This window comes from Homalodisca vitripennis, chromosome 1, assembly GCF_021130785.1.
Source record: "Homalodisca vitripennis isolate AUS2020 chromosome 1, UT_GWSS_2.1, whole genome shotgun sequence".
NCBI lineage: Eukaryota > Metazoa > Arthropoda > Insecta > Hemiptera > Cicadellidae > Homalodisca > Homalodisca vitripennis.
The window spans coordinates 11307659-11379747 of NC_060207.1; the positions used below are offsets into that span (position 1 = coordinate 11307659).

The 72089-nt window shown below is 32.0% G+C and overlaps 4 protein-coding genes across 4 annotated transcripts in view; 1 reads left to right on the forward strand and 3 right to left on the reverse strand.

Annotated features, from left to right (window-relative positions):
* Positions 1–1499: 1499 nt before the first annotated feature.
* LOC124357096 lies at positions 1500–7944 on the reverse strand. The gene is made up of 2 exons (XM_046808537.1): positions 6206–7944; positions 1500–1786 (listed from the first exon to the last, which is right to left on the reverse strand). The coding sequence occupies exons 1-2, from the start codon at positions 7521–7523 to the stop codon at positions 1641–1643; spliced, it is 1464 nt and encodes a 487-aa protein (XP_046664493.1). The 5' UTR covers positions 7524–7944; the 3' UTR covers positions 1500–1640.
* A 3542-nt stretch (positions 7945–11486) lies between these two features.
* On the forward strand, positions 11487–24953 carry LOC124357102 (calreticulin). The gene is made up of 8 exons (XM_046808550.1): positions 11487–11668; positions 17716–17820; positions 19664–19867; positions 20398–20549; positions 21397–21705; positions 22303–22497; positions 23165–23311; positions 24308–24953. Exons 1-8 carry the CDS (start codon positions 11587–11589, stop codon positions 24338–24340), a joined length of 1227 nt encoding a protein of 408 aa, XP_046664506.1. The 5' UTR covers positions 11487–11586; the 3' UTR covers positions 24341–24953.
* Positions 24954–40647: 15694 nt separating this feature from the next.
* Positions 40648–59463, reverse strand: LOC124357107. Its single transcript, XM_046808565.1, has 8 exons — positions 59312–59463; positions 53668–53859; positions 48619–48768; positions 46666–46884; positions 46097–46316; positions 43803–43905; positions 43361–43512; positions 40648–40830 (listed from the first exon to the last, which is right to left on the reverse strand). Exons 2-8 carry the CDS (start codon positions 53740–53742, stop codon positions 40739–40741), a joined length of 1011 nt encoding a protein of 336 aa, XP_046664521.1. The 5' UTR covers positions 53743–53859; positions 59312–59463; the 3' UTR covers positions 40648–40738.
* A 10021-nt stretch (positions 59464–69484) lies between these two features.
* The window catches only part of LOC124357112 (GTP-binding protein Di-Ras1-like), a 151728-nt gene continuing 149123 nt past the window's right edge, over positions 69485–72089 (reverse strand). The window contains exon 5 of the mRNA XM_046808580.1: positions 69485–72089. This exon is cut by the window's right edge and continues 555 nt beyond it. The gene's annotated coding sequence lies outside the window, so the exon portion shown is untranslated.

The window sequence follows — 72089 nt, forward strand, 5'->3', positions numbered from 1 at the left end:
TTTTCCTGTTGCTACATCAAGTAGAAGATGTGCCAGATTTAGTACTACAGCCAAGCCCAAAAGATCAAGTATAGAATGTTCCACTTGCAAGGTTGCACTATGTAAGGCGTGTTTTTTGCCCCGTTCCATAGTACTGATTAGTTGTTTCAAAAACAGTAACATTAGGATAATCGTTACACAGAAGCATACGTATTATTTGGAGGACTTTTTAATTTTTTACTAAGTGTCATTTATACTCGTATTTTATTATCTAACTAAATGTTATATTTGTTTTTTCCTTTTTTACATAGTTACATTCATATATAAATATGAACCAATTTTATAAATATGTTTTAAAGGTGTAAATATGTACCACTGACAAGATTTTTCACAATATTGTGCATTTTTCAATTCTGTATAAATAAAAGGCAGTTTTTAATGTTTTGCTAAATCTATTGTTTTAATTTTTCCTTCAATTTCATAAGTTTTCTAAGTGGTTGATTTTTAAAACCGGAAAACACATACATAGTTCATTTTGCGGGAACGCTCTCCGGTTGAAAATTCAACCGCCCTCTAAAGAATTAAATAAACATAAAAAAAATTATTTAGTAATCTGTAGTGTCTAGTGTTAGCATTTACAATGAAACAAAATCGTTAAAAATGTAAAAAACATGGTAAAAAAGTGGTTGGTCCATTTCAAGATTTTCAGGGTGGTTGATTTTTCGACCGGAGAGCTTTCCAGCAAAATGGCAAAAATATTGTTTGCCCTATAAAGGGTTAAAAATTTAATGATTTTTTATTCAACTGTTTCCTTCATATATGTATTTAATAAGCAAACTAACACATGATCGGAAGGCCAAATACCTGTCAAACGCATGTTTACATTTATTACACTTCTTTAAATGGCAATAGCCTGATTTAATTTAAAAAATGTAATATATATTTTTTTTCAAATTTATATATACAGTATATATATAAATTTCAATAAACATTGAATCACAAAAAGTGCTTGCTCCGTTGGGACTCGAACCTGGACCTCTCACCATTACTTTTTACGATTCAATTATTTTGTGTTTTGCGGTTAAATAACCAAACTAACATATGATATTTAATCTATAATAATGTATAAAATGATAGATAATCTAAACTATAACAAAGATCCTCACATTTTAAATGGCAATCTAAAAAATAAGACAAATCCAATCTTTTAAAGTATTAAAATATACAGAATATTAATCAAAATTACAACTGTGTCATATAAATTTAACATCTGTTTAAATGGTCAACATATTGTGTATATTTATTTGTTTATTGTTTATTATTTATTTAGAGGTTAATGTTTACAATGATGATGGTTTAATACTGAAACACATGTCTTTAGATAAAGCAATTTTTAAAAGGGTTCTAGTTGACAATTCATTATTCTAATAAAGATACCTTGTAATGTGGAGTTAATAACATAATTTATATATACATACATACAATTTTCGGATTACGTTGGTTTTAAATTCTGGGGGTCATGATCGGAGAAAATCAACATTGAAATAATGAATTGTTGGTTTTATTAATAAAACAATAGCAATAACATTTATTTGAAATTTTTGTAATTTGTACATTGGTAAAATTGCTTGAAATATATATTGACTTATTTATTGAAACAGTCATGTATTTTGAACGTAATTCTCACTCAGCATTTTCACAGCCTGGCAGCAATGTAGATACATTTGATGGTGGCTTTCTATGAAGTGCCTTGTTGATTCAATTTGATTCTTCATCAGTTGTTTTATTACTTCATCGCAATAGTGATCTGGAACCATTACACAACATTTCATTAATTATGATAACAATTCTAGCTCTCTGATTCACCAACTGACATCCTAGGAATAATTTTAGTAAAAACGACTGTTTACTCATTCCTCACTTAAAAGTCTACTTCGGAGGCATGTGTTTGTGTGTATCCCACTACTATTACAAAAGGGTTTATTTGGACTTATGCATGTTTATTATTCCATAATCAAAAAACAACTGAACTGATTCAACAAAAATTTTGCAAAAAATCATATACACTGAAATAACATATTTATTTATTTATGTTTTGAAACTACTATAGAGCTCCACCCACTGGCATTAAACATGTCCCAATCAAATGCATGGAAATTTTAAAAATTATGAAAAGACTGTGACATTGGATAACACTTAATATGAAAGTAATTAAATTTCATTTCAAGCCACTCAGCAATTAATTAATATTGTGCACAGATTCATTTGTAAAAAAAAATTGAGCACCTAATTGAAAGATTTTTTAAATGAACATTTTAAATAAATATAAGTATACTGGGCTTGATTATTACTATTACAGATGTCGCCAGTAATGAATTCAAACCATTAATGCATTAGGAAATACTAAGCTATAACCTAAGTTAATGAACAAACTGTGGTTGTGTGCAGGTAAGTTAACTGAAACTGGCTTTTTCACATTTATGCATGGAACACAGTGCAAAGAGTCATGATTTCTGAGATTTTTTTCCTGAATCAGCAGGAATATGTATCCCCCTTTAGAGAAAAAGTTGGGTTAGCCCTAATGGAGTATGGTTAAACTGTATATAATTTTGAAGAGTATAGCTGTACATTAATTATGAGATTTTAAGTAAATTTTGAGATTATGAGATTTTAATTATTGTAAAATAAGATTTTATTGAATTTGTTTTTGCTGCATAGTTTGGGGTAATAACATATTAGTCAATAAACAATTATTGTATGATCCTTAATCAGTATGTATATATAACTGATATTTTATTGTAATTTATTGGTAGGTACCATTCATGTACTGTTTGTATACTAATAGGAATAAAGATATTTAAATTCAACTGAAAACCAACTTCATTGTTTACTAGTAATATTTTCTTGTAGCTAATAATTGTTTTGCATTTTATTTATTAAGATACACATGTAACTATCATAATACATAAATTCTCTAGCAAAGTACTTGTTATTGAATAAGAAATAAACATAGGAATATCAAACTTGATCAAGATTGAATTAGGTTTTTTAATAAAAACTCAATTTAAGTTTTTATTTGATATTGCATGAGTCTGAAATATCTACTTTGATATTTTAATGTTTTTAATGGGTTAGAAATAATTTAAATACTTAAATAGTACTATTTTGTCATAAATAACTTGAAACTATTTTCTTCAGTTTAACAATCTCACCATAAGAAATACAGTTAAACTATTCTTATCATAGTATGTAATTTAATCCTAATATTAAATGTTGATACTTTATGTGTTTAGCCTCAATATTGTAGTCAAAGTTCACTGAACTATTTCGTACTAATCTTTGGTACTTAATCTGTTCCTAAAGCTTCTTGATTTATAGCACCGACGATAAGTCCAAGACCGCTCCTGAATACATTTTGTTATGCATAAAAATTACATTTTTAAATGTATACAGAGGACACACTTGTAAATTATACTCTAAACATTAAACACTGTCCAAGTTTTCTTTTTACTCATTTTTTATATTTTCATAATTTTGTGTTTCATAGAGTTTCTGGACTAGATTGGATGGTATTCAAATTTCTTGTTTTAATTTAGATTTTTTATTAGATAAGATTGTAAAACCTAGTAATGTGATTTATGATTTCTATATCCAAATAATGGTAAACAAATAGTTGGCTAGTTGATTTGAAAGCATTTTGTAGCATATCATTTTCTTAGTGGTATATAAACTAAAAAAAAAAAAAAAAAAAAAAAAAAAAAAAAAAAAAAAAAAAAAAAAAAAAAAAAAAAAAAAAAAAAAAAAAAAACACAGTGGTATTAATATGAACAATTTAATATTCTCATGAATTAGTACAAAAATATTTAATTTTGAAAGAACAAATTACTTTGTCATTACTAATCTTGGCAGAATAATGATACTCATTGCTTATGTCTCATATCCTTTAAAATGCCATACAACATGGACAATGTTTCTGAAAAATTGTGAAGGCTGCTAAATCAGAAAGCAAATTTTAAATCCTAATTTATGTACCATGTTTGAATGTTATTATTTAAACTTTCGATAATTTCTTGTGTAAACTATTTTTTTTATTTTAATGGCTATTTTGAAAAATTAAAATGACCACTTTAAGAAGTTGTGTGACCAGTGTTATAACAAATTTATAAACTACAAATAAGAACCATTACAGTCTTATTATTTGTAAATCTTTGTATCCGCCTGCTATAAAATCTTATGGTAAATAATTCTCTTTAAAAAGTATAATACATCATTTAAAGTATAGAAAACATAATTGTGAAAAAATTTAAAGAGTAAATGTTTCAAAATAAACTGCTATGCTAAAAAGCCTGTAAGATATCCTACATCCTGTTGACAATAAAGCCAAGTTGTACATAAGGGAGAACTTCCACTGCCCGCTGTGACTGGAGAGGCTGGTACAGGGCTGTCCTCCTCTCCTTTCAAGGTAACAAGACAGATATAGTGCCCGCTGCTTCTCCTCATGGATTTCTACAGGAGACAGCCCCTAACCCCAACTCTACCCATCCTGACACTTCAGAAGCAAGTGCAAAGGTCCTTTTAGGACTAAGTTTAATGAGAGGATTTTCAACTTCTAATCCTAATAAGGTAGAAAAAAACGGAAAAAAAAGATATAATGCACAAATTGGGCAATTATACTGGTAATTCCTAAGTAGAAAAGATCCACGTTTAAACCAGATTTCCTTCAAAGTTATAGGCATCTAAATGATGAAATAATGATTTATTCCAGCATTTTTTTATAATAAACAGAAAAAAACCCTTTCTACGGAATAAGAACTGGCCACGTTTACAAGTGTTGTGGCCAGATTAACAAAGAAAATAACAACAAAAAAGCTAGAGTCCAGATTTTCAATTGAATGACCCAGAGCCGCTCACTGTGACGTCTGTTCTTTGTATCACACTACAAACACATTAAATTATACAGCCACAATTACACTGTTACATTTAATAAAGCAATAAAATTAATAATAAAAAAAATATCAAAACTGTTGCTAGTGTTAGATTACAAATTTATAACATTTACCATGCAGAATCTCATTGTGTATTCAAATTTCACAGTGTAACATAAATTTCATCAGCAGATTAAATTATTGTTTATTTTAAGGGAGGACTCCCTCAAAATATCTTTAAATATATTAAATGCTGTATACAAAACTAAGTCAGTAGTCTGCTACATGAGTCCTCACATTCAGTATATCAGCGGTGAAGATTTTATTATTAGAGAACGATAGTTATCTTACAGAAGTTAAATGACTGACTATAGAGGACATAATACTGCAGCTTGTTATGGCTGAGTTTTATTGTGCATACATCGCTGAATTTGTTTTGATTTCAGCCAAATTTTGCAAGTGAATTCAATTCGTGAATGTCTATTATCTTTTGTATAATAAAATCATGTTCAACAATTGGCATTGTTTTATGACAGTTATAATAAATTTGACAACACGTTCTATCTAGTAAATCACATGTGTAAAGCAAAATTCCATAAACTGAATCACTAGAATTCTCAAGCCGAAGAATCATACAAAGCACTTGTGTTTTTACACTTAATACCCTTATAACATTTATTAAAGAAACATTAAGTAACAAAATAATTGAATTAAAAGTCAATTCCAGTTGTTTTAATTAATCAATTATTTTTTCAATTACTCTAGTGTTGTGTGCACTAGATCCAGTCAATATAGTAACACTACAAACTGACTGTTCTATAATTTAGTTTCACAGAGACATGTATAATTTTATCTTACATGTTTTGTAACTCTAATTATTACTTATTACACTGTTATTCAAATTGACTGGATAAACCCCTATATTCTAATAATTTAAACTTAAAGGTTATGGAATTGACAACATTCTGTTGAACTTGTTTCATAGTTTGTTTTGAAGGTAAATTATCTTCAGAGTTTTCCATTTTATAAGGTGGCCCCCAGGTCTTTCATCTGGGACCTTAGGTTTTTTTTTATCAATGATCTCTCATGTATTAGCAGTGTTCAGTTATAATTGTTCACTATGAACATCTACATATACATTCAAGAATGCTGGAATGAAACCCACTTCAATCATAAAAATTATATAAGATACACTAATTTTATGTAACTAAAATATCATTAGGTACTAATTTAAAATTTAATACTAACTAATTATAAAATAGATGACTTATCAAAAGTAAATCAAAAAAAGTTATATTTACCTGACTTTTTCCCATAAAATATATTGCTGTCTGAAAAATTGTGCCTTGCTACGTGTGTACTGAGACCATTATATTCATCGCTTGTTTCAGTATATCTAATTAATTTACATGATTTCAGAAGAGGTCGTCTTTTACAAGGTTTTAAACTTGTTTTCTGTGAAGTTATTTTCTGAGACAATAAAATTAACTTTTTTTTATTCAATTTTTTATTTATATTTTTAGTTTCATCAATACTGTGGCCACTAGATTCTTGACCAATAACTTCTTTTTTCAGACGCTTATCACTTTTGTACGTGTTACTAATACTTTTTAGATTAGAAGTTAACAATGTTACTTTAGATATGTGTTTAGAAATATTATTTTCACTTAATGACTGTGATGAACTTGGAGAAGTGGCATTAGAAGTTTCATTATCTTCATTTAATAAATGCGGTAAACTTGGAGAAATTGCATTTGCGGTTTTTATTTGTTCTTGCCTTGTATTAGGCCTACTTTCTGGTACAGAATATAATTCAACGTCAGTGCCTGTTGCTGCTGAATGTTCCAAACTTGAATTTTTACTTTCTGACTGTGTGTATCCTGTAATATCCTCGTTGTATTTATTACGATCGTTGCTTTTGGAATAAGTACTATCCGAATCTGTATCTAACATGGACATAACTTCTTTTATGCTAGACATTTTAGATTCACTAACTGAATCATCTATTGTTTGAGATAAACTTTTTTCAAAACATGCCTCTTCGTGTTGAACTGCCTCTAAATTTTTTATCAGATTTTGTGCAGAAGATATAGCTGGAGATTTGATTTTATCTTTTGCAGATGTTAAAACCTTTTGAGAATTTCCTGGTGCATATACGTTCACAAAAGGTAAAACACTTGACTCATCAGTAGAACTAGAAAGAATACAAATATTTTCCAGTTGATTTGATACATCTGAAAGTTCTGATATTTCAGATGCCAACTTGATTGATGATTTACGAGTAGATACGGTACTTTCATTTAATGAATTAATTGTCTCAAATTCTGCGCATTTAATATCTTCAATTTGGTCAGTGGAACAAGGTACTGAATTTTTTACATTCTCAACTACAGTATTCTCTTCTTGATTATTACTTTGTTTCTTTATTTTGTCTTTGATAGAAACTTCATCTTTATATGCACTTTTGCTACTACTATCAGGAGAGGATGTGTCATTATAAACTTCGGTTAATTTTTGACAACTATTCGGCTCAACCTCCAAAACAATGTTTTTAGAATATTTTTCCTGAAGTTTTGTGATTTTTAATTTTGCACTATGCAGTTTTGATTTACTAAACATTGTTCATGCTCACTAAGAAAACAAACCTAAGCACTTTGTATGTATTGTTTTGCTTTTAAGATGCAAAGTGATATAACTAACACATAATTATTGATTTAAAACTTTAAATATTAAATGAAACAAACATTAATTTGTAACAGACATGTACTGAGAAGTGGCCAAGGTAGATTTATTGGTGTACATCACTACAATTCAATCATTGTCTTAATTTAGTTTAAATACTATTCTAATTACTAGTAAACTATTCCTATTTAGCTGCATACTAATTGTGATATTGTATGAATATTTAACTGTGTACTAGACTTTAATGAATACAAATACAGATACAAGAAATAGGTATATTCCATGTATTGACCTAATTTCTTTTAGTTTCACCACTTTCTGTTCTAATTCAAGCTTACAAACAAAACAACCACACTGTTTACATGTTACCGTTACTATGACTACAGTTTCTGAAGTAACCAGTGGTGCCACCTTTGCTCGACTAACATTATTTTACCGATGTGTTTTTATCATCTGTATTATGAATAGGCATCATATAATCTTACAATAACTAAGTATAGATTAATACAGTTTAATATGGGCCGATTACATTCACTAGAACACGTTTAAGGTGTGTGTATGTTTTTGGGTATTAAAGTGACTGAAAAGCTCTTCTAGAAATGTGGACAACAACTTCACGAAGTTATTTCATGAAGTATCTGTTTTTTTTTGTTGTTTTTTTTGTTCTCTTAGGACAAGAAGCTTATAAATTGCACTTAGTCCTGTAAGAATCTTTGCGCTGTTTCCGGAGTGACAGGATATTCAGGATGGGTAAGGTTAGGGAGTAGGGGCCGCCTCATATCGAGATCCATGAGGAAGAATTAGGGCACTATATTTCAAAGTCATCCCGGAAGAAGGGGAGGCCAGCTCTGAACCAGCCTCTCCAGTCAAAGTAGGCAGGGGGTGGCACACCCTTGTTGAGGTTAACAAGAACCTCTGAGGTAAGAGAACAAACCCCACCAACTCCAACAGTCATCTTCCACAGTGACTAGACCTATCGAATTGCCCATGAACCCCAGAATCTCAACATTTGCGGTTAGTGATGTGCCGCTACTGGACATCCATAAGATTGCCCAGATTGAAGTGGCACATTGGTTTTTGCTGTGCCCAGTAGTGGGTTCAACTGGTAGGTATAAACCAGGCAGAAGTAATCCCTGCTGGGTATTAGTATCTGTTTAGTCGTCTCCACTAATAACACATATTTCCTAAAAAGATAACAGCTCAGGAAAAACTTTACTAACCCGGTATCTGCACTAAACCTAATTGACAAAACACAGATGACCTAATAGATCCTTCATGTTCACAGTCGAATGCTATATCGACTGTCCAAAACACTTGTCCTGCTATCATGTCCACGACTCGGGCTATTGTGCAAATGCAGACGTCCGAAGTTAAATCCCGCAAACAAGTGGCAGCACCTACTTCTTTTTCGGAGGTACTATTGTATTTCTAAGGCTGGTCTACTGTAACTGCCATTGAGGACTAAGCTGTGCTCATTGTTTTTTTTCAGTTAACTAGAGAATTGTATCGCAGTTAGGAAGTGGTAGATCAAGAATATATCACTGTTATTGCACTGCAGCCAACGTAGCAGTAGGGTCAATATCAGGTTAGTTCTGACTGTTGTGGTCTGTGAATGTGGTATGTAATTCTATATGATAGATTAAAGAATGAAAAATTCTACATGCATTTACAACAGCTGGTTTTCTGATAAGCATTGGAAAATGACGCATACAATTCATGTGAAAAATAATAATAACGTAAATCAGATAAATATGTTTTTCTTGTAACCAAACTGACACCCAAAAATTAGGGTTTTTTTCTAAAGGCACGTTGTCATTTGAATAAAGGCTACTTTATCAATTGATGTCAAAATAACACGAAAACATGAGACAGGACGGTAGCCAAACATCTCTTTTCCTCCTATTTTACAGATCGTAGTAATGAAGATTGTATGTAACACAATCAAACTATTTATTTGTTGGGAGAATTGGATGAGCTTACTGCCAACAAAACATCTGGATCATAGCGTATAAATAAAAAAAACTTTAGAGGTAGTTCAAACTGTAAGATGTAATGAATGATTTCAATGTATCTAAGAACAAAAAGTCGTATGTTTTAGTAGAAGTACAATTTTATTTATGATATGTGTGTTTCACAATAATTTTTAAACTTTAATAACATTGAAATGAAGTAAATCACTGTACATTTTAATTAGCAATAACACGTGGTTTTACACAGTCTTTCTATTGAACAATACTACATCATAGATATATCTTTTTAAATGGCATAATAAGCATTCTTGAAAATAATATAATATAATATGATCACCGACAGATATTCCAATCTCCTGATCTCATTCAGAATTTCTATTGGAGCGACGGTTTAAAAAGCAATGTTTGGAGCCCCTGGGTTCGGGGAGTGAAACAGTTTTTTATGAGTGCCAATGAAATAGTGAACGAGTAACTCCAACAGTATCAGTAACATAAACTATTATCATGGAGGAATATTATCGGTGGTAATCTTAGTGAAAGCACTTATGATGCTATATGATGGGATCCTACATGCTAATTGTAATCGGAAATAAACATGTATAAGGTATATATTATTTCAGTTTTTATTGTTAAGTGGTTAAAAAGTAAACACAATTGCCACTTACCCATACCGGTATTTAAGTTTTAGCGCGTGAAAAGACATTTATATTGCATACACCATAGTAGAGTTTGCCTTGTTGTCACAATAAAATAATATACAGATATTCGGTCTAAGAAGCCTACTTTAGACATAAATATCTACTTTCTGCCCTTGAAATCTTCTTCCGGTCTAAGCTAATCCCGATACCCCTGTAGTATTGTAGACCCGATCAAGAAAATATGTACATATGCAGATCTGAATTCTACTTCGGGTGGTTGGTCTTTATAAAAATGCTTTTGTTTTTCTATTTTAGTGATGAGGCATGAGTGTGAAATATCATCTATTTAGGAAAGCGAGAAGTTGAATTACAAAAATATAGCTATTCTTCTATGGTTAACATGCATGACATAATATTTTTCCGTTGCAGAGCATGATGCACATGTGCGTTAAATTTAATCTTTGTATGACATCTAGAAATTAAAAACAATATAGAAACTAGTTGTTTTAAGTGTTGCAATATCATTTCAACCCGTGTAAATGTTTGATCTTTATGCAAATGCTTTAGGTTTTCTGTATAAGTCATGAAGCATACGTGTGCCAAATTTCAACTTTCTGTGATATCGAGAAGTTGGAGAGTATCTATAAATATAAAGGAACATCAGATTTGTTGTACAGTGTTTTATTATTCGAACTATGTAATTTAAATATTATTTTTCAAACCAAAACGGGCCTAGTCAGATCTTTGAAGTTCCGAGCCTATAGAATTAAACAGTAGGAATTATATGAGTACTGAGAAACGCTTTCTGAATTTTCATGTATTTTAAGAAACTGTATTTTAATGCTCAGGAGCTCTTTTTATCCTAACAATTATTTTATCGTGTCCATTAAATAATGTATAGTACTTTTTATTAAAATACTTATCACATTTTATTTTCTTGTTTCAACCAAAGGATTATATTCCATTGTATCTTTTTTTAAATAAAAATATAACTTTTGTCGTGATTGAAATTATACAAGTGTTAAGTACTCACATTTATTCATATTATATTGTAATATTTATACATAGAACATTTTTCTGCATGAATACAATATAGTTTTCAGTTTTAGTTTCCGAGGATTTTTTGAGGGGTTTCCATAATTAAGTCAATTGGTCAGACAGAACCTGCTTAGATTACATAAATCTAAGTATGAGGGGAATAAACGAAATTTCCAGGTTGGTAGTTTTCTGAGCGTGGTGGTCTCTCATTGGCCATTCGCTTCAACGAATAGCAGAATTCCATCTGTCTGGCTTAGTTGTCTTGTTCAGTGGCGTTTCCATGATAGTCGATTAATTCACGTTGTGGTAGTTGAGGTAAAGGTTGTGTTTGTTGAAATTTCCCAGGACTACATAATGTATATTTGTGCCCTATTTGCTTTGTTGGCGTTTTCCCAGATCAACGCCGAGGTCTATTTTGAAGAAAACTTTAATGATAGTAAGTATAGTTCGTTTTATTATAAAAGTAATTTCTTTACTTTAAAGCCGGCAGGTTTACAAGGAAAGGTAATTTTCATTTGTAAAATACAGATATGAGGAATATGATAAAATTGTCTAATATTCTAAATCTAAACTATATCCCATTGCCTCATATAGCCTTTCATGTTTGTTTGTTATTTTCAATACAGATTAATAAAAAATAGCAAGCAATAAACACTTTCACTGATATGAGAAAGTTTTATTTTAGTTCCTTTCCTCATAATCTTACTAACAGTACTTCTCAACTTCTTTCCTTCTCTTTCTCCTGAGTGTAATATTATCTTTTTTATGGAAGCATATTTGTACCCAATTATCACTGTGGAATTTGGGGTTGGATCAATCAGGTAAGTTGCATTGAGGCTCTGAAGCATTATTTGAGGGTATATTTTTATTTCCTGTAAGCTACTATTCAATGTTTAGTTTACATATTACATTTATTTTGTTATTCTATAGTTCTTAACATTTTAATTTTAAATCGTAAATGGGCAGAACTATTATAAGAAGATCGTTTTATATTGCTTAATATAATCATCCATTCTTAATATATCAAATAACAAAACTAGGCTATTAATTTGTATCAACATAAGTTATATATAAATTACTAAATAATAAGTCATTTTGCAACTAATAAATTTTAACTATAATATACAATGACAATATTAATAATAAAGGAACGATAACCATCCAACAATTACTCTATGACCAGAAACAGGAAAAAGTGTCATATAAATAATAATGAAACCACAGCAAAACATATGAAGTTCATTGTCATGTTTATGGGTACGGTCCAATAAGCGGACCCGGTTTTTTATATCGAAATTAGCAAACGATATTACTTAATCATAACCATCGATATAATCAATCGATATTGATTAATTATTTTTAACAATTAACTTAAATAATCTATATGAACAGCTGTAAACACTTTCAAATAATACAATTAAGGTAATATTTTAAATTTCACATAAGTAACATTGTGTATTAAAAATGGCTGTCAATCTTAGGAAGCTTCACGAAATCGCTTTAAAAGACGATAAAACATGTTTTTTATGGCTTCAGAATGTTGGGTTCCACTAGTACCTAATAATCCAGTATGTGATATTTGTGGAAAGGTAACAAATGTAACTGTCAGAGGAGCCAACATGGTCGTCTTCAGATGCAAGAAAGAAGGTAATGGTGGACACAACTTTAGTAAAAACGCACTGAAGAATACTTTTTTTGAAGGGTCAAAGTTCGGACTGCGTAATATTGTGACTTTAATGTACTTTTTTTCCAGAAATCAGACAAATACGATTTTTTAATTCTTGAGTGTAGTTCTGATGTACATACTCCATCTAGAAGTACGATATCTGACTGGCTGTCGTTTTGCAGGGAAGTGTGTTTTGTTTGGATAGATGATAAGTTTAATAGGGAAGAAAAGCTTGGAGGTCCTGGAGTGGTGGTGGAAATTGACGAATGTAAAATTGGTAAACGCAAAAATAACAAAGGGAGGTTGGTAGAAGGAACCTGGATTCTAGGTTTAATAGAAACTATACCGGAAGGACAGAAACATGGGGGTAGATATAGGATAGAGATTTGTCCTGAAAACAAACGAGATGCAAAAACTCTCATTCCTCTCGTACTAAAACACGTGCAGCCTGGAACAACCATAGTTACAGATATGTGGAAAGCATATTTTGGACTAAGTGATTGTGGTTTTGTCCATTTTACTGTGAACCATAGTGAAAACTTTTTAAACCCAGCAACTGGTGCCAACACTCAGACAATTGAAAGTTCGTGGAGAGCCGTAAAACGTAGTTTAAGAACTGGTATAGCAGCCGACCTTCTTGCAGATCACCTCTGTGAATATTTATATAGAAGAGAGGTACAGTTTTCTGAAGAGGACTCATTCAACCATTTCTTAAAAGCTGTAAAAAAATTGCTACCCAGGCGAAGACATGTAGATAGTTCGACAAATTTCAGTTTCCTATTCTAATTATTTTTTTTGTTCTAATTTATTTTCTATTCCCAATGTTTGTTATCATTTCTTAATTATTTATGGTTTTGCTGTTTGATTGTTCTCGTTCTGTTTCATTTAGTTAAAGTTATGAGTTTCCCTGATTTTGATGTTCATTTATTATTTGTTACATAATTAAATTCACATTTTAATTTTAAACATATGATTGTTACTACTTTTATATCGATTGATAGTCTACGATTCGATATGCGAATATTAGGTATCGAATATTAGGTATCGATGATTATATTCTTCGATATAAAAAAACCGGGTCCACTTATTGGACCGTACCCATGTTTATAAAGATAAACTCACTTTTAATTAAAATATGTTTACTGTATTAAAATGTGTTAACATTTAATTTGTATGATCTTAATGAGTTATTTGTCTAAAGACAACATGGAAACATTGTGTGTGTGTGTAGATCCATTTTTTATGTTCTACAACTTCATTATTTCCACCCTGTGAAACCTTATATTGTTTTATTCAGTAGGATGATTCCAATTAATTAATAACGGGAAACTCGTATTTTGCCGCTCCAGCCGTTACTTTCACAATTACCGAAAACCTGGGACTACGTATTTTGACGCCAGCAAAATAAGTAGTCCCAGGTTTTCGCTGGTGTCAAAATAAGTAGTCCCAGGTTTTCGCTGGCGTCAAAATAAGTAGTCCCAGGTTTTCGGTAATTTGTACTTCGTAATTTATATTGATCTTATTATATCCTAAGTTGAACATTTCAGTCAATTACATACTAGGCTTATTAACTTTGAAGCTGGAAATTGCCACATATAGTCTGTAATATTTCTTGAGTCTCTTCTATACTGGTATTATCACTCATGTTACAGAAAGACATGTTTGGTTACAGATAACAAATTTAATCATAACAAATCTAATGTTAAATCTTCAATTTTCTACCAACTTTTATTAGCCTATGTTTGTAATTTTTAACATTAGTTTTGATTTACTAATATCAAATGTAATAATATTCATGTTGTTATTTTAGGTTTAATACAGGTTACATATAATTAAATGATTAGCCTCATAATTAGATATGTGAATGATCTAGTCTATAAATAAAAATGATTTACCTTGTAAGGGGCTTCTATTTGTTAAGTTTATCCTAATTTTGATCTATTGACAAAATTTAACCTAAATTGTGTTCTATTAGATTCTAAACTAAGTTATTATTTACATACACTATCTTGAACAAATCTAAGGCAAGTCAAAATTTGATGTAGAATGTCAATGTAGGTTGTATTGAGAGACAAAATCAGTCTCTTAAAACTTTGATGTAATACTCTAGGCTGGAGGTATTGATATTCAGATCTTGATATGTTACCTGATGAGTAATATGTTAAAGAATGTTTTTGGGTCGCCTCCAGGAGTATGTGCCAGTAATTTTACCAAACGTAATCAAATGGTCAAATACTTTGCAAATTGTAATATAAATATTTAATGAGTAATTTTCCTTATTTAGTGAGTAAAAAATCCTATATCGTATAAAAAGGAGAAGAATCCTATATTATGAAGTTTAGTCCTTCCATATTATGATGATTATTCTTCCTGATGTTTTAATTATAATTCTTCCCATATTTTAATTATAATTCTCCTCACATTTTAATTGTAATTCTTCCCAAACTTTGATGATGGAAAGCAATGAAAATTAAGTTTTATTCGAACTTAAAAACAGGTGTTTAAAAATTGTTAGTGTAATCAATTAAAACAATGTATCAATCAGAATTGTATAGTTAAATATATATTTATAACTAAGTAAAGTAAACAATGTCTTATTTAATCAGGCGAAGTTAGAGCCAAGAAGCCCCCAGCTGTAAGCTATAAGTTATGCCATTGCAAGGCTGCATGGTTCAAGATTAAAACTCAAATTTAACTATGTTTGATTCTGCTTTAATAATTGGAATTGGATTTAGAACAGTCATAAACACACAGGTCTGAGACCTGCAGGTATTGGACTGCTCTCTAAATTCCAGGTCAGAGATGTGTGAACTGTGTGCAAATTACAATAAAGTGGATTTAACAGCTTTAAAAAAAAAATAAACTGTTTTATTTGTGTTCTGCAAGTAATTTTACATGGGGTAAAGCAAAAATATTGTTTTTTCCACAAGTACTATTTCATAAGAAATATCGTGTGGTACAGCATGCATATTTATAGACATATATGGCAGCTCGCCTATACAACTACTAAGCTTCTAAAAAAAATTTGTATTTTCAAAGAAAATAAAACAAATTGTAATTTTGCAAAAAGGAAAGCTTTTCTCTGAAATTTGTTTCTAATTATTTCATAGTTATGACTAATGCCTTTTAATGAACAACTGTTGCCGACTGATCACCTATTGTCTCGCTCACTGTTGACACAGTATCATAATCTGTCATAATAAAGATGGTCTGTTTCATTGTTTGGGAGTAGTTTGTTCATTGCTAGGTTAAGTATAAACAGATGAATGTTGGATTTTCCAAAAATAGATTTCATTGCCATGGTCATTTCCTATTGTTACCAAAATTGGTTGCACTTTATATCATATTATTACTAGCAGAGGACAAATGGAAAACAAAACCATGGATGAGCTTGCACTCTCATTCCATGGATGTCTAACACTTGTGTATGTTTGAAACTATTTTTAGAAAGCGTTATGAGGTAGACCGCTTAATTTTCGTGCATCAAAATCAATAGTTCATTCATTACATAGCCTATATGTAATGTAGGTTGTGATTCCTGACTTAGGCATGCCACAACGCTTTGGTAAGATTTGTTTATTTTAACCTAGTTTGTAATTATGTATTAGGTTAGTTCTTTACCTGAAGAAGAGATCAGATTGCAGATCTCGAAACGTAGTGTTATTGATTTCTTGTTTTACTGAACGATGGCAAATGTCCAGAAAAATCCTGTTTCCTTCACAATCCTTCCATCGTCAAAAATAACCTTCAAACAAAGAATAGCCTATATGGTAATGGCAAGGGTTCACTTTTCCACACTCTGAGAATATGTGTGTTAAATTACAGTTCTTGTTAAGTACTTAATTATAATTATAGGAAAATGTTTACTTTATCAATGATACCTAAAACAACTTGATATTTGCCAAATATACCTTCATTTCCATAATGATATTTTGCACTCACAAACAGTATATTGAACAAAACTTAATAACATATTTGAGGTAATATTCTTATACATCACATTATGGTTATATGAGTTTTTAATATTTTTTTTACCCCTCTCAACCAGATTCCCTACAGTTTTGATCTGTTATTGATTGATGTCACTATCTTGAGGGATGTTTTTTGTTCGTCACCACTGAAGAGCCTAGTGAAATACAGTTCCAATCTTTTTACTTTTTTATGTTTAGGGCATAATAGTTTTATAATGTTCATTTAAAATTCACTTTCTAAGAATTTCCCTTTAAAAAAATACGGCTGAAGTGATTTTTTTTCATCATACTTCATAGCTGTGTCATTCTAAGCTAACTTAGCCTATTTGTATATCTACATTATAGGCCAAGTATTTTTATGTTAATGAAATTTGTTCCAATGTCGATTATAAAAGAATAGCCATTTTTATCTTTACTAAGCTAAAGCTGCTCCAAAAAGCAGATGTAAAAATTTTTGTAAACTCACAATGGAGCAGTCAGAATGTATATGTTCATGAACAAAAAAACCTTTGCAAAATCATAATATTGAGATTTAATTACATGGATCAAGAAATAGGCCTAATATGCTCTAAGATATCTTCTAAGATTAGGTTGAATTAGATCAATTCACACTCTACAAGACGGGCTCTAAAGTTATAAGGTTTCAACCATTCCAGTCAAATCCAACATTAACTCCAATAACAACAGATGTAAGGTACACCGTAAAGTAGAGGCAAGTTTAAAATTAATTTGAAAGTTCTTTATTTTCAGGTAACAAAGAGAGTCAATATGTGGCCATCTAAGCGTATTTATTACTATTGTTTAATGGTAGTGTAATAAATAATAATGGTATTTTTCTAATTTCAGAATCATGGGAAGATAATTGGATATATTCCGAACATCCTGGAAAGGAATTTGGAAAGTTCACATGGTCATCGGGTAAATTTTACAATGATGCTGAGAAAGATAAAGGTAAGAATTTTATGCAGTGTATTTATTGTTAGTTTATTTCTCAGAACTGTTGTAAAGCATGAGCCACATTATTTAGTATTTCTGCCTTGTTTCAATTACTTCTATAATATTGTAATTAAGATTCATTTTTGATATCCTGGAATGCAATGGTGAACATTTAGAATACCTTAATACCCGTTATGTGTTATGTTATTTAAAATTTCACTTGAATCATGAAGTAAAATTGTCTCAAACAAAGTAAAGTTTTCTCAAACATAATTGTAAGGTTAACTTTTCAGCTAAAGGATCTTGAGAAACGTTTTGACATTAGGGTATTTTTAAACGACTGAACTAACTGATACAAAGTTTTCACCAAAAGGTTACTCTTAATCCCTTTAATTTAATGTTATATGGAGTACTTGATTATTTGATTTATAACTTTGGAATTAAGGAAAGGGATTGAATGGAGGCTAACTTTTTATAAACAATTTCTTCCCATAACAATATTTGCTGCAAATTCCATTTTATATTTTTGTTTTCACCAAAACATTTCTCTTTTATTTCTGTTTATTTTGATGCCACATGGGGAGAGGGGGTTACTTTGCAATTTGAATTTTTAAATTTTAAGATAGGGGAGAAGGGAGGTTGACTTAATGTAAACAGTTTCTTCCCAGATAATTGCCTCAAAACATATAACAACAAACAACAAAAATATCTCTTTTAGTTTGTTTATCAATAAAGATATAAGTTAAATTAAAACAACCACCCTGTATGTATATAATTCAGATCATTAAAAGTGAAGTATAAAAATTAATTTGTAAAGAATTTTGTTTTTTAAAGGTGTTAAATTTTGGTTAGGCCTAATTCAACCACTACCATTTATTATAAAAATTCGCCAAAGTTCATTCTGAGTGTTTGGTCTTCTCAAATTTATTAGTGCATAATTTCAACCTCCCAATCTGCTAATTCTGCCTTTGGCAATAAAAAAATTAATAGTAGTCAGTAAATTATATGGGGTAATTTATGAACCTCGTTATCACATTGTGTATGTTAACCCATTGCGGATCGTATTGTTTTGGCGCGTGGGCACCAGCGGGCACGAATTAATTTACGGTCAGCGGCCGCACGAACAGCAATGGTGCGCCACAGTATCGCTCGCTCGCTTATCGTATACTAGAATATTCAGCTGTGAAGGTATTCATTCAGATGGAACCACGACCTGCTGGGGTATCCGTGATGTAGGAACAATAACACGTGAGCAAGGCTCCGGGGTGGCAGGGATGATGTCTGAATCATAGTCTAAATAAAGCGGCTCGGGCGAAGCGATTACAACATCCGCGCTATTGTCTAGACTAAACCCGCCAATATGTACGTCTGCGTCGTTTAGTTGTGTCACTAACCTCAAAAGTATTATAATAACAACTTAGGAAAACACCCAATCAGAAGCGCTAAAAAGCAGAGAGTAAACTCATATGAATGATTTTTCAACTTCGACATACAACTGCGATCTGTAGGATATTTATAAAACTTTTGAAAACTCTAAACGTAGACCGTTGTTAAACACTCTTAGTAGACAAGTGAAGATGATCGCCCGATCTATCAGACATTAAAAGAACTATTTGGAGGGAAATTTAAAAGCAGACTGCTTTTGCGACCTGAGCTCGTCATCGTGCCGTTAGGCCCGGCCACCGCGTGACGAGCCCAGCTCGTCAGTGATCCGCAATGGGCTCGTTATCACATTGTGTATGTTAAGGAGTAAGTATTAGCCTACTTGACAGCCGAGATATGGTGATTTGACATGTGGATTTTTCAGATAAATATATTTTATAATTATAATTTACTGTAATAAAATGTACAATTGTAGGTATTCAGACGTCGCAAGATGCTAGGTTCTACGCTCTGTCGAGGAAGTTCTCACCATTCAGCAACAAAGGAAAGCCTCTGGTAGTGCAGTTCACAGTGAAACATGAACAAAACATTGACTGTGGAGGTGGATATGTTAAAATATTCGACTGCTCCTTAGATCAGAAAGACATGCACGGAGAAACTCCTTATGAAATTATGTTTGGTAAGTTGAAATAATGACTCACTATGCAATATTTGTTAAAATTCAAACAAGTTTATTATTTAAAGCTTACCAGTAAAATGAAAACTTAATGTAGCTTACAGTCTTTAATTTGCACAACACCAGATTAATTATTAATATCAAAATTTATTTTTTGTAGGTTAAAAAAAAAAATCATAGTAGTTTGTATGATGATGGTTAGTTCACCCATTAGATAATTTGGCCGGCCTCTAATGACATGCATGAAGTCTTATGGGACAGATTTCAGTAACTTATCAATCATTTTGCTAGCTTCTGGTTAGTTACATGAAATTTGGGTCAGATGTCAGGACGTGAATCTCCTGATGTGTTGTGTTCTGTCAAGGTACTAATGACGATAAAAGTCCACTTCTCATCTTTGAATATATATATATAATCAACCAACATTCAGTAAAGGACCATTTAATAATGTACTTACCAAATAGGTATTTATTAATGTTTTATACGTAATTATGAACTTTTGTATTATATATCTAATAAACTAAACATTTCAGGTCCTGATATTTGTGGTCCTGGGACAAAAAAAGTCCATGTAATCTTCAGCTACAAGGGTGAAAATCACCTTATCAACAAAGACATCAGGTGCAAGGATGATGTTTACACCCATCTCTACACTTTGATTGTTAAGCCTGATAACACATATGAGGTTTGTATGATTTAGTTATGTATGCCAGTGTTAATTTTGATTTTGTTGTTTTTTATGTTATCTCTGTAACCCTTTTATTTAAAAAAATATAGGTATATAACTTCTATTACTTTATATATGAAATGAAAACTATTGTAAAACAGATTTAAACCATTCATGATATAAAATGTAAGATTTAAAACCGCATGTCTTCTTTTGTTAACCCTTAAAAGACCATCCTTATTTTGAATATTAAATGAAAAAGGGCCATATATAAATGGGGCAACTTGGCTTGAATACCAAGGCAATTTTCAGACAGAGCAAAAGTTTAATTAAACATATTATATTTTAACAGAAGAAAATAAACCTCAAATTTGTTTCTTTTGTTGTAAAGGAAGATTTAAAGGGGGAAAATGCTGTTTTATTTTTTATGGTTTGAAAAAATAAATAGTAATTGTTTGATAACATTCTTACATACACATTAATAACATAAATATATATTTAATGTAAATGAAACAAATTTTAGGTTTCAATCTTTTGTAGAAGTACAATTACAGAACTAAATGTTGGACACTGCTTAATTTGTTAAAACATGGTATTATATAAGACGTAAACACAAACAAAAATTTGTATTTAATATTGAATAAACAGCTAGATCCTGAAATTTAGACAACAAATCATAAAGAATTTAAACCAGTATTGAATGAAGAACCCATTGATTAAAATGTTTGTTTAAGTACAATATTGTCAAAGATAAATTGTGTTGACAAATGTTGATTAACCATAAAGGGAGCAACCATTTGGAAATAATATAACGTTTACATTAAATAATAAATAACATTATTTACTTTATCTTAATTGTTTACAGGTGTTGATTGACAACGAAAAAGTAGAATCTGGAGAACTGGAAGCAGACTGGAACTTCCTCCCTCCTAAGAAGATCAAGGACCCCTCAGCCAAGAAGCCCTCTGACTGGGAGGACAAGGCTACCATCGATGACCCCACAGACGAGAAGCCTGCCGACTGGGACCAGCCCGAGCACATTCCTGACCCTGACGCCACCAAGCCCGAGGACTGGGATGACGAGATGGACGGAGAATGGGAGGCTCCTATGATCGACAACCCAGACTACAAGGGAACCTGGACACCCAAGCAGATTGACAACCCCAACTACAAGGTAAAAATTAAAAAAAGATGTACAAACATTTTGTTTCATTAAACATGTCAAATTACTATTTAATTTAATATTTGTATCTGTAAGTTTATTCAAATTATTTTGAACATTGATGGTAAAATTGTTCTGTGTATATCTAGCTATTAGCTTACCAGTTTAAAACCTACGGCTATTAATAGCTCTTTCACTAGCTATTAAATGGCCAAAATTACAGCATTATATTGAAATCATTGTAATTTTAATTTGTAGCATTTTAATCAATTGTGGTTTTCGCATTCTTCTTCAGAATTAAATTATGTACAAATTTAGATTCAATATTTTAGATCTGTGTCCATTATCCTACATAATGTAGCAGCCAGGGACAAGTTTGTTATTGTTGTAATCGATTGTTATTTTGGTACCAATTAACTTGTCTGAATCATTTAGTTTTGCAACGTATGATCCACAATATAACATGGAAAGTAACATAACTCAAAAGAGAGTGGATTTATTTTGGTATAACACATTGAGACTATCCAATATATTTATGGAACAGGAGGTTGTAAGGGTATCAGACTTGCAACATTACAACACCAACATGATACATTGTATTCTGTGTAGGGCCCCTGGATTCACCCAGAAATCGACAACCCTGACTACAAACCAGACTCAGAGTTGTACCACAGGAAGGAGATCTGTGCCATTGGTTTCGATTTGTGGCAGGTCAAGTCCGGCACAATATTCAACAATGTCTTAATAACAGATGATCCTGAACACGCGAAAAAGGTGGCCACAGACATCTGGAAGCCACGATTTGTAAGTAGATTAAATAGATTCCGTATATATATATTCCCCTATTTTTTTACATGTTCCATACATTGCATTCAATTTAAGGAAAACGTACAACTTTTTCATGTCCGAGGCAGTAATTGTCCTTTTAAGTAATGCTCAAAGTCCATATTAAGAGCACTGTACTTTTATTTATTCATTATAAAACTAGGGGTTAGGGTTATCCTTAAACAAAGCATTCTCACAGCCTACTTACTTTTTGGTTTCTGAGTTTAGAACATATTTCAATAACTCTAGTGAAATAAATATCCCCCAGACCAGCTTTGATGTGTAGTAAATAATATCTTTTTCTCAATAATTTAAAATTTTCAAGAAAAATAACAATTATATACATACTTTTTCAAACATTGTTTTATTGCACTAAAATCTATACATCTACCTACATATGTATCTTATCCCATTTTGATGAGCTTTGCACCCATAAACTTTGAGTTAATGGTGAATGCAACGTAATCAGGTTTGGGTTCAGTAAAAACTCTTTTAATTTGATACCTCACTAAAATTTGTTTCAGTACTACAATGTATCTTTATGTCATTCTAGTAAAATTACACAACACAGTAAATTATTATATTTAGTTTTAAGTTTATTATTCAATAAGGCTGTTAAATTATTAGACATTTTTATCTTATTTAGGAAGGTGAGCAAAAAATGAAAGCAGAACAGGATGAAGAAGAAAAGAAAAAGCGGGAGGCTGAAGGAAAGAGTGATGTTCCTGAGGATGAGGATGATGAAGATGAAGATGAGGATGAAGATGCAGCAGACAAACCAGAAACAGGAGAAGTAAGTATTCTATGATCTAGTAATGATTCTACCTCATCTATTATTCTGTTGTAAGATTGGGAACTTCATTTCACTTGTTCTACTGCTCTTTGCTACGTTTATGTTATAATGGTCATGCAATACATATTAAAATTGGTTTCTTTACTCTATTGGAGTACATTTCTCCTCCTTTCAAATTAATTTTATGTTTCTGTTGAAAATTAATGTATACAAATTTTGATTTTGTTTTGTTGACTGAAAGAAGGCTGCTGATCATCTCTAAAGCAACATTTAATGTTACTTGAGACTGTAAACAATATTTGCGTTATTTTTTGGTTTTACTTATGTTCAATAAATTAAACCTTTTCTGAAATATGTAGGCCTAGCTAGAACTTGATGGGCTGTAAACAATTTTGTTAATATTACAATATTAGAAGATAATGCTGCTAAATTACCTTTGTCAAAAATGATACCACAATTTGGAAAGGGCAATAAACAAATTTTTCAAAGATAAAAATATTTGATTATTTTTGTTTGTTTGAGCTGTTTTAAGACATTCAACTATTTTTATTTATAATTTATATAATTTTTTTACCATTTGCTGTTATTTTGAAAAATTTGCTTAAACTTTTATACTATTGAGGTAGACTCCATATTAGTTAAATTTTAAATTATATATTGAACTCAGGCCATGTTTTTTTTATCTTGACTGGCAAATTTCATTGAGTAATTTTGTATTGATTAAAAATAGGAAAAATTGATGTTGAAAAAATTACATCCATCTTGTTGCCAGTACTTTTTTGTTTCCTTGAAATTTGATATAATCTATTTTGTTAAGCTTTTTAAAATCAACTACTTACAAACCAATCAAACTGTACTAAATGGATTAAATTTTGACTAATTTACAAAACTAGTCTTTTTCACATTTAGATTTCTTCAGAACTTGTTCGTAACAAAGTTAAACTCTGCTGCCATTACTTGTTTAATTAAACTGATAATTTTGTTTTGTCTGTCCAGGAACACGAAGATCACGACCACGATGAACTGTAAGACTAATTGTGCGTTGGTGTGATAAACACGCAGTGATAATTTTTCAAGACTTGGGAGACATTGTCAGATGTTGTGTACGTGTGTGTGTATGACAAGTGGAACTGAGTAGACTGCCTTTTATACTGATTACACTAAAACAACGCTCACCTAAAACCACTTGTTTGGGAAATAGGCAGATCTGTAATGTTTGTATTTTTTTGTATTTTTTGTCCTATTTGTAAATACTTCCAAAAATTTAATTATTCCTTGACTTATCGTACAAAAGTTTGTATAAGTTGCATTTACCACTTAGTGTTTTTGAGTGAGAACTATGCTAGGTATTTATTTATTGAAATCTGGATTTGTAACAGATTTAAAAAATGTGTTTACTGTGAAATTTTCAAAAGCTTGCGCCATGTACATGTAATTTCAAATCTAAAGTGTATTTAGCTCGAGGTATTAGTGATAGTCTTTAGCAAGATTATCACAGTTTCCTGACATAATATATTGTAACATATTTTCTTCACATCCTTTTTGTTTGTGAAGTTTTCAATTTTTGTAATGTAAAAATAGTATTGTTTTAAATGCGCAATAGATGTTTTATTTGTTATAAAAATATAACCTTTAAAATGTTTGTATGTTTTAATTCTTGTCCTGTTGTCAATTTCTTCACCAATAGACACTGGTATTGTGTATTGGTAATAAATACTTATTGATAGAAAGTCCCATTGCAATGGGAAAGAATGCTTAAATATTAGTTATTTTCATAGTCAGAAAACTAGTAAAATGAGACTAAGTCACACTTTTTAACGATCTGTATTTGGTTAGCTTATGCTGGTTTATTTATTCTAAAAGTTGGATTTAACCCTTTTAATGCCGACGTGCGCCGCGAGCGCACGTCACTAGGTTTTACGAAAAATGCTGATGTGCGCTGGGGGTGCTCGTCCGGTTTTTGTTATATTGTAGTTTTAATTATTGACCAAATGCCACTAAACCTTGCATACTGTATCTAGACACTACTACTACTGATACAAACTCAACATGTGATGACGTTATCAGCTGTTTTCAACCTCATTTACGTCCAATCATTCAGTGAGCGTCTTTGGTTGCTGTGGTAATACGTTGTTGCTAGGTTATGTTTTAATGGGAATTACTCGTGCTTTTCTTTTGTTTATTTCAGTTTGCTTATATTATTATTAGTTTTGTGATTATTGTAAATAGATTTGACCATGAGTAAAAGGGGGATTCATACTTTGTGCTTCGGCAAACACAAGTGTTAAAAAAATTTTAATTATGTACCCTATATTGTAAATAATTAATTTTAATTTTATGTAACCTACTTTCTTTATTATTTCAACAAACAATTTATACATTGGGCTAAACAACACGTGTAAATAAAGTGATTTTGAATGAAACTGACCAAAATATGTCTTATTGAATTTTACTGTAAAATGTGGACTTTACAAGGTTTTCGATAAAATGCTGTAAATTCTCTATTTTTCAAGGTAAGTTCTTCAAATTTGGTGAGTGTGTTAAAAATTAAATATAGTACAATTGCCAGTAACTACTTTTTAGTTAAGGCTAATAATAAAGGTACTTTTATATGTTCAAACTCATTTTTTTTTAGTTTTTGTTTTTTTATTTTTTGTTTTTTACAAATATAAATTTGTAAAAATTTTAATACTCATTTTTTTACACTCCACATTATTACATAAAACACAACACCTTAATGGAGAATTTCCTTCAATAAATAAAAAAGTTATACATTTAAAAATAAAAAGTTGTCAAATTATGGAAAAAGGGCCTGGCATTCTTCGCATGTACTTTTTGAAAACAGGCTGGCATTTTTCACATGGTCACTGATAAATGTCTGGCATTAAAAGGGTTAAGTATGTCTCATGCTAAGAAAAATTGTTTCATACTATTAACCTTTTTGATTTTCTCCTATTTTAACCTCCACCAAAACTAGTGCGGCTGATGATCACATTCTTGATGATCCCATTCCTTTTTACGGAAAACTCAAGTAATTGGGCTGTATTGGGAGACTAATTGATATTCATCCAATTAGAGTGATGCTGAACATAAACCTCTTATCTCCCTTACTGTTGGTTCTATAATGTAATTTGATAACTCATTTGTAGCTATTCGATAGAGCAGCAGTCTGGAGCGTAATCAGTATAATATTGATGAATATATTTTATTGTAATCACTAATAAGAGGTATAGACAAAGTGAAGGAAACAAATTCTTTTTACTTAAGTAAGGTTTTTGTACTTTAAGTATTATTCAGCCATCAAAGTGGGGCCTGGACGAAGTTGTCCAACTCTCGTTCTTGAGTGAAAATAGTGTTTTGAAAAGACGTGTGTTAGATAGATAGCGGCCTAAAATTTACAGTTATAAACTTGCTTAAGAGTTCGGTTCGTTGAATAATACTATGACGGTTTGATAAGAGGTGCAGCCCGGTTTTTTGAGACCACCAGAATCTCAGATTTGTACAAAGCTTGATAGATACCTTTTGGAGAAGAAAGTATCGGGTTAGTTACAACAAGTAACGTCGAGAAAGGGGCGTTTGCGTACTGTTGCACAGCAATGACGAATGAGCTGAGTGGTGAGCTGCAGGAGAAACATTTAATGTCTAGAATTGGCGGATAAGCGCCATCGTGTGGTACTGCCCTGCTGCTCACGTCTGCCATGGCTAGTGTCGGGTGTTCCCCATATGTACAACACAATCATTAAACTGTAAGTCCCCGCCCAATCTAGCGCCCACCGCTAACCGCTCGTATCGTGTCCGAGGCCTCGGTTGGTCTATAAACGATTGCTCCTCACACACGTTCCCCGATTGTCATCAAATTACATAGGTTAAAACAAAGAGAGTGATGATATGTTTTGATATCACGGTCACATCCAAATCTCGACTGAACTGCATTTACACCGGCAAAAGATGGCGCAAAAATGTTTTGTGTCCTACTGTAGAAATCGCTTGTATAAACTGGCGCAAGAGCTCTCGCGAGCACTGCCGCAGCCAGTGTCGGACAGTTGGTTGCAAGAACTGGAGAACAGTGTTGGCTATTAAAATTTAAATGATAAACATTGCCGAGACATCAATGCCGTGTGTGAACAGACTTCGTCTTGACTCACAGAACAACCAGCGATATAACTGTAGCAAGTACTTGCGACAGTTATCGTGAGAAAACTGCTTTATCTTGTTCATATTATGTTGTGCAAATTCTCTCGCAACTTTACTTGCCAGTGTAAACGCAACTTAATGTTGCCAGTCTATAAACGGCAGACGGCCAGCCGATCGAATCAATCACGCTCATCAGTTTTCGTCGTCAAAAGCGGCGTTGGTTGGACGACGCGATGGCTGGAAATCCCGTCAGTTCTCCGGTCAACTATTTACCGGAACGACTTCTACGCACACGTGACGATCGTTTGGACGATTCGAACTGTTCAAACCAAATAGTCCAACGTGCATGAGGAACCTTACGTCGTGTTGTTTCGTAGTCCTTGACTATAATAATCTAAAACGATAACGATGCATTCTTCATGTATTGGCCGTTATTAGTGGGATATATTCGGAGCCACGGCACTTTCGCGGGACTCTTAACTAGGGCTACCACCAACGTTGAAAATCTGGAAAAGCGTGCACATGCATGAATTTCGGACTCCGAGAAACATGCGTGGATATGCGTGAATTTTTATAATTTCCCTGGAAGTTTTACTAGGGATGGATTGTATCCGATACTCGATACTGTGACTCTTATCACTCGATTCCTATACCAACAGAGGTGCTTAACTATGCTTGAAAGATGTTGATTTGACAACATTACTGATATAGAAAAGCTAAATCTCGAATCCAAAAAAGTCTTCCTAAAACATTCTTGTACTTTTTTATTAAAAAATTGTAGCCTGATAATCAAAGTAACAAAGTATAGGAAGCTAACAAATAATATTTTAGTGATAATTCGTATTTTTTATATTTATTTTGGTGCACTGTCTATTCGTAAAACGATCGGAAGTATGCAAATTAGCGATTGGCGAAACGACGAAAGTGACGATAAAACGTCATCGTTGCACCTCGCGTAGGGGTTAAATATATTATTACAGTTGTTGTTTGGTTTAAAAATAGATTAGATAATAGGACATTTTCGACCAGAAAAACCCGGGAATTTGAAATGAGGTTTTGAGTGGCCACCTTGTAATAGCAAGATTAATATTGTCTGGAAGTTTTTAAGGTAAACATAACTGGGGGTTTCCTCACCAAGCAAGATATTTGATTATGTTTGTGGCACAAGTCACGGATGACTCAAGATAGTTATAAATTACACTGCAAAAGGTGACACTCCCTAATAGTAATCTGGTAGTTCTGCCAATTTAATTATTTCACAAGTTGAGCGCTCTAGTGTTACACTAAACTATCAAGCCATCAAAGTTCGCCATTTTCATGAGTCACAGGTGACTCATACCACACCGATATAATGTATCTTTGAGTCACCAGTGACTCTCTTGACCTAACTTAACAACGTATCTTTGAGCCACCGGTGGCTCTCTTGACCTAACTTAACGTGTTAATAGAGCTAAAGAATAGTTGAGGGCCAAGAATTTACTCTTGAGATACATCACAATAACATCACTAACCACTCACCTCTCATACAAAAATTCTTTTCAATATTGAAAGTAACTCTTAAAAAAGGTTTAACAGGCTATCACAAGATTTCATTACTCGTGCTTTTTAAAAATTAATTTAAAATATATGCAATCAAATGCCTCACTTATGTGAACAAGTGCCCTAAGCTCAAAAGTATACGGTTGAATTATGTATAAAAATTATTTGACCTTAACCTGTTTAAGAAAGATGAGTGGTTGATAGGCTTTTGGGAAACACCATCAGTCGTCTGAAGATGAAATAATTGATTTTAAAAGGCCTTGCACATAGTCCTCCTCCGTAGACTAATGGATATAGTCTCGGCTCTCTAACTGAGAGATCACGGGTTCAAATTCCGGGGAGGGCCAATCATGTATAGACACGAAACAGTGTACTTTAAAAAATAATAATAAACCAGTGAACATCGCAGCCTACATAGCGGAAGCTGAGGCTTAAAAGAGAAGAAAAAAAGGCCTTGCACAAATTAAAAAGTAATATGAAAAATTATATGATTATTACTAATTGTATAAAAATAACCATTAATATATTATGAACACAATTATCTGAAGTTCCAGGTTATCCCAAGCATACTACAAGAATTCTTTCTCATAAACCAGTTGTTCGTAAAAATGCATTTAAAATAAAACATTACTCAACTAAACCTTTTAGTAATTGTTTTATACATTACAACAGGATGAAAAAATCAGTCTTAACTACAAAATGTCTTATGTGAATGTTATGGCAGTGAACAAGTCATAAACGACTGCCACTAGAAGTCGGACTGTGCTGTCAACCTTAGCGGTGTCTATGGACATGCCTGAGTTTTGTTTTACTAATAAATGTGTGTTATTTTGTATATTAACCCACATATTGTAGTTAGACTTAGTTTTGTGCTGTTTATGCTATTTAACTTGCTTTCTATTTGGAATAGATTACATTCTAACATTAAATGGTAAAAGCACCCTGGCTGCAGGCACATATATTTATGTGTAATGCCACTGCTCAGTTTTTAGATATCAATAACAACCAGAAGCAAGTTTTAAGTGGTGTTCTTAATGATGGTCTTCATATATTCTATACAACGCAAGACTTGCTGCGGTCTACATTTTCTGCAATTGAAGGAGAGTCGAGCTGTACAGAGCTAACCTATGAAGTTCAATTCCTGCTCAGCTGAAAAGACTGATAGATTTTGTGATTAATGTGCGGTAATAAACTGACTCTTTTTCAATCTCAGTTGTACAAAATAATCATAAAAGAACCGACATGGTGGAGTATTTAGGGACCGACAGAACATATTAGAAGAGGTAGCACACAGACAGACCAGACGGACAAACTGCCTTTTACTTTTTGACCGTAAAATTAATAGAGCTCTTTCTTGAAGTATGTCGAACCTATGTACCAAGTTTCAAGCTTCTAGGATCTTTCTATCAAGAGTTATTGCACAGATGGAGACTGCCCTTAGGTCATAAGTCAATAGGCCCAAGTGTATTTGAAACCAAGTACGAGTTTACAATCTCTAGGATCCTTCTATCAAAAGTTATTGAACAGATGGAGACTGCCCTTAGATCCTAAAGTCAGTAAATCGAGTGTACTTGAAACCTGTATACAAAGCTTCAAGTCTCTAGTGGCCTTCTATCAATAGCTAACACAGATGGAGACTGCCCTTAGGTCATAAGTCAATAGGCCCAAGTGTATTTGAAACCAAGTACAAGTTTACAATCTCTAGGATCCTTCTATCAAAAGTTATTGCACAGATGGAGACTGCCCTTAGATCCTAAAGTCAGTAAATCGAGTGTACTTGAAACCTGTATACAAAGCTTCAAGTCTCTAGTGGCCTTCTATCAACAGCTAACACAGATGGAGACTGCCCTTAGATCCTAAAGTCAATAAATCAAGTGTACCTGAAACCTGTATACAAAGCTTCAAGTCTCTAGTGGCCTTCTATCAACAGCTAACACAGATGGAGACTGCCCTTAGATCATAAGTCAATAGGCCCAAGTGTATTTGTAACCAAGTACAAGTTTACAATCTCTAGGATCCTTCTATCAAAAGTTATTGCACAGATGGAGACTGCCCTTAGATTCTAAAGTCAATATATCAAGTGTACCTGTACCTATACAAAGTTTCAAGTCTCTAGGATCTTTCTATCAACAGCTATCGTATAGATGGATCACATGATTTTAAGAAGGTCCTTAGTAAGTAATAGAAATGTTCTTAACAATGGATCTCAGTGGTTTTATTTGTATGTGTGCTGCACTCAAACCGGTTGGAAAATTACTACTATATATTCAAAATAACAACTTGATAAGCATACATATTATGTAACATTAAATTCAAGTTAAAATATTGCATTAGTTTACTATGAATGCTGATTTTGTTTATTAACACGAATTGATATTTTGTTATCATTATCATGAATTACCATATTACTCAAAGTGTTATCACCAACAATAGGTCAGTATGGATAAAGAATTTTTATTGCCAAAGAAAAGAGGTTATAGCTATGTGTCAAAGTTAAGTTTGAACATGGTTTATTACAATCATTTAATTTGTAGAAACAATATTGTACAAGAAGGGCTCATAACCTAAACTGGAATCTATTACAATCTAAATACTTCAAATTAACTCTAATATAAACTAGCACTCAATATGATCAGATTGAACATGCTACTGAATGTTTTTTTTTAAGTACAATTAGTAGTTATTGGATGATATACGCCCTATGCTAACAAGGCCTAAGAAGAATTTAACTTCTAGTAATATGCATGTTAAAAAGTGGTTTACTCTTTTACTTGGTGGATTGAGAAGCTTGCTACTGCCTTTTTATAATAAGGTTAAATCTGATGCCACTCTTAAACCTAAGTATGTTAGACTCAAAAAATATATAGACAAGAAATACTGATAGCCAAACTTCAGGCTAATGAAAATTGTATCCTAATGGCTAATAGCAAAATAAAGCAGCTGGGAGCATTATGAACCATGAAAGTAAAACTACCAAAGAAAATCCTCTAATCCATAGTACACTAATTGTTATTTTGTAAATGTCAATAGTAATTGTAGTCATGTAAATATTTGTGATGTAAATAGCATTTTAAATCAAGTTAGACCTAAGTTAAATGTTTTCGACGGTGTCATGTTACCCCAACAGATGCTTTTAACTTCATATCTAAGCTAAATAACTCTAGGTCTGAAGATTTGTATGGTCTCTAGTCAAGTATTTAATTGATGTACTTAAAGCTCCTCTTGCATACTTATTTACTAGGATATGTGATGAAGGTTACTACCCTAAATGTCTTAAGATTTCTGTAGTAGTACCCATGTTTAAGAACGGTGATGTAGTGTGTCCAAGCAGCTATCATCCAGTTGTGCTGGTATCGGTACCTTCTAAGATATTTTAAGGTCTTATGAAGATGCAACTGGATAAGTACTTCTCATGTAACAATTTGCTAGCCCCTGCTCAGTATGATTTTTAGGAAAGGCTATTCAACAGTTAAGGCTGTTTGAAAATGGTTTTGTACTCAATGGTTTTAAATACAAAAAACATGTATGTGCTGTACTGCTAGACAAGTAAGGCATTTGATATGATGTCAACGAAATTTTAATTGAAAAACTTAGGGTTTGTGGAATTATAGGGCATGAGTTAGCCCTTTTAGAAGTACATTGTAGTGTTCCCCAGGGGTAAGTTATGGGACCGTTTTTGTTCTTAGTCTATATTAATGACTTATCTAGCTTTGTTACTACCAAGAGTGTCCTCAATGCAGATGACACCACATTCCTTATACCTGACAGCAGTCTGAGTGTTAAGAACGAAAAAAAAAGCTGCATTAGAAATGTCGTCTTGGGTTTGGAACAAATAAGGTAGTAGTAAACAATGAAAAAAACTGAAAAAAATAACTTCCAGCCCAAATAAACATGACACTATGTCTGTTAAACTGCTAGGTGTAACCTTGGATTGTGTTATCTTGGAAAAACATAATAGTCAGCTATGTATTTGAATTTCCAGAGTATTGTTTTTAATAAGGAAACTAAAAACATGTACAACCTCTTAACTGGTACTCAATGTATATTGTTTATTTTTCATGTGCATTTAATATATGAAGTTACTCTCTGGGGTAACTCAGAAGGAGCCTAGAGTTTTTCTCTGGCAGAAAAAGGTTGTAAGAGCTATTGTGGGCATTAACAACATGGATTCATGTAAGAAATCTTTTATAAGCCTAGGAATTCTAACTCTGCCTTGTATTTTTATCTTTGATATATTATTGTATGTTAAGGTCCATTCAAAAGAATGAAATCCAAGATCTAATGAACTCAGTTCTAACACAAGAAACAAAGAACAAATAGATTTGAAGTGTTAAATTGAACAAAAAAAAACAAAACAAAAAGTAGCATAATTAATTAATGTATCTAGACAAATTCATTAATAAATTAATAATGTAATTAATAATTTAATAAATTGTGTCCTTCTGGCAAATGCATCTAAGACAGTGTAAGTGTAGGTTAGAAAATTAGATAAAAAGTAGGGTCTACTGCTCAATTCAAGAGTTTGAAGGGAATTCCATCATATCTGGCATGTCAAATTTATCTAGGCCTAAAATTTATCTTTGTAATATTTTTAAAAGAAAACTAACTGTATTGACAATGTCTATTGCACTGTACAATAGATTGTACAGTATTGTCTAATGACAACAAAGAATTTGATTTGATTAACAGGTAGGCAGTTGTACGTTTTTATGTCTGTGTACCTAAAGCTACAAGTTTCTCCAGACATACATTAAACATTGAAAAATATAAGTACATAGTAATACATGGAAGAATCACAATACTATGTCTAATGAATAAAGATCTGCAACTGGTTCTGGCTGGTACCTTATACAGAGCTCAAACAGCCCTTTTCTGTAAGTCGAGTATGACTTGAAGGTGTGTACTATTGCTCCCAAAAATTATTTCAGATGAAAATAGCTCTAATAAACTGATAATAGTATGTCTATTGATATAGTTCTAGTCTCCTAATTATGAAAATCTCTCTGGTTACCTTTAGTATTACAAATTCACCTGGAACTGCCATTTGAGTGATTGTACCATAATCACTAGGAAATTATCAGTTTGTACAGCACTTACTACAGGGATATGTAACAAGGTCTCGAGTTTTATCTAAGTTTAAGGAAAACAAATTTGCATTACACCAGTCACTAACTAATTGACTTATATTACTTTTATATTAAACATAAACAATAGATATTGCTACATTTCTCACATATATTTAAAATATGTTTTTACTTGAGATTTTTACGATGGCTAATTTACAATAAAAGACAATTTCTATCGTTTTATCTTCAAGTCTATTGAGGTGAGCTGAGGGGTAGGGTGCCGCAGAAAGTAGTACACACCTAAAGGGAGCCTAAGTCCATAACAGTTTGAGAAACACTAAGCTAGGCAATTCACTCGTATTTATTGATATTATTGTAAATTAATACCTCAGATGTAAAATAATTAAATTGATATGATTATCTTATTAAGTCAAAGACATTTAGACAATTACGATTCTTAGTAACATCATTGCTTTGTGAACCTCCAGAACCGACACATTTTCACAGTGATGTTTTGTATGTTAGAAGGATAAGAACCAACATTAAAATTACTATTTGGAATGGCAACAATTTTGTTTATACTATTAATTTATAAAATAACTTTGAATCCTTCAGCAGTCAGTGAGCTATCTGGTAGTTTAGTGATCTTGGGTTGCACTCAAGTTATTCTTAATAATATTCCATACTAATGGTGTTGCTTTATGTATTTAGTAGTACTATGTAAAAGGTAATATATACTATATTGTTTCATAACCGAAACTAGATGTGTATGAAATTTGACACACTATAAATACTAATGTCACCACAGTGACATATTAGTGATATTTTTATAATACAATTTTATTAATTAACTTTAACCAATACTTTTCATCAAAAATGTGTGGAACCAGGCATTTTACTCTTGGCTGTGCTTCAATGTTTTATATGCAATAACATGCATTAAGATCAATAATATATATTTTATAATAATAATTAAAACAACCATCATATTCTTTGAATTGCTACAACGGGCTAAGGTAGTGAAACACAATAATTACTGTAAAACTGACATAATTTATTCACAATAAAGAGTACACACATTACAATTAAAATGGTGTTACATGAGCCGTATTCATCAGGAACATTTATTTACAGAATAGAATTACATTGAATTGAAACATGATTCTATTAGTTGTTTACAGTACATTAAACTAAACCTAAGTATTGCTAAGTAAATCCAATAGGCCTTGGATAAATAGTCATACAATCATATGATACAAATTAATAATTACATTACTCTTTTCAGAAGCTTTCTTTATATTATTTTACAGATATTAAAAAAACTTTAGTTTTTATGCTCTGGCTGGTTATCCAGGTATTCAACCATCACTGGCTTAATTACTACCATATTTCAGAATTTTAGTACAATGTAAAACGTACTAAATAATAAATGTATTTAAAATCCAATATGGTTCTCCACAAAAACATTACTGGCTTATCTATATACACAATTATTATAATTAGAATTAACAAAAAATTATTCGAAATAGTTAAAAATATTTAAACATGCCCTTTGCACGGCTTGGAAAATATTTTTTAATGTGACATTCATAGCTTTTTTTTATCTTATCTGGCTTTTATAAATACAAAAAAGTTGAAACCTTTTTACCACTGTACATGAAATCACGGGCATTTACAGTTGGAAATTTATACCATGACATTTTTGGTTGATTTGCTACTTTTTTGTATATGTTTTTTAGTACGTACATCTTATACATTTTTGCACAGTGTTTCATATTTCTTATTGGATGATAAATTCTGTACCCTATCAGTGTTTTGCTCAACACTCACTAGTTTTTGCAAGATAATTCTTTGTATGAGTGTTAATATTTTTTCACTTAAATATTACAATTTTGCGAAAGCGATTCTGTAGCCTGCAAACAATATGGAGTGGTTGTCTCTCATACAGAGTAAGGTAATGTTGAAGTGTTGCAAAATGTGAATCATGCCAGGTGTGATAGTTGTGGGCAGACTGGTTTTTTGGACAGTTTACCAGAGCCTGGGCCCTCAGGGTACATGACAGGGCACACAAAACCTGAGTACGATCTTGGTTGTGGATGTTACTGTTTTGACTATCAGCACACATTATATTTCATCTTGCCCACTGTCACGATTCTCAGTATTACAATATCCAGGTCCACACATGTCCATATGTGTTCTTACAGCTCAACACTCATTCCATGTTGTGAGTGAAGTTCCATCCGAAATGATTAGACCATACCAAATATGTGACTCACATAGTTCAAAATATGTTAGGCAGTTTTAATGTTGGCTACTTGTTTAAGTCTTCACAGATTACAGAAAACTGACTTTTCCAACTAAAACATACCACATAAAATTAAGATAAATATAGATCTTCTCGTGCCACATCCCCAGACCTAAGAAGAAAGAATGTATCCTTTAAAAGAATATCTGATTTTTCTTTGTAATGTTTGCAACCAAGTCATTTTTTGCTGTATTATGGTAGGCATTATAAATGTCTGTATTATATAGTAAAATATTGTATTCAATTGTACAAACTATTGATAATTTATAAATATTGTTTATTTAACTCTAGTAGTGGCAGTCAGAATTTCGCTGGGTTTTCCGACTGATAAAACTTTGGTTTTTATTGTATTTTTTCAAATAAAAACATAATTTTAAGAATCTGATGCATGGAAACTATGACTCCTACATGAAAACACATAGTTGACCATAGTTGCTCCAGAAATGGAACTTTTCATTGGTGCATCTTTGAATTTCTATTAAACATAATAACGTATATGGCATTTTTTTAAGTTCCTGAATTTTGTCAATGCAAGTGGGTCAACTCCTTTGAATCGTGACTTTTACAAATTATTGAAAGGACATTAAATCGTTATTTACAGGAGAATAGTACATGATCGTAGGAAAACCGATGTTTACCACCTCACAAAAACCAAAAATAGTCTGATATCCGATAAAATGCCACTTCTAGGGCTAAAAGCAATAAACAACAAATTGTTTTTTGAAAAAAAGCTTAGCTGACATTGACAGCCACACCATAAAAGGTCACACTATACAAGATGTGATAGACAAGCATTACTGGATATTCACAGCATTTTGTTAATTGTACCAGAAACAACAAACTAAAATAAGGTAATACCAATATTTCAGTACGTCGTGATTAGAGTAATTCTGATGGATTAGATATATGCCGTGCTTTAAGGGTTAAAAAAATAAGGGTGGAAAAATAATTTTATTTGTAAAGTATTCATATAACAAAAACTGTTAAAATATAAACAAATATATTTTATACTGCATTTACAATGTACCATGACAAACAATAAACAATATGTATAGATTTTGCAATAAGAAAATCATTAAACGCTTGTCATACGCATTCTCCTTTACAAATACGCTGACACTGATGACAAAACAAAAAATGACGCTGGATAGGGTAGAGGGATGAAATATTGGTCTTGGACATGTCAGATCAAACACACATTGATAAATTAGTGGAAATCAAATAGGCACAGATGCGTGGTGGAGAGGAGGCTCTTACTTGTATACATCAGGTGATTCACGTTTCCTGCGACACTGTGCGTAATGCTATAGTGAGTCACATAACATAAACAGCTGTACTCTAAACGCAATGCACTTAAACGATGACTCATCATCATTTAGAGGTTCTTAGAAATCATGAAATCATCAGGTTCTGTCTAGCTCAGAAATAATGAAAATTTGTTGTATGACAGACATAAAATTTCAAACTACACAAAACAAATTACTACGATTAACCACCTTATTTTAACATTATACAAAATATGTTAAGTGAGATCAGAAGAAAAGTTGAAAGTATCCATGATTTTGAAATTAAAACGTATATATATATATATATATATATATATATATATATATATACGTTTTACAGTACAAACTATTTCATTGTTTCTGGTCTATTTTTTCTGGCAGTGTTCCATGAAAAACACTGGATTGTCAATTATATAATATAATATGATAGCCTTATTCTGTAAAGGAATGGTTACCTTCTAGAGAGGTGACGTTAATAACACAATACTGATTGTTGGACGCTGAAGTACCGAAACAAACATAATAACAACACCTGATGTGTTAAAATTATGGTAGTGTCCCAAGACAAAGATGGTTCTCAATATGGCAGTGTAATTACAATTCAGCAAGAGCATACTATAGCAAATTATTCTGCTTATGAAATTATTTGTAATTTTGTGCTTTGAAGACTTAGTATAGCACTGCTCATTTGTTATATTATATATTTAATGACAGTTTCAGAAACTAATAACATTTACTATACATTATTGTAATAGTAAATATCAAATCTATGATGCAAATTTCACAAAATATGTATCTTGATCATTTACATCCTTAATGGTCTAATTTTTGTTTAATATGCTGTTTATTATACTTTTACAGAAAAATAAAAGCAACATGAATCTATACAACAAACAACAAATCTATAATTTAAACAATATATAACAAAATAAGATATAAACATTACATAGACCAACCTTTCAAATGAGTGGATTACTTTTACGAAAGTACATTAGATTAGTTTTTAAAACTAAATTTGACACAACCTCTATAAAACATGTCAAATAATGTATAAAAGTAACAAAATATTTTCTGCTTATTTTTTATTTTGTGGTTTAGTGTTGCAATTTTCTTCTGTAACGAACGAAAAGTATATTTTAGGTTATCACAGCCAGCTTGAAACGGCCATTAGGCCTGGGCCATAGTCTAACCAGCTCCGACCATGGACTATATATAGCCTAAAGCAGCAAATACAAGGATCAGTTAAAATTAATACTTTAAACTAAAAAGACAACTTTATTTGACTTGCAATTTAATTTTTTCTAGTATAATAAAATAACGTGATAAAGTAAACAGCATTTAAGCCTGTTCTTTGAGTCGGTATGAAACATTGTCAGTACATAAAATTAAATCATAATTATATTTAAATTAAATAAGTTCCATTCAATGGAATTCAGATTTTTACAACAGGCTGTCGTTAGTTTGTGAAAAATAATTTCTTTGAAACATTAAATAAACAACATAGGATAAATAATTGACAAGTTACTAAAATGTTACATACAGCCGTGATGCAAAATATAAGTGTGTACCTAGAATGATGAGTTAGCAATCTAAACTTATGGCTTTACAAATCTTTGGTAAAATTACACAACTTGTAGACTCAAGGTTATATAAAGAAGGTTGGCCCACTCCTACAAGTTCTGTGTGCATGCTGTTGAGTTTGATACAGCTGGAATAGATCTTGTTGCAGACTTTTATTAGTTTCCCCTATGAATCTCATTTATCATATTGCTGCTTACAATTAATAGATGTTTTCTACATTTTTTTACTGAAAAAGTTGCATTTCAGAATTCACTTTTACAACAATATACTTTTAAATTTTATGCTAGTTCTAGAAATTTGTACATTTGTTTATCCAAGCCTAGATAAGTTGAATATAGTTAATAAATACACATTTTCTCTTGTTCTTCATTATCTTTCTCCACTTATTGTAGTATCACTAGATAAAGGAATACAACATTTTCCAATATATAATTTTTTATTTTGTGCAAGGCCTTTCTGAATCAAAGATTCCATCATCAGGCACTTCACAAATTATCAATTTGTGAATTTGATAATTTGTGAAGTGCCTGATGATGGAATCTTTGATTCAGAAAGGCCTTGCACAAAATAAAAAATTATATATTGGAAAATGTTGTATTCCTTTATCTAGTGATACTACAATAAACCGTTTTTCCAATGCTCCAAGATTCTACATTTCTCCACTTAGTTTAAATTTTTGAAATCAACATGTTTTTAACAAATCTATATAGCCTAAATATTAATTTTACTATCTTTATATATATATATATATATATATATATATATATATATATTTCTTGTGTTCGTGTGTATGTGACTGGACTCCTCCTAAACGACTGGACTGATTTTGATGAAATGTTGTGTGTGTGTTGAAGGGGATCCGAGAATGGTTTAGATTCGTGATTTGGTCCGATTTAAATAGTTTATTTAATTATTTTTTTATTTATAAATTGTTGTTGGTGTTGGAATGTTTTATATTGGATCCGGCAGACTGTGCTACGAAACGTAATACAAAGTGAACTGATACTTAACAGCTGAAGTTTATCAAAGAGGTAAAACATTTGTTTACATTTAAAATTTAAGAAAATATTGTATTATTGTATTGTATTATTGTAAACTGCTTGATCAGTAGTGTGATGCAGATGCAAATTCACATTTTGCATGTGTGAATGCAAAAAAATATTCAGTGATTATCAACAATATTTAAATGTTAATGAGGAAATGAAGTGACAAAGATATGAAACTTTGATTTGACTGAAACATTGTATACTCAAAATGTCCTTAAAATAGGCAATAATCGAACTAGAAGTACTCCAACCTTGCTTTGTCAACAATGCATGCACAGAGGTATACCCTAGTGAACCAACATCCTTTATATAACCTTGGTAAAGACTGGCTTTTTGTCCAACAAAAATGTACGTGGGGCTATAAAATCACATCTCATTATTACTGAAAAAGTATAAAATGTATGTAATAAATTAGTACAGTCAAAATCTTTGTACATCTTATGTACACGGACGAGGACAGTGGTCTTGTATCATGTAAGCTCACTGTACTCGGTCCAGCCGTGGCTCGGTGCCCCTAGCCTCAGAACACCTACGGACCGATCTTTAGAGGCGGTGATGAGATCTGGGTAGCTGCTCAGGAAAACTAAATCAATATCAAGGTCTTGTGTCTAAGCACATTCTAGGACAACTGAAAACAATTAGTACAGATCCATCGGATTAGTATTTGGAAATAAGCTTCATTAGATGCATCTACAGTAAATCTATGTACTACATCTTGGATTATGATAAAAGGTCAAATACTTGTTTGAACTCTTTAAATGACAAGGGCCTATTTCATCAGACATCCGAAGTTTGTGTAAAACGACATTGAGGCCTGCTAACTAGGTGATCCTAAAAAAAACACAAGTTATTTTTGTTTAAGACTTGGATTACATCCATTTTTGAAGATTAATGGAAAACACAAGGCCGCTTGAAGTAACTACATTTGTTCATAGTAGATTTGTAAATCTATCTATCAATTCAGATTATGATGTAATAATCTGAAAATACTTATTATACAAAGTATATCCAGAAAGTAAGTGTACTGAGGCTCTCATGACCAGGAGGATGATTTTTTTCGACATGTTGGCAACACTGGAGCGTGTTCTCATCATTCAAAAAAAGGTTATAAGAATACTGGCTGATCTTGACTGGAGAGACAGCTGCAGGTGTGCTTTTAAAGAAATGGGAATATTGACAGTCACTAATATCTACCTGCTGGAAGTGATCTACCTGGCATCCTCAAGACAACTGCAGCGCCACATGGATACTCACACCTACCAAACCAGGAATGCCACAGACTTTGCTCTGCCGATTCACCACAGTAGTCGCTTTCAATCAAAGCCTTCATATGCTGGAGCCAAGTTTTTCAACATCCTTCCTGACACAATCAAGAGAGCTGACCCAATTATCTTAAAGAAAAAACTTCAAGCTTGGTTGCTCCAACGACCGTTCTACACCATAAATGAATTTCTGGACTGGCCAAATTTTACTATGTAAAGCAAGTTCTGGACTGAAATTACCATAACAAATGTATTGTACTAAGTGACACCATTTTCAATCTTGAAGATTGTAAAATAAAGATATTCTCTCTCTCTCTCTCTCTCTCACTGTTGTGCAGCCTGACTCCTCCTCTCCGCAACGAGACTGGTTTGAGGTCAGTACGTTGAGACCTGTCGATGCGACAATACGTTTCATGGAAAATATCAATCCAATCTCCCTCCAAGTGCGAAATACAGGGTTTCATCCTTTATCTTGTTTAGGAGGGAAAAACTCTGGATGGAGGTGTGGCTAAAAACTTACTGGAGTAGTAATGGTGGAGCCACAGATTGAGCGCAATAAGGCTGAATATCGTTTGGCTACCCTCCCATCCCTCTTCTTTTTTTGTCTGGCTCCCGTTCTTATTTCGCACGTAGCTGATCATTCTCCGTAACCCTGTTCATGACTTCTGTTGCTTTTTCTTTTACTGCTTCAACAGTCTCAAATCTTGTTGCTTTCAAATATAACTTGACTTTAGGGAACAAAAAAGTCATGGGGGCCAAGTCAGGTGAGTAGGTTGGATATTATAAAACGGAGATGTTGTGTTTGCCCAAAAATGTCTTCACTGACAAAGCTTTGTCTGCTGGAGCATTGTCCTGGTAGAGGATCCATGACTTGTTTTCCCACAAATCATTCAGTTTTCTCTGTACACAATCACATAGGGTAGTTTGGACGCTAATGTAGTATTTCTGACTAATTATCGGTAATGTAGTTTAACAAGATTACCGATCTTTGCAATGTTAGCATTATTTTTTTGTCTACCAATGTGAGTGTCGTCACTCGTGTATTTGCGGCCATGTTTAAATCGTTTAAACCAGCCAAAAACTTGTATTCAAGACACCCAAAATTATAGAGGCAATAACCGATAAAATAAGAGATTAATAGTTCAGGTTTTGTAGTTAGTGAAATTACATTATTCAGGTAGCTCAATTGTAAAGGAAAACATTCTAATGTGTTTAGGACCTCCAGGATAGGTATAAATCAGCTCAAAATGAGTCCTTAGAAGAACCAACAATATTACTTAGAAATACAAGTAGATTATTTTAAACATTTTTATAAATATGATATTTAATTTGATATTGTATTAAGTCACCATACAAGCCATTTAAATAAAAAACTTTGTTTTATAACCAAATACAACTTGCGTCTTATAGGTCTTTTGTGTTGGTTTTAGAGTAACGGGATATTCAGGTCTGTAGGGTGGGGGAAGGGCCACCTCGTTTCAAGATCTCTGGTACAGCCACCATGAATGGAGTAGTGGGCACCACCTTAGCCATGCCAACTTTTAAGACGGAAAACTCCTGGACATCCACGGTTTTGTATTTATCCAGTGAGGTTTTACTGGGGTTTCTTTTATGTACATAATCCAAATTAAATAGTGCCATTGTATGGTCTGAAGCCTATGCCATAAAATGTTTCCATGTTTAGTATTTAATATAGACTTGCACCAGAATATAAACCAGAAAGCAAATAAAGCAGTACAGTTAATGTAAATATAATACCATTGCTGGTCAAAAATGACCCGATTGAATACTTCAGCTGATATTCTAAAGGGTCGGTTTAGAAAAGGATACATTCATCGTATGGAGATATGTCGAGATCCTGAATATCACCTTTGTGTTTGTACACTTCCCCTAGGTACTGATGATGGTCAGGATAGCGTCTGTACCGTCTCAGCACTCCTCCATCACATGCTGAGTACAGGAGACTGCCCTGAGAAGTATACCTGCAATGTTATTGGTATTTGAATTTAGAGGATTAAAAACCAACTAACCCTTACCAAGATGTATTAAAATCAATAAGAATTATCAAAAATGTTTTACTGTATAAAAATAAAATTCATACGAAATAATTATGTAAAGATCTATTTGATCAAATTTTGTATTATGTTATTACATTTTTTAAACTAAAAAAAACTTCGCACACGTTTATTATAAATAAGATTGCTTTATACATGATATTGAAACAACGCAAACTGCCAAAGCACATGTGATTTTACACAAATCGTAAACTTACTTAAGTTTCCAAATTGGCATATCTTTATGCTCCTTGAGGTGTTCTTGGATGCCAGAGTCAGGTACGTAAGAAGAAACCATCTCTCCCCCACTCAGTATCAAACCTAGTTTAAAATAACATTTATGAAAATCAGTACATGACAGTAAAGTCACAAAATTATTGTTACAACTGAAGACGGTTTTCACCGAAATATAGTGCCAACTTTTTTTAACAATTTGATTTGTACAGTCATTTACTAAAAGTAATATATATGTAGTTTATTTCATAACTTAGCCAAAAAAAGGCTTTCTAAAAGAGACTTGTTTTCATGAATATCAATGTATTTGAAGATCTTTAGGTCATGATTTTGTTCTAGAATATATGCCTTTTGATTGAATTTATATTATTAAATTTATAATTTTATTACTTATGAAATGTAATACATGTTTGATTTTTTAAATTAAATTAAGAACCACCTTATTCATGATAAAGAAATTGAGATATGAACCTACACATATTTTTATGGAGTGTATGTTCATTAAAAATTACAAAAGGCACTACAGGTTTTATTGATCATCTGTTTACTGCCTAGCTGCTGGTGTACACAGATAAATATAAGGTGATGCACGAACATTGGTATTGAAAGTATGAACTTTAAGTCAAATATTATTTATACAGGTTGATTTTTGCGAATATATTTTGTTAATTTGGTTTCCAAGTCAAATATGTTATTTACAAAACCACAATGTTTCCTTACTTTGATATCTACAGCATAGTATTTCACAAACATTTGATAAACATATATAATGGAACCATTTTTACTGCCCAACTTCTGATATATCACTGTATTCACTTTAATTACAAACACAACACAAATGGGTCTCTGAGGAGTTAAAATAATACAGAATAAAAATTATTGTAATTAATGGACTTTTGTTAAATTTTTTATAATGATCTTTTTCTTATAAAGTAATAAAATATAGTTTGAGGAGGTATTAAAAATATAACATTCAGCTATTTCTATTTATAGTGATGTACATAAAAAAAAGAAATAAGGAAGTAAATTATTAATAATTTGTTACAGTTTTCAACAATAAGTACACAAAAGGATTGAGTGAGCTCAAAAAGTCTGAAACTTTATTAAAAATTCTAGTGTAATTTGTTCATAAGTGAATGAAGGATGCAAAATGAGCAATCAGTACACTATATCCTTAACAACAGTACTTTCCAATCTACTTAAATTTTACTCATTTTACATCTATTATCAATTAGAAATACCATAAAAAATTGCTGAATTGGCCTCAAGAAACATTGTTAACTGATATATAGGTTTAATCTTCCAGCACTATTATAAAATATTTTATTACAAGCATTTGTATCAACTCTCCTATTCTCGGATTTCAAAATAGAATTGAGTTCCCTTAAAGTAAGACTACTTACTGATATTTTAAACAAAACTTATATGCTTAGACAAAGTTTAAAAACATTAGAAATTTAGATAACAGCTTCTGGTTAAAAAATAAGTAGTTTGATTATATAGAACCACTACATTGCCTGGAGCAATTTAGAAATGATTTTACTATATTCAAGTTAGCAATGTTTGAGAAAGATCTATGTCCTAAACTGGAAATTTTTTCACGTCTTGTTGCATATAATAAACATTTTAGCACTTGTTTTTGTAACCCTTGTTCTAACCAAGCGCTGACAGAAACACCTTTTCACTGGGGTTGGATTATTGGCCATTGTATGAAATTATTCATACATTAAATTTACTAACTATTCATTCTTGCAATACTACCCGAATAACAATTTGGTGAAACAAAAGGATTGCACAAGAGGTGTACACATGCCAGTATTACATAAGTTAACCTAGAGCAAAGCTTTCATAAGTAGAAGTAATATGTTAAAATGATCAAATGCAATTTTTTGGAACCGCTGTATTGCCCAAAAATATTAATGCTTTATTTATAGAAACAATTAGCATTGGGGAGACACATTTTTAATAACTGAATGCACAATACAATGGTACATAATATATGACAATTAATTAAACAATTGAGAAGCAATTTTGAGCCTGGAATGGGATCAAAATAATGAATATAATGTGTGTATAATTGTAATAAATATAAAAGGTGAAATAGATACTTTTACAATTTGTTTACCTATGCTTTCATAAATTATAAGAATCTAATTAATTAAATAAATATATATAATTTTAAGGTGTTAAAAAAATATGTGTGTCCCATTACTGTGTCATCTACATGCTGTGCACTATTTAATATTTGAGATTTTGAACAAAATATTTCCATACTCACTATAGAAGCCGTCGTCAGCACAGTGGTTAAACGTCTCAGGTGTGGGACACACTGTGTTCACTGAATGGCCGGTCTGGAAGCTGTGGAGGACCCGACCATCCATGGTGGTGACTTTGACTGTCCCCTCGTAGCCCCCAGTCAAGATAGAGGACTGGTGGCCCCGTGCCCACGGCCATGAGCCGTGCAGGAAACATACGTCACGGATCAGGCTCTCATGTAACTACCAACATGACAATAAGACAGCTCTTGTATCTTGCTGCTATAAATACTTTTAGCAGTGGTGTAACTAGGAGTTTTGGGGGAATGAATCTGATTGAAGAGCACACCCCAGAGTATAAAATACCCTGAATACATATAAATTTGTATTAATTAAATAGGCCTAATTCAAACTAAAACAAAAGAATTCTGATTAGTTGGTCTTACTTTACTTGACCCAATTTAAATTTCCAATCCAATTTTATTAAAAGTAGTGTTTATTGTCAAACTATTTGGAAAATCCACAGCCAAACAAAGAAGCTAGGATTAATTATAGCCTTTTTAAGATTAATTATAGTGAAAAATGTCCTTACATCGTAAACAAAATCCAATGGAAGAGGCATGCGCAGGTCTAGCAAAGTCAGCCCCTTGCCGTTGACTGCGATAGAGACTGCCATGTTTGGGCACACAGGGTCTGTGGCGAGACCCGAGCGCTCTCGGCCGCCGTAAGCACAGTTGTCATATGCCAACAGCTGTTCTCCTCGCTCAACATCTACCACTCCTAGTCTCCTGGCAGTTGTCGCGGCCAAGATCTTAAAAAAGACAATTCTTTTGGTTATTGCTTCCATGTTTTGTTATTAAATAAAAGGTTTTCCTCTAGTTTTATATTACTAATGAGGGCTGATTTTGTTGTACAAGACAGCTAAAATTCTACAATATACTATGAACAAGTTTCAGAAGTGATTGTTTTTTACTACATTTTGATGAGTGACAGTAAAACATACATATGATAGTTTATTTTTATTTTAAATATTTTATTGTTATAGGTACTAACTTAAAAACCTGTAAAAATGCTGGTTATATTTAGAGGAAATTATCTCTACACACTATCCTGTCACACTGAATGTGATACCTGACATAATGTCTACACTATTTTATTTTAGAATTTCCACGGGTTCGCTCGATTCGATAGGAAGATGGGTATTAACCAAGGTTAGATTAGAAATTTGTAATAAACGAACTCTCTCTTTGGATGACTGTATTAGAACGTTATATTTAAAATAAGATAACAATTTAAAATTACATCACATACTTGAAGAAATTCAATACTTAATGAAATTTAGAAAGGGAGAGAGCGATATAAATGCAAAAACTTAATGTGTTCAAAATCCCGGCATGACTGGGATTGTCACAGACACTAGCTAAGCAAATTTCTGTCTATTTCTACGTCTTTAAATGTGCACAACTGGACTTATAATTCAAATGCTATACTAAATTATATTTCTTCTACTCCTGCATTACTTAATCTAATATGACTGATTGAACTATAGTGTATTATTAAAATTACATGATTACAGAAATGTTATGTTGAACAAAAATAAAATATATTATTGATAATTTTATATTCTAAAATTGGCTGATTCAGACCATATATGATGTTACAACTATTTGTTGAGAGCAATCACACGTATATCCCACATGTAATATAACTAAGGTACTACATATTCAATTCAATTCAAATTAACTTTATTCAAGACTCATACAATGTACACATATAGTATAAATACAGAATAGCGACAACCATTACTACATACACTACATAAATCATTATTAAATAAAGAAGTTTGCCTCAAAATGTTATGTAAATGACAACACTGATTTTACAATTTTGCTACTGCATGTCACATTTCAAAGGATTGCTCGAGGAGCATCATCTGAAAAACTATGTTTATTCATAAACTTTCAATTTCTGCATTTATCATGTTTTGGTTATGGTGGTGGTATTTATAAATTTCATATTGCCTCGAACAGTACAATTTGAAAAATTGACACAAAAATCAAATGTATTATAATTTTACTACTTAAGAAATAAATATTTTAGAATTATTTTATGTGCTCTGGCTGTATATGCTGTAACACTTTCAATGACCACAAATTTGTAAAGTTCATTGGACAACAAATAAACATTATTATTACAGGAAGTTATTTTTAATATTATGAGATAGCGAGAAGTGCACCAGTTTTATCTAAATTTTATCATCCTTAACCTTCAACCAGTTGTTGATGATAAAAAACTTATCAACTAAAATAAGACATTCTAAATGCTGCTGCCACATCTTTGATTTACTCTTAAACATACACTGTATATTGGCAATTTATTTAAATATCTTTGAATTTCAATTGTATTTTGAACATTGTGTACTAATGGACAACTGATATAGTACATAATTAAAAATTAATAGATAAAAATAGAACAATTTCATCACAAAATGCTGTTCTTCTGATGGTGTGCATTTTTCTTAACCCTAATAGTGTTAGTTACGCACCCTTGAGCCATCTGAAGTAAACCGAACGGCGTTGACATTGCGAGCCAGTGTCATGGTTGTGATCTGGTAGCACATGAGCAGCTCCATACGCAGAGCCGAGTACAGATTGACTTTGCCATCATATGCTCCAGAACAGAAGAGATAACGGTCCTGGAATGTTTATTCATACAAAATGAATAAGGCATTGCTTGCACATAAATAGGAGAGGAAACTTACATACATGTTCTTTTTCATATTCTAACAAGAGTTGGTGGTTATACAGTATACATCATTGAACTTATGGTCTGAGTTAGAGATAATGCAGATTTAAAGTTAGTGAGTACTTTGAAGTATAGGGTAACTTTCAACCTGGTTTTAGTCCTTTGGTATTGCTGTATTTTATAAATTTTTAGTTAATTTTACACCTGGATCACTAAATTGTAATTTTAAATTAGGCCTAAGCCTATTAAACAAAATATTCACTGTTTTGACAATGTCTTGCAAATTGAAAAAAAAACACACTTTACTCTTGAATATAGTAAAGACAACATGTATTTGAAGGGTTTATAAATTTCTAAAATGTATTTGTCCTTAATAAATATAGGTTAGCGTGGATTGTTATTATCCTTTAACTGATGACGTTGTTATACACTTTGTGTTCTGAAAATAAATGATTAATTCAATGATTGATTGAAATTCTGTCTGTAACCCTCATCACTTACCAGTTGACATTACAATATACAATTTCGCATTTTTATCCTGTTTAAAAAAATCCTTGATCAGGCAATTGGTCCATGGCAATGAACAGAATAGTGCTAAAAATATAACTGGCCTCTCCTTAAAAAGTATTCATTCTAGTCTTAATAGTTTCTTTTAATTCTGTTACATAATATGGTATTTGAAAATATCATATTATGAAAAAGATTTTTTGATGCATCTGGTAGTAAGTTATCTTGCAGATAAATATAGTGTTGAGCAATGAGTGCTATTTTTATTTATCTTGGTACTAACCAAGAGTAATGACTAATGATTGTGCATGTATTGTCAAGGCCATGTTAACACTTTAAACACTATAACATTCTTGGTTGATGCTTGATTTCTTAAAAACTGAAACTTACACATTACAATATTAAAATATATATAGAATATTATTTAATGTACACATACAAACTATTTTATACAATTATAAATCCCTATGTGTGATCGTATTATTTCTTTCCTAATTTTGCTGAAAATACCATTAACCCTTTCGATCCCAAGATTTTTGTGTGGGGATCTACCAGATTTCCCAGCTCTTGGCGCTGAGGTATCTGCACCATTTTACTAGAAATGTAGACGTTAGCTAAAAATTGCATAGAATTTTTATTTATTTGATGAAAATTCATGTAGTTTTCATGGTTTTACTTCCCAAAGTACACTCTATTGCATGCATTAAACAAAACTTTTTGTAATCATGCACAAACATTTTTTGTAAAAAAAATTTGTTACTTACCAAAAAAAATAATTTCCTAAATTTTGCATTTCCTACGGTAAGGAGTAGCCTCAAAAAATTCCTAGGTCAAAAAACAATACGTTTTTCTATTGGCACACATATAAATGAAGTAGAACCCAAGTTTTCATTGAAATATATTTATAAAATAGCTGAGAAAATATCAAAAGAAAATAAGTGTAATCACACACTTTTTGGTTCCGTTGGCAGAACAATGCAAAAAACTGGTTTTAAAAAGTACTAAAACATATAAAGTTATTATACTACAGTTAAAATTATTAAACTGTAACACCAAATAAAGTCTAATTTGATTTTGAATTTTATATAATGTTTTTTAACACTTATTTTTTTATAAAAACGTTTTTTGTGGTGTGTATACACTAACACTTATGGAGGGGGAAGCATTTTGTGTGTAGGCCTTTCTTACATTTCCTGCAAGTGTAACTTGACTTTTTTCCTTTTACCACCCCCACTGGTACTGGCTGCACTACACACACAGCAATTTTTTTGCTTTTTTATCAGGAATTTTTTCAAAATAGATGGATAATTGATCAGCGTCCCCTCCACACCTTGTTCTTCTTGAACAATGTTATTGAAGTCTGCAGCAATCGCGGGTCTTTGTTCTTTGACATCAAAACCATTCTTCTGACAAACTATGTACTAAGGTGACTGTAAATTTAAGTCCTAGACATTGGATTGATGGTGTTTTCCTTGTACAAAATATAGGAGTTTAGAAATCATCCTAGATAACACATTGAGGGTAATTTTTTTCCAAAATTTTTGCTGACTTACGGTCACCCATGTATTGATACAACATCTGGTCATGGCTGTCAACTCCACCCATGTACTTGTTTGTAATCTCTGATTACTTTGGGTTTACTAGTTATGTAGATTTTGTTTCCCCTTTTTTTTGATTGTTGTTGTTCTCCAGCCTTTGCATCAGTTGACAGCAATAGGACAGGTTTTTTCTGAGTTTTTCTCTGTCTGTATCCTAGCAACAGCATTGTATATTTTTCTTTTATATTTTCTCTGGCCAATTGTATAATTTTCTTTCATTTCTAGAGGAATCCCTTTCCCATTCATTCGGATTGTACGTGTAATATGTGTAAACTTTTCATACAAAGATTTAGCTAGTCTAATGGAGGTAAACAAATTGTCCACAAATAAATGGAAACCTTTCCACAAACACCCTCCAACGTCGAGAAGTTTAGTGACAACATTGTAACCAAGACCCGTTTCTTTTACCTGTTGTCTTTCTGTATTTTTGGCTCCCTTGTAGACCAAAAAATGGACACAATAGTGTGTTACTACTGCATCACACAGCAACCACAACTTGACACCAAATCTGTGGGTGTTTTTTTTGGCATATACTGCATCAGGGGATTGTGGCATTTGGTAGGTATTATACCTCTCATCAATAGACAGAAATTTGTTGGGAGTGTAATGACGCTTAGAAATTTGATTCATGTGGTCTATGAGAGGTTTTACACGAGCACAAGGATCATAATCTGGTTCCTTCGGTTTTGGAAGGTTTCTTGTGTCCACCATATGTAAATAAGCCAGTATGTCTTGAAATCGATTTCGGCTGAAACATTCTCCTAAACCATTCAGTTAGACTGACTGGAGGATGTCCACCAATAGCTTGCAATGGTAGGCTTGTGATTCAGACCCATGTTGATCAGGACACAAATGAATGCCTATATTTCTGCAGGTGTCACACGTTGCCATGTTCGAATACTGTCATTTGGCCCCTTTGCTTGAATTGTATGCTGTAATAACTCTTTCAGCATACATGTTGGTATATTTAGAAAACATTTCCAGTAGTGATACTGTGAAAAATAATCTAAAATATTCAATGACTGGGGAATTTATACGAGGGCAATGTCTAACTCCAGGCAGTTCTAAGAAAGAAAATGGATGCAGATAACCCCTATCATTCTCTTCAATTCACATCCACCCATCCTTGTTCATTTTCACCACTCGATTCATCGGTCGAGCTATCATTAGTAGGCATAGGTCCAGGGGGTCTTCCCCGAGGTTGCCGTACATTAGGCCTACTTTGAACAGAGTCGCTACTGTCACTGTCTGACTCCTTATGTGATACAATTCTAGGCCTACTCACATTTAGACGAAACTGTCTGGTTGATGGTCCAGGTTGATCAGGATCAAATGTTGGATCATTATCAGTATCATCTACTGAAGAACTACTTACTATTTCATTGTCAGAGCCAGCCAAACTAGGTTCTTCACTACAATAGTTTTCTTCCTCTTCGTTTATTAAACGTCCTATAGTGTTATCACTTAGTGGTGAATGTGCCCGTTTACATTTTATTTCACTCAAGTTGCTCACGAAAAAGTTATAAACACAAAGTAAACACTGAACAATGCAGCAAAGGCGTTGTAAACACAACAAACAGCAGATGACTGACAGCGATGAGAGCTGGCGCGGTCTTTGCCGCCAAACAGCCACGGCCATCTAAATCAAACTAAAACATCGTCGACACATCGAATAAAAAGTATCGATAGTTACTGTAACTTTGTAGGCCGGTTCATTACGAGTACTCTGATATAATAGTTGTAGTTATACTGCAATTTATTATATTCGAAAAATATTTTTTTTTCCGAACGTCCCTAAAAATAGGGCGTTGGGATCATACGCAATTTCACGTGACGTCCTAAAAATAGGACGTTGGGATCGTACGTGATTTCATGGGACGTCCTAAAAATAGGACGTTGGGATCGAAAGGGTTAATGCATCTGATGTGACATGTTAACTTCAATCAGCTGGTTGTTAATATTATTGATGGCTTTACTAGCAGCCATCTTGATTTTAGCACCGTAAAAACAAAGTTAATCCTCAAACACTTTTACAATCTATTTTTGGTCACAAAATTGTGTAAGATGTCTCATTTTAAACATATAAATGTTTGTACTTTATCCACTAAATACTCAAAAAATATATGTAATTACAAGAAAAACAAAAAGGATTTAGATGCGTATTAATCATTTCTCTCAATGAGACATAAAACGATTCTAAGACAAAAAAAGGTTTAAAATTGTTTCGAGATTTAACATTAGTCTTATGAGGTAAACCTAATATCGTTTCATTACAGCCAGTTTTAAGGCAGATTAGAAGCCTGCCTACTATAGCCAAGAAATAGCTTGCACGGACATCAGTGTGCATGTGCTGGAAGTAATTAATACTTCATTCAGCAACTAGTGCATTAAAAGGGGAGGACCTGCTGAAGGAGAGACTAGACTCTCATACTTCTTCTGCTTAGTATAATCCTAGTATAAGCCGAATAAAATACAGAATGCAAGCTATCTCACAGGATTATTGCTTTTGGCAATCACCAATTCAAATATGCTGATCAACAAATGAGAAGGAACTGAATGCCATTTGATGTATACCACACTACAAACAGAGCACATATTAAAATATACTTAATAGTAAATGCCTTAATAGCCTTACATTAAAAAAAAAAACAAAATGGTTATTTCAATATTTGATATAGTTAAAATATTTTAACTTAAGAACCCAAAATTTCATTTATGAACTCCCAGAAATAAATACAGCTTACCCTTGGACTGAAGGCAACACTTCGAACACTGCCTTGGTGAAATTTGAGGAACTTTGGCTTTTCTTCTTGCTGCATTTTACCAATTATTTTACAGCAAAAGAAGTTTTTTCAATGATGCAGTTAAATTAAGTATTTCTAGTCATATTTGAGAGTTATCAAAGGTAGGTAATCACACAACTCTCAATATTGTACCTAAAACAAACATTTATACCAATTAAGTATTTATACCATATTTGAGAGTTATCAAAGGTAAGTAATCACTAAACTCTCAATATTGGACCTAAAACAAACATTTACACCAATTAAGACAATACAGTATTTACAGAGAAAATAATACTTTCATTTTCAAACTATTATGTATGTTTTTTAATTTGGATGACAAAAGCAACTAACTTGTGGTGGATGTGTTTTTGTACACCAGTTTTGTATTTTTAAAGTAAATGCTTATATTTTTTTTAAATATTAAAAATTCTTGTTTTACAATAAAATGTCTTATATCTTAAAGTTATTTCTTTTAACTTTCCTCTTAGGTATTTCTACCTAAGTACGAAGTTTGATAACTTGATAACTTCGTACTTGCTTTACTAGTTCTAGAGATATTAATTTTTGTTATCAAAATGTTATTAAATATCAAAATGGCAGCTAGCAACTAAACAAGACATTTCTTGGCTTATGTTTATATGACGGATTTCTTTGAAAAAGTACTGTTGGAACTGGTATAAAAATGACTAAATAGTAGGTATCCTATTCATTTTTTTATAACTTACTAAACAGGTTTTTTTGTTATTAGACTTTAAACCTTTTAGACACCATTTTGAAACAGGTAAAAGGATTTTGTTAATATTTTATTTTCAAAAAGGTTTAACAAAGGTTAATACAATTATCAAGTTTCATAACTTTATCTTAACTGGTTCAAAAGATATAATTTTTTTATAAAAAACACATAGAGATAGATAAACGGAAAACTAATAATGGTTTTAGGACATACTTTCATGTAAACCTTTTTGCTTATTTTTATGTGTACACCAGAACAAAAAAGTATTGGAACACTTTTACAGAACACCCTGTATATAAAACAGTCGTGTTAGTTACACCATTTACAACTCCAGAACGGCTGGACCAATATTAATAATTTTTGTGTGTGTGAATTTGTCTTCGTTGTATACAATAATAAGTACTAAACATATTAAAAGTTTACAGGGTTCCTCCCCACTGGCGTCTAAAGTTGTAAAAATTCCAATAAGAAATGTGCTGCAACAAACACATGTTATTGAGAGCCTGGCCAGATCAACAGTTCTTTGTAAACATTATAATGACAAAACAATCGTATGTTCACTTAATTTAAGTACCATTTTAAATTTCTTTACATTTATTTTGTAGTGTATAAGGATAGAGCAGGTTTAAAAACAACAAGACTTTATATTTAAACCTCTTCTGTAATCACTGTTGAGCACAGAGTTTATCCACATAATAAAATAAAATAATAACTTTTTCCAAATAATAAATATGCAGTGCTTGGTCACAACTGTAATGCAGATATCAAAGACAAAATTAAAAACTTTCTTTGCCTACAAATATAAAGACTGTTATAAAACCCATCATTTTTACAGCCGTAATTTTCTCATAATTGCTTACGTACATATTTTCTTGAGTTGGGCATTAAATCAAACTCAACCATGGTATCGGAAATATAATTCATTCGATCCAGAAGTGCTTATACACACGCAAAGCCTAAAAGAAAAACCATATATGTAATTTCGCTTAACATAAGAAGTTCTGCTCCGTGAACAATTTAATAATATGTACCTAAAATATTCCTACTTCCGTTTCAATGTTACATTGAGCCCCACCATTTATATTACATCGGAAGTATGACTTCGACTTTATGATTCCTCTAAACCGGCCTAATACAGTTCAATTGTTGAAACTATTCAATAAATAATCTTATAACATAAGAGTCCCCTAAAGCTGCTCTTTAAATTTAAATCTTCAATGGATCATGAGGTTGGAATATCTTTCAGTGACTATCATTTATCTCAGGAGAGCAAAGACATTCAAAAGAAATATGCCCACTATGTCCCAGTTTTGTAGTAGGAAATTGTACGCCAAGCCGCAGGTAACTGCTGGTATGTATACATATATATATATATGTGTGTGTGTGTATGTATGCATATATATATATATATATATATATATATATATATATATATATATATTTATTAAACATATCACAATTACTATATAGATGTATATTTTGTACTTAACATACTACAAAAACTTGTCTAATCCATACAATTTTGAATTTTTGTGTGAAAAGAACAGAACATTTGTTTATTATCACATATTTGAATAAAAAAAATTATTACATAAAAATAGATTAACTACACAATCATGAATAAAGACAAAAATACTAACTGTAAAAATCTGTAAATTAATCGTCGTTAATTCTTAATTTTAAATAATAACTTATTTGTGGACTTATTTGGGGCTCATACAATTCCCATACAGATTTCAAAATCTGAGACACATAAGCCATTAGGGTGTTTGCAGTATTGAGGTGGTAGTAGGGTAGAAGGGAAACAGTCAACTGTCCGCCTTGAGGTAGCAAATGCCTAAATCCACCAATTTGTGTGGAGAAGTTCTCGTTTCTCATACTCGAGTCTAATTAATTTGAAGCATGGATACTAATGGGCACCAGTTTTGACCAATAATGGTTGCTATTCATCGGCCACCTAAGCTCGCACAGTTTCTTTGTAGACGTGTAGAGCAGGAGAGAGATATGTAATTCTACAGTATACTCATGTGCTTTTTGTTACACAATCTTTCTCAAATATTGTCATCCACTGGTTTTCAAGTGAGAATTTCTTTCTGGCTAAATGTATTACTGAATAAATAATAAATATTACACGGTGAATATTAAAGACAAAAATATACTGATAGATACAATTTTACATAACACAAAATATAACAGATTCATATTTCCAACTGTTTCATTAATTGTTATTATATATTTTTTGTGAGATTGAAAACCATACAAGTTATAAGTTTTATTTAATTCTCTTAAACTTTGCTCCTAACCATCATCATTCCTGAGTTTGTTAACTGATAAAATTAATTTCTAAGAATGAGGTTCTAGAAATATTTCTTTAGATATAAAAATAACAACTTTTGAGATTTTGTTAAGCCCTAAGCTCTCATAAGCTCCTCTGGTGTATAACAATTCTTATAAGCATAATTACCCTTTAAACCTGGTTTGTGGTTCAAGTTTTAATATTATTCTGATGGCTTTTTTGAGCCCTTAAAATGAGATTAAAATTATTAATGGAAGTGGCACCATATAAAGAGATAACAAATGCTATTATAAAGTAGTGGATATATGCAAAATAAATATATTTCAAAGCTTTAAAATCATATTTTGTATTTTTCTTACAGTAAAGAAAAGAAGATACTTTTATCATAATTTCTTTAACATGAATATTCTAATTCAGGTTATCATCAATTATCAGTCCTAAGAATTTAGTTGCATTGCTTTCTGTAATGATCTGATTGTTGAAAGTAATTAGTGAGTGAAAGATTTCTTTAGATTGGTGTTTTTTTAAAGGCTACGTTATTAGTGTTTTCTGCATTTATTAGACCTCCTTTATTATTTATGAGATTGTCACTATGTGTATTATATTAATTATCAATGATTATACTAATCGATATAAAATTGGGTCCGTTTATTGTACTCTACCCACACTTTTATCTGAGTTACGCTCTATCATATGTGTTGTCAACTACTTGCACGTGAGGGTACACTAACAACACCAATCCTTGCATACGACTGCAAAGTAAAAACATATGGTTGCATAGCACTAAACAGTCTGTGGCAGTGTTGGTGAGTAACTCTAAGGACTAAAATATTATGTCCTTTGTCCGTATAATAATGTAACAATCCACAGTGTATATGACTTTTTTTCTTTGCTATTATAATAACCCTAATAATAACACATTATATAATGTAAAAGTATCCTACGGGTAGGGTACGATAAGCGGACCCGGTTTTTTATATCGAAATTGGCAAACGATATTACTCAATCATAACCATCGATATAATCAATCGATACTAATTAATTATTTTGAACAATTAACTTAAGTAATCTATATCAACAGCTGTAAACACTTTCAAATAATACACGTAAGTAAGGTAATATTTCAATTATACATAAGTAACATTTGATTATTAAGAATGGCAGTCAATTTTAGAAAACTACACAACATTGCTTTGAAAGATGATAAGACATGTTTTTCGTGGCTTCAACATGTACTAGGACTCGTACCAAAAAACCCATTATGTGAAATTTGTGGGAAAGAAACAAATGTAACTGTGAGAGGAGCAAATATGGTCGTCTTCAGTTTTCCTAATTTTGGTTATAATAATTTGTTTGATCACTGTTAATATTAAATTCACATTTCAATTTAAAACATATGTTTGTTGCTGCGGACTACAGATACTTTTATATCGATTGATAGTCTAGGATTTGAGATGCGAATATTAGGTATCGATGATTACATTCTATGATATAAAAGAACCGGGTCCGCTTATCGTAGCCTACTTATTTTGCAACTTAATAAAACTGATCCAGTCAAAATTTGATTAAAAAATTATTACCTCCTGAGTGTAATTTTAAGGACATTGAGTTAAGTCCTGAACGTTGTGCTGCTGGTAGCATACAGGAACATCATTATTCCGCAAAGGGTTTAATATGGAATAGGGGCATTTGACCATGAATTATAAATTGAATACAATCTGTTAATATTTTGATTTATAATAACTCAATTATGTTATTTAGAGGCATCTCATGGCAAAATTTGCTCGCATAGTTTACAAAGAACAGGTTAAGATATCCAGAATAGCACAAATATTATAATTTACTTCTAATGGTCAAATAAACCCTTTCTAATTACCATTAATAATTTACTTATTAGTTGTTAATAAATAATCTATAAGTTGCTCAATGAAATGATAACTCTGTATCTGAAAATATTTAAGACTCTAGTAAGATACAGTAGGCTTTAAATATCTAATACAAAATATATGACTACATAATAAAATTGCCTAGCCTACTAAAACAATATTAATAGAAGTTTTGAACTAAAACTTACATTAATGACAAATTAAAATAAAATAGTTATGTAGTCTTACAATTAGAATGTACACATAAAAATAACATTAATATGTATTAATACAAAATAACTAGGCCTTCATAGCCTAGTTAAGTTATGAATGAAGAGTACCCTAGTCTCATTGGCTCAGTTGAGTTTAAAATTGTAGTTTACATTTAATACTGGCATTTTAATGAGGGTTTTAAACAAGTAGTCTGATTAAGTAATTAGATCCATATTGTTTTACATAAATATATTACATTATAATGATGAATAGGCTACAATAAAAGCACCCATTTAAAATTTCAGTTATTTATTACAGATAGACGTATGTCCGGCAATAGGTGTAACTACATAATGTATAAGGCAGAGAAATATTCTAAACTTAAAATCTGGTGTCGGGTTTGTATGACTAAAATGGCCATGGAAAGGCTGTCGAAAAACAGGTTTACGAGACCCCTAAAATAAATTTAGCGGATTAAATTAAATAATACAGTACCTATATAAAGGTATATATGTATTTATTTCTACGAGAACAATCATGGTTTCATAAAAGTTTCATCTATTTAGCAACACCATCTATCACCACTATAAAAATGATAAATAATTACATATGTCACTACAGTGCTTATGTCAAAGGGACGGACTACTTTGGTCAGCACAAATCAGCTGATTTTCAGCTGCTTCTATATCAGGTTCACAAACGTCAAGTATTAAACCTGTTTTATACCAACAAAGGCCACCAAATTAAAAAACCCATAGAGAATATATTATTATAATATTGTAAGTCGCGTAAAGGTTACAAATCGAATCCAGCTAAAATCAAAATATTCGCACGTGAATATCTATGCAAAATTGCAAGATTTACATAATTACAAAAGTAAAGCATTGTTTTGTAAATAATTCATATATCACTAGAATAATTTACCATCATATTCACGGAATTCATATTTAATTTCTAATCTCTAATGATGGTAAAAATATAAATGAGTCAGCCACGTTCATCACTAATAAGTAAACTCGATGTAGTCTGCAACGACAACCTGTAGTGAGAGGGGCTACTCAGTAGTTAGTTTGCCATTAAGATGACTAACTAGGGAATAACAAATCATTGAGGCTTACTCTGCGTCAGAAGTGAATACTGAAGCCAATAACATCACCTTATCGCCGTGCACGATAATTTGGCACGGTCTTTGGTTGTGTCACTGCGAGGAGTTTGTAATAAGTTTTTATCTCACATCTGGTTCCTCAAGAGAATTGCCATTAGGCTACTCCGAGGCAGCTGTATGTTAAAGTGGAATAATATGAACACCCTAGAGTTACCAGAGTTTGTGAGTCAACAGCCCTTCCACATTTCGCATGAGAGAGTTAAATTAATTAAAAGGGATCATTATTGTGGGTATCAGGATCCTATTATTTCTTTCCTCTTTTTACTATCCCTTTTCTAACGACAAAGTGTAGCTGGTACAGAGGTTATCACAAGATAACCGAATCAAGCAACGTTAAGCGTGGCTGCTGCTTGGATGGGTGATCGCTGAGCGATTCTACCTTTGTAAGCAACTCGCCTTTCCGGCTGTTGGTGACTGTTCAGAAATCACCTTTAAACCGTTGGTCTCTATATTAAGTGTTAAAGAGAGCTTCTTAGCCCTAACTTCACCTGGTAAAATAAAATATCCATTACACTTTTTCCAATTTGTTCATATTGTTTATGTTTGCAACGTCCTGTAAGTAATTTATAACCGTCCTAGCGGTATGGTACATAGATACATATGAACTTAAGATGTTGAAGCTCAGAAAAGCCAGTATATGTTCTGAAAGAATATGTGTTTTCCACATTTAGTGTTAGTAACTCGCAATCAAAATCTGATGAAATCTTACTGAGCAATCGTAGAATGGTAATACAGTTAAATTAATTAAAAGGGATCATTATTGTGGGTATCAGGATCCTATTATTTCTTTCCTCTTTTTACTATCCCTTTTCTAACGACAAAGTGTAGCTGGTACAGAGGTTATCACAAGATAACCGAATCAAGCAACGTTAAGCGTGGCTGCTGCTGCTGACTCATCTTCACATTCTTTCAACTTTTTAGCGATTTTAAGCAGAATTGTGACATTAGATTTATATTCGGATTCATTGGACAGCCACTCAATGAGTGAAATTCAAACAATCCTGACTAGCAGCCTGGAGCTTGTAGTTAGGCAATGCTTTGGATTCTCTCTTCCTGTAATTTTCTAAATGTACACGTGAAAACATACACTCCTTATTATTAACTTACTAATACAAATTTCAGTTCGCTCCTTTCCTTGTTTTTCACAATCTAAAGTAAATTACAGCTCGAATCTAGCAAGGAACTTAGACAACTTCCACATAGAGTAATGGTTTGGGCACAATCCACATTTCATTAGTAACTGAGTTGGGAATTGTCCACTATAGTGGACCAACATGCAGACTAAAGTAAAGAAATGCTCCCTAGGAAGTTTAAGAACCAATAAGAAAGGAAACAAATTTGATAAAAAACGATTATCATTATAAAAAAAATTAGAATATGACAGGTTGTTTTAAAATTTATCAGTTTTATAATATATAAAAATAATAATCATAACATAGTAATAAGAAGTATGCAATGAAGTACATCATGTTTCTTTAGTCTTACTTTATAAAATCCTGGCGTTTCGGTGTTACTTTATTTTCTATTACTGTTTAAATTGTTAGAACCTAATGTCCTGAATAAGAACATTGTAATAAGAAATGTGATGAAATTACACTAAATGTGACTGTTTAGCTTTATACGACAAGAACGAGCTTTCGCTTCGTAATTAATTTCGTTACCCACTCACTCACTGATTTCATTCAGCCATGGCAGTAGTCGGCTGTATGATGACACCGCTGACAGCTAGCTGTTGTATAAACTACTAAATTCATTTGTTCATATAGTATGTAAAGTTAATTAAACTATCATAAGTTTTTCGGTTAATTTGTGTTAAGAAATTATAAACAGTTTATACCGTAAATGTACTTCGTTAAAGTGGACGTGCTCACTAAGTAACTGACTGAGTTATTGACGTAAAAATAGGTAATTTCCACGTTACAGCTCACTTGAAATTATGTACAAGGTTCAATTCTGAATGTACATAGCAGGTAAAGCTGAGATATCCATTTTAATTTCCAAAGCTATTAAATCTGTTAATAAATTGACATCAAAGTTCATTTTGTACTGATATTACATGAGAGGATTGTTAAAATTACACATGTCTAAAATATCTTAATTTTTCATAGTAACTAAAAAATGGTAACAAATTATGTGAAAGTACAAATTAATATAGCATGTTAAATTGTGACATAACATTTCTTCATTGGAGAATACCATTCCTCAAAATTAGTTTTGATGGAATGTGTTTGAAAGGTACTTAAAATTAGCTTATCAGATAATGTGTTACGCCATATTTATCGTTCTTGAAGGACATCCCATGGAAGTACAGGGTTGTTACTCAATGTGGAATTAGTGGTGAGCCCTGCTCTCAGAGACTAAAATCCGAAGAAACACACGGAAAATTATGAAACAGAAACAAATTGAACTTTTATGAGTTTAAGGAAACATCCTGTACAGCGACTATGTGTAATAAGAATACGTTAATGATAAAATAATATATAATTCCTAGACTGAATATCAAGGAAATAGGAGATTACTGTGAAGACGGGTCGGAAATCAAGATATGCAATGTATTATATGCGGTTAACATGGCTTATGCATAATAAAATAATGCATAATTTAATAAATATATCGATGTAGTACATGGAAGCGCAACGGCCCAGGACAGTTTAGCCAAGTATACAGGGATGACTTTGTAGGCTATACAATTATCCTAGTTCTAAACCATAAATAGTACCATACATTTATGGTACCTACGAGTTATAAGGTACTAAAGCTTGTTGAGTGGAATTGACCAAAGAAGCTACATTTTTGACAGTTTGATTTTTTAAAACTATTCCAGTAATTTATTTTTGAGATTTTTACAATTACAATAAAACATTGAACGAAAGCGTCTAAAGAGACTGTTATTATTTAAATACTACTATGAGACATAACGAAAACTTATGAATGTTAATACATTCACATACCTTGTGGCAAGATAGCTTGAGACAGATTTCATCTGCAGACTTTATATTTTGCATGAAACTTAAACTTCTAAATTGACAAGAATGAGTTCTATGGTGCATGTCCAACCATGCAATTAGGCATAGCGTTGCTGAAGACTATTTCTCAGTAGCTTGACATAATTTCCCTTTTGTCTGCCGAGGGGTAGAAAAAAATTGTTCTCTGAAACGTTGCATGCAACCTTAGAGAAGCCTGTTACACAACACATGATTTGGCATACTCCTCCTAGTAACATAGAATGTTATGCAGGTATTGTATAAATGAAGGATTTGTGATATGGAGTTGCTAGATCATGTGGATACTTTCGAAACACGAGTAACATGTACGGACAATATTAATCCTGACAAAGTTTCCACATACTTACCTTTCTTAATTATTTGTGATCTGATTTCTTCTATGAGGCGTTGATGTTAAGATCCCTGACTGCATCAGAGCATAGATGATGCCCTGTCCAGACTGTCAGTATGATAGGCGATAATAGCGGATCATTAACTTTTATTTCTCAAAGTCTACGGGAATACATGAATGAACGTCAACAACATAACAGTATTATCGCGCATTTGATTTAGTATTTATTAATTAAAATTACATTTCTATAAAAAATGAGTTGGAATAAATAAAAAAAAAATTATTAAAGTAAGTTAGAATAGTTCAGAAAGAGTTAAAAAATGTTATTATCAAATATGTCCTTAGTGCAATCTACAAAAGTTCAGAAAGGAAGAAGAAGCTTCTTGTAGATCCTCTTTTGTTTGGTAGACAATGGTTGCAGCAGGATAGTGAGGACAATGACCGTGATAGTTAATTATGCAGCCGCCAATTATCTGAACGCGTGATGAATGTGTAATTGAGGAGAAAAGAGGAAACTCACAGTTTTTACTGAGAGAATTGTGGGTTACGCGAAAACTGCTAAAATAAGCTGATTCGATAATATTGTGAATTTTAAAACATTTTACTGAATACTTGTAAACGTACAATTTTACAATTGATATGGAGGATTTACAACGAAGAAATTTGATGTCACGTTACACACACATTTTGTTTTGATTTATGGAATTCTGTATTATCCATAATTATATAAATCGACTGTGGAATTACAATTAATACATTAAATATTTGAACTTAGAAGACATTATAATGATTTTGATAGGAATGGTGTCTTAAATTTACTTAGATTTAGAGAAGAATTCTAATTATTTCAGTTACTTGTATTGTGTGTATACGAACTCTGGATATTTGATACAACACGAGTGGGCGTGTTACTGTATCTAACAGCGACGTGTAATGTACGTGTCTGTAAAGTGATTAAATATTTAGCGCAATCATTTAATATTCAAACATTCAGTATGAGTATTTTGAAAATAGACAGTAAAGGTACAGCAGTCATTTAAACGACGAGAACAACTGACCGTCTTCTTGAGGAAATTTACCATATTGATCCAATGTGGCAAAGCTGTTCTTAGCTAGAAGAGGACAATAAGAAACAAAATGATCTCTACAAGTTTAATTTTCCTCAATGCTTATTCTAAAACATTAATTATCCCTAAAGAACTCTATAAGGATACACACTCTGTGGAGATGGTTTCTTAGATATCCAAGCCTTATGATTAGACCACTATGCGACAAGAGGAGAGAAGATTTTATCCTTGTGGATTATTGTATCATTTTCCATATTATATGGACCTGAACTGTGGATTGACTAACAATAACAACAATAACGTACCTTTGTTAAACAGTTGACATTGTAGTCACAACACTAATATACTTTGGACTTTTAATAAGCTATGTTACAGATACCAGAAGATGAGATTATTTTAGTAATTTACATAGTTGCAAGTAATATTTTATAAAGAAACTGTTAATGTTAATGTAAAATTTTAGTTTTTAAAGTTTAATTTAAGCATTATACGAGCATTTATAAATAAAAAAATCAAAACATTATTTCTACAACTAATTTTTGCAGAATCGTTAAAATTTAAATACATAGAAAGTGATGGTTTTATTTTGAATTTTGAACATTCGTGGTCAACCTAAAACACAATAGGTTATCGCATGTAGCTCTTGAACCAGAATTGCTTTTTTTCATTAAGCATAACAAAACAGTCTCATCAGTTACCCCTTTTCCAAATTCCATAGATTAAACTTATAAGCATTATCTTTGCATTTCAATTTCACCATCTTGCGTCGTGTTCTTTGTTCGTTCCGTTGTATCTCTTACAATTGGAACACCAACTTTCTCTTCTTATTCGGAGAGATCTCTTCGCATTTTTCAAGAGACCGCTACACACTACACGTAATGAATTGTAAACCAAACAAACAACAACAAACTACTGCGTTTCCAAGTTACACTTTCCTGACTCCATAGGTCTCGGATACACACAGATGCCATCCTCCTGAATATTCATCATACTGAGTTCTGAACAAAGTTGTTCGTAAAACATTCCATTCAACAGTCTTACAAATCTTTCAGCTAGTGATAAGGGTTTCCCTTGTTACCTATTCCAGTTTGAAGTTAATAGGAAGTAAGCGTTTGAATTTGGTTATTTTTAGGATATAAGTTTTCTAGTTAGGATATTTTGTATTTGGTGTTGAAAGAGGCCCTACGGTTTCCCTTGGAAGTTATTCTTCTTGGGGTTTATTGTTCTCTGTTAAAAAACAAGAAATGGAATCGTGCTTATGTTAAAACAGTTAAATTACATTCACAAAAATCTAAAGTTCCCAAAGACAAAACAATGCTTTCTGTAATCTAATGGCTTGCACATTTGGTACACTTGAGTCCTGAAGTTGCAATAGATATTGAGATACCATCAATATGACTCCTGTCATATACAATAGAATCCAGAGTAATAAATACTATACATGACAGTTGTGGAGTGAGACATTTGCTGTCAATATCAATAATTTCATTATCATCGCTGGATATTTCAATATCGTTGTCACCTGGGACAAGCGAGAAGCTAGTATAATCATTATTCTCGTTTCACATTTCGTTCTTAAAATACATTTCAATCAGATCAAACGAATTATAAAAAGAACTAATTTAACTAACTTTGATGTTATAATTTACTAACTTCACTTCAGAACCGGCACTTTTTTACCATAGACTTAATTTTGTTCAAAATCTATTCGATGCAATTTCCAAGAAAATATAGACATTTATTGGTGTTTATGCTAGCAAAGAAGCAAATACATTTTTAAGTGAGTCTCTCTGAATGCTCTTTGTGAAAAAATAATTTAACAGTCAACATAAATGTACTGCTAGGTCTCACAAAAGGATTTTGTAATATTACAGAGTAATGTTTTATTAAATTCGACCAAGTGCACTTCAAGAAAGTGCGCATGCTAAGAAGCAGTAATTTTTATGACAGAAATAGAGGAGAATGTAATCTTTGATTATGAATTATCAATTAGAAGAATTACCTTCAGAAGGGTTCATAACCAAGGATATAATTTTTGCCATTCTAGTACTGAAGAACGAATAGGGATGATGCAGTCAGAATCTATCAATGGTCATCTCACGTGGCAGTTTGATATTTTAGGGGAAAAGGATACAAGTTGTATGGAAGTAATTTGAATGGCAGATTGTGTCTGTGATATGACATTGCCATAAGAGATTGTGAAGCAAAAGATTTAATTATGGCATGGGTTTACACGTTGCGATTAGGTACGGCAGATTATCAACGTTCGGCAACATCCAAGACGGAAAGTGAAACATAGATGTCACCCTAGAAACAGGCGACACTGTATTGAAGGTTAATGAATAGAAAGCTCAAGAGAAGTCATTGCCCGATCAGAGACTGATCACAATAACACTGCCTGAAGATTCAATAAGAAGAGAAGGGAATACATAGAGTGATGGAGCTTACGATTTAAATAAAGTAAAATGAAGAAATTTTGATCGAGGTTTGTTAAGAAGTGTACAGTCTATAGATATAGATGCACCTGCATAATCGGAATTTTTTACAAGAATCACAGACATGGAGCAGAGTTCGATGGCGTATAATTTGCAAAGTTTAAAGAAAAGATTGGAGCAAGAACGGAAACGGAAGAGAAAACACTTCTCAGTGCATCAAACAAGTGGAGATCGAACTATTACTGTTAGATGCTAGAGATTAAGAAGAACAGGGGAACGGCAGATGGTTAGGGGACAGACAGTAGGAGAAAGCATAGGAGAAGGTGAGAGAAAATAAAAAATAGTTGACAGCAACAATTAAAGTGTCGAAGGACATGGTACCTGAGAGGATAGAACTGGCTATGATGGAATGAAAAGTGAAGAGTATAAAAAGGAAGAATAAGAGGCACTCCGTTAGAGTTGTTCAAAAAGATGTTGAACAATGCAGGATACTCAGAAGTATGAAAAACGGAATTGCCAAAATTATTATAAAAAGTGAAGACTAATCCTTAAGCCGAGTAAAAAGTTATAGGCCAGAAATAATATTGATGGAGAAAAGATTGAAAAATTGTTGGAAAGAGAAAAGAGTATAGATGTACTAAAGCGTATATGAACTGAAGATACGTTGCCAAATATGAAGAGGGAAGGCGTTAGTGTCAGGAATAGTAAATGATAAGTATTCCTAAACATTTTTGGAGCTTTAGACTATGCACGGTGGTCTGAAGTGTCGAAGTTCTCTGAGAAGGCCCTTTTAACACCTACCAAATGACCAGACGTTATTTTTACTTCCGAAGTGTGATACTGCAAAAGGAGAAAACTCAATAAAATCACCAATGGCTGCGCACAGGATTCAATGAATTATGAACATTGCTATGAAATATAATGTTTGATGACTTCCTTCGGTCCCCATTCGGGAATTAGATCCCGGCCAGTATCTGTGTAGATGACGGACTGTTGTTGGTGAAGATAAAAAAAAACAAGTCCACAATTGACGGAGAAAATGTAAGAGCATTCGGGAATTAGATCCCGGCCAGTATCTGTGTAGATGACGGACTGTTGTTGGTGAAGATAAAAAAAACAAGTCCACAATTGACGGAGAAAATGTAAGAGCATTAGAAATTGTAATGTCATGGGAAGCAAATAAAAAGTAACCTTTTACAGAAAATAGGTCATCCCTTAACGTTTCTCTCCACCTAAAGAGAAAACTGTTGGATAGATCCATACAAGTGAGAAGGCGAGTAGAAAATATGCAATTTATTAAAAAATGAAGTATATGATAGTAACGTTCAGAAGTGGAATAAACTTAGTATCATAGTATATCATAAAAAATACAATGAAAGAATTGGGCAAACTGAAAGGTCTGGCAAAGGTAGTAACATGAGGTGTGAGAATTTTATAACGTTGTATAACGAGTAAGGTTGTTGGAGCCGATGGTGCTGGTTGGATGTAAGATGTGGGGGGTCTGATGAGAGAATGATGGGGAAAACATATAGAGGTCATAGAAAAAACAGCTGGTAGGAGAGATCAAACACTACTGGCTTACATAACACGAAGCGGTAAAGGTAAATTGCTGGATCCCGTTGAACTTGATGGTCAAAGAGAGGCAGAAACGATGACAATATACAGAAGTTAGAAAGTAAGAACTATAAGAAGATAAGAATAAATACTATATGAGTAGATAAAAGGTGGCAAAGAAAGACGACGTTTGCCTGCGTACCAGACCTTTGACTTACGGATAGAGTAGAATGGAAGACATACCACTATACTACGCAGATTTTAAGCGGGTATGTAAACATCAAGGCGAAACTAAGAGGACAACTTGGTAGAGAACGATGCATGTAAAGATTTGCAGGGTGTCAAAGTATCCCAACAACATTATGAGGATCATGGAAGAAATATGTGAGGATTTCTAGCAGCAAAAAAGGAGGAACCGAGGCGGCAAGTTGTCTGCGCAGTAGGAAAGTCGCAGTCAAATTCACTCACTTATGTAGAAGAATATGGAGCAAGAATGAAGTATTAGAAAGTGCAAGATGTTTACACAAGACCAAATATTAAAAGAAATTCATTATAAAAAAGAATTATAAAAGAAAAAAAGAAAAAAAATCTCAATTATTTTGATATTTATTGATATTAAAGATATTACGAGGGGAGCGATGTTCGGAGTAGTTGAAGTCGAAGAGTAGGTGAAGTGGAGACAACAAGAGTTTCAGTAAAACACACCACCCTCTCCTCAATCCTCCTCAATCTCTCTTCCTCTATAATATTTTGCTAGAGTGTCTTTGTATCCAACAACACCTAACAATAGTTTCAAATCTGTCTAGGCTTGGCGAAAATAATAATTCCGAAATCGGCCTCTGAAGAAATGTCAAATTTCCAAAATTAAAGTTACTCATGATATATATATATATATATATATATATATATATATATATAGGTTGTTAATATTATATATTTTCAACCTAAATATGGTTTAAAATATAAATTAAATGGTAACAAATTATTCATCCATCAGTTGCCAGCGGACGAGACACAGAAATCCACAGACTTCTAAATTCCACTTACTTTGATATTCCCTGTTTTTATTTTAAATGATCTATTATGAGGATTGAAAGGAAAATAAATACTGTTTAGTAAGATATTTGATTTATTTATCATATTAATGAATTACAAAAGTCTTTTACAGCCATCTGTTAACTTCACTCCCATTACAGTTATAAAGCTCTGAATTTGCAACACTATATAAATAATGGTTCTATTATATATTAAAATTAAACATTATAGCGAAGAACAATTCAACAATATTCGTTATGTACAAGAGACTTGTTCGGTAACACAAGTCTCAGCTCACCCGTAACAGTTAACAAGTTGTTTGGCGTCAAGTGCAGTAACTTGGTTTTCAATGAAGGAGATTAACTCGGACACACTTTCATCATTAATCATATTCCAACCACATTTTTCATTTATAATTAATCACTCTCAAAACTTACAGGTTTAAACAATTTTTGAATAAAGTTTGCCTTGATTAACATTTATAGAATAGTCACTATTACTTCAATTTAAACTTCAAAATGAATTAATATAAACAGGTTACACGTTTTTACCTTCGACTGACTTTCTCCCAATTTCCGAGCGTTGTCCCTCACAAGTGAGCGAATTACAATATTATAAACTTCGATCAGAATCTGTCTGGACTTACATTTTAAGTAAAACATTAAAAGACGGGATTCGTAATTTATTGTTTTGGTCTATCGAACCAAACGTAACACTGAGAACATTTCGGTTTCATTTCATGCAGAACTACTAAAAATATTTGTCATATAAGAACAATATATTAAAGCAAAATAAAACGAAACGATTTATGCTCTTATTATTTATTTTAAGGAGAGGCCGATCTCATGTCAAGCCTTATTTTGTCCGTCCACATGGACCACTGGCTTGTGCAAGGATATTATCTAACAGAATAAAGGGGAAAGTCGATACAGTACAAGATCGATGGTACCGATAAAAAGTGCTACGGTCTCAGATATGATTTTAACCTACGCTTTACCTAACTCAGATCCAAAGTCCGACTTCTTAGACCTCTCGGCAATCGGCACTCCCATAGTTTAGTACTATTTGGTTTACACGAGCATCATAGAACATATACATGTCTAAAAACTGTTTTAAAGGGTAAATTATGTACATAAAGTTTATAAGGACTAAAAGAATTCATATTAAAATCGTAAAAGGCAGAAAAAACATGATACAATGTTAAATCTTAAAGCTAAATAAGTAGAAGTGATGGACATATTTCTGGAGGAATTTTATTTCCACTCGACAAGCGCCCACCCGTGAAACAGGTAAATTCTATTTGTTTAAAACCCTTCCTGCTGACAAACATATAGTACGAGTGTATATAAAAATCGTCTACATATATCACTTGCTACTGAATGACACAATCTGTAGTTATAATTATCAGAGCTATACTACAGTTGGTCCGCTAGAATTGAGAGTGAATAATGACTAGACTGGTGTTTTTTAGTATGTGAAAAGCTCACTAGCCTGTGTCCCAAACAAGCATTTTAAACGGAAATTATGTGTCTTAATTATTATATACATTATGCAATATTTAGACAATTAACACAAATTATGAAAATAAAGTAGATTAATGAAACTTAAAGTATATGTATTCTGAAACTTGCATACTCTTTTAAACTTTACTTAATGTTTCTAAAAATCCCTGGTTATTTTTTATATTTCACGTTGTTACACATTGTTTCCAAAATTTGGTGATAAACAAGATAAAGCATGTCAAAAGAACAAACACGTTGTTCCAAGTAATGTTCTGTTACAAACAATGTTTTACTTTAACCTCCATTCGAAATAATGTTTCTCGAACAGAACATAGGAAGCACTAGAGGAAGAGACATCTATATGGTAGGACGTCGATTGAACATACAATCCAATATACTCCAAACATTCTCCGATTTATGGCAACGTTTAACAAACTGTTTTCGTAGCTGAGTACAACTTGCGACTTATCCAAAATTTTAAAAGTGACACATTTAACGAAACTGCAGTTAACTAACATTTCAAAAACGGTTTTACTGACAATTGCGGTCAAACTAATTAAATATTGTATTCACCCTAGTTAATATAAAAACAACTGCATTGCAGTCACAGTTATACAATCTAAAGTTTTACACACAAAAACTGTTATATAGCTGGGTGCCCAGCAGTTGTTTATTAAATTGTTAAAGGCATGTGCTTAGATTCATTATTACCCATTAAACTACTTGGTGTGTATTTTAAGCTGTAGATCCGAGGATCCTGAGTTCATTACAAATGAATACGATTAAAAAGCACATGAAAACACTATAAGTTTCCTCACTTAGCCTTAAAATAATGGCTGTATAATCTTACAAAATCAGAGTGTACAGCACTTTAGTCCTCTGTATTGAAATGAACTTAAGGTTTCCCCCATAAGACTAATATTAAACCTTTACGTCGTTATATTTAATCGTAGAATCAGGGTTGATAACTCATTTTAAGGTCGATTATAGTACACATCCAAACGCTTTATTGTTTTTCTTGTAAAGTGTATTCTTTTAGCGTAACTAAACGATAGAGTGTAAGAATGTTTGAAATATTTTGGTAAAAATCCAATAATATTATCAAAAAATATAAAAAGCGTTTGCATGCGTATTGGTTACATCTTTAATTTTACGACTAAAGGTAAAGTCGTAAAAATA

Coding starts and splice junctions, on each gene's coding strand:
- LOC124357096 (XM_046808537.1), bottom strand. CDS start 7,523: ATGTTTAGTAAATCAAAACTGCATAGTGCAAAATTAAAAATCACAAAA. Junction 1,787..6,205: donor ATTTTATGGGAAAAAGTCAG/GTAAATATAACT, acceptor TAATGGTTCCAG/ATCACTATTGCGATGAAGTA.
- LOC124357102 (XM_046808550.1), top strand. CDS start 11,587: ATGTATATTTGTGCCCTATTTGCTTTGTTGGCGTTTTCCCAGATCAAC. Junction 11,669..17,715: donor TGAAGAAAACTTTAATGATA/GTAAGTATAGTT, acceptor TTCTAATTTCAG/AATCATGGGAAGATAATTGG. Junction 21,706..22,302: donor TTGACAACCCCAACTACAAG/GTAAAAATTAAA, acceptor TATTCTGTGTAG/GGCCCCTGGATTCACCCAGA.
- LOC124357107 (XM_046808565.1), bottom strand. CDS start 53,742: ATGCAGCAAGAAGAAAAGCCAAAGTTCCTCAAATTTCACCAAGGCAGT. Junction 48,769..53,667: donor GTGTTGCCTTCAGTCCAAGG/GTAAGCTGTATT, acceptor TAAACATTCCAG/GACCGTTATCTCTTCTGTTC. Junction 40,831..43,360: donor CATATCTCCATACGATGAAT/GTATCCTTTTCT, acceptor GCAGCTACCCAG/ATCTCATCACCGCCTCTAAA.